Genomic DNA, 65,237 nt, shown 5'->3' on the forward strand with positions numbered 1-65,237 from the left:
GTATTATGCTATACGATTTCACTGACATGTATGACATACATACATACACAACGCGCTCACCATAATTCTACCCAAGACAGCTCTACAAAACATGTCTGACGCACGCGATTTCAAATTGAGGTGAATTACAATCCTTTGCATGTCGCAGTTGTCCTTATGTAACTATACTGTTTACTCATATTGAAAGAACGGGACTATTCCGTGCCGACAACGTATCATATCCATATCGAAAGGTTTGGCCATCCAGCATCGGTCATTTGTTGGCCAAGGTTTTGTCGCCGCTTATGTTTTTGGCACCGCATTTTATAAGCGGTTTGTTGGCCAAAACTTTACGTCTTCATGTGCATCATGCAACGACGCAGAAGTGGCTGTGTTGGCCTCGAAATGAATGAGTCTCATAGGCCTGAACTCGCTGGTTGCTCACCCTTACACTAGTTCATCCCAACGGTTTCCGACCATGTTTTCCTGAAAAACCAGTCGGATAAATCTTATCATGAATTCTTATGATAAGCCATATTTTCTGCGTGTCTCGCTTATTGGCTACAGTACCAAACACAGTGACATTGGATATGTAAAAACTATCGCAGGATTTTTTTGCAATAAATTCAACAACTATTACATACATATTAACAGATAGCTCTGGCACCGTGTCGACCTAAAATTACACCCTTTGCGTTCCATACTTTAATAACCCTTGAAGGGGCAAAAAATTGTGTTACAGTAACTTGCAAATGTGAGTGTGTGATGATGGTAATTACAACTATCCTCGTTTTCTCGCGCTAATCGAACAGATATTACGAAAATATTATGATTGTTTATCGAAAGAAAGCAGAAAGTCAATTTGACGTTATTTTTTCAGCCTGTCGCAGGCTCAGGAAGGCTGATATACTGATGTCTGCCACTACACCAGCTTCCAAACCAGACTTTTGGTTACGTAATAATTAGGAGTGGGAAATATTAATTCACTACGGCTTGTGAGAGCTACGATTAGTGGTGCGTCGTGAGTAAAACAAGTTTTTACAATTGCATCTCAACTACAAAAGTTACACTGCCCTTGAATTTCCTAACATCAGGTTTATTTGAATTATTGTACGTCAGAAAAACTACCAATTATTCACGATTTTCATTCGCACTCATCCGGATTTTTGTTCGCACCATTTCGCACCACATTCGTCATTCGCACTGCATTTTTTTTAATTCTCTCAAGTTCGAACGGTCACACAGGTTGTAAAGCACTGCTATAGAGTATAGACAATAGACATTCATGGTTATGACTGTCGAAACACCTTTCTAAAAAGCAACGCTGCGTCACCAATATGCAAGAGGCAACATACCCATCGTCAAATTTAGCGATTACCACCTCGAACCAACTTTCATCAACCACGAACCTCGGTGCACTGCACAGTCTTATTTTGCGGTAAACTTTCTGTTATAACGCCAGAGATAGTGAGATACCTCTATAAGGGCTAGGCAGACAATATATCATCGAAGCTGCCATACGAACCATATCGTCAACAATACGCTAAAGTACTTTCTCACAAACCCCTTCACTATAACGCCTGTTACATAATTTGCGCATAAGTCCAATCAAACGTTAGCCGTAGTAGCCGAGGACCAAAACAGTACCAGTCTAACTATGTGCGACCCACTGGAATTCCTGTACGTAAAAACTTATGTTAATTATTTGTATCAGGACTTTTCTGCTCGCGCTCACGCATTGATTACAGCGCAGGTTCCTAGCCGGTGTTCCATGGAAAACTAGGCTGTAAAAGAGTCTCTGCGATTCCGCTGAGGTAAAGACACACACTCAACTCATACAAATGTGTATGCTGGTGGCGGTGGCTCATCGTGTGAAGCGGCGCACGCATGGAATGTCGGGTTTCGAAAAGCGACACTCCGTCCATCCGAAATGTCAATTCTATCTCCAATTTTTGGGGGCTCATCTGTAATTAAGTAATTGGTATCACGCTGTTGCGTTTCGACTGTACATATGATGACACTTTCCAAGTAATGTCCTTGCATTTCTGAACTGGTATCTGAAAGAGAACGCTATAAAGTCACACTGATTTGCGTGAAAAAATATATTTCGAAGGTTTTGTTACTTTATCACAAAGGTTCCCAAATTCCCATGTGCAACAGCTGCGGGCCGCAGAACATTATTATCGTTGTATGATATGTTAAATTCACTGTATTTGACAGTCGTATACGGACGTTTAATAAATTTTCCTAAAGCATTAGTGCTTTCGAAGATATAGTTTTAAATTTCAATTAGGTGCTTTTCTGCGAAAAGAATGCTTGATTTATTCGGATGCCACTACTGATTTCATTGTCACTTCTATTTATCAGCTGTTGAAGAAGTTAAAGCGTCTGTAAGTCGCGTATACTAGTCTTCTGGCCTTTTTCAAAATATTCATACTTTTCTTTTCCAAAACTCCAAAAATTTTCGCGGCACACCTGAGAATCTGTGGCGGCACACTAATGTGCCGCGGAACACGGTTTGGGAATCACTGAGCTAAATTAATATGCAGCAATATCGTATCAGTGATATTCGCTTTCATGATGAGAGCTGCTGCGGGCCGCGTGCTGAGACCTCCCCCCCCCCATTGTTGATGCCCAGTTCATTCTGCACGTGCACCAGTAATCCATAGCAGTATATTAGTTCTGAATTGTGGTTAACTGAGCGAAAATTTGGGGTTCCGCACATGCTTACAGATTGGAGCAAGTGTATGAATTCGCTGAAGAACCGCTGGATTACGAAGAAGATACACGTTCATTGAATTGCTGTTCTATAGTAATTACCAATAAAACAAAAAGCGGTAATTGATTATTCAGCTGACTAGGAGACGAAGGAACTGGCTTGACATTAATTTTTCAACATCACTCTGTCGTCCAGCATGTCTCGTTGTCAGCTCATTATCGCATGTTATTGTGATTGCAAGTTTTCGCAATGGTCGTGGAGCTAGCTGTTAGCACAAGGCATACGATAGGTTATCTTAGGCCCGATGAGAAGCATTAAATCTCGATGTAACCATCTTTATATATAAAGATTAGGCATGAAGTTTTACTTCTTGGTCATATTTTCATATCCTCGAGTTTCGCACTCGGTGGATTATGCTCCGTTAGTGCTGGAATTCAGAGTTTATTAATTATAAAACATATATGCCTCGAAATGTGTTTACTATTATTACGAACCAGACAGCTCAGCTGATTTGTATATTTTGAACATAACTAGGACTTTGCAATATTAATTGCATGATTAAATTAATAAGGCACATTATTGCATTGTCAGCGGGTTTGTAGCTGAATTTGAAAGTAGTAATTGGACATGGACATTTACAGACAGGTACAGGGAAGATATGCAACTATGCATTCAGTATTCTTGTCGATAGCCTTCAATTGAAATCAGTTTTAACCGAGCCAGCATAGATCGGATTGTGTGAAATTGCAAACATATTTGCGAATCATATACACGCAACACGCCTACACGGTTGTCAAGTGTTATATAGATCACAGGCTAAGTTTAGTATACCTAATTGTTGGGGGCTAGGATTCGATGTATTATCACAGGCCATCTTATACAGACGTCCTCAATTTATGAAGCGAAGCATATTTAATCGCACGAGATTCTGGATTAGTCCACATTTCACATGGGAGTTTTGCTTTATAGATAGGTTAGTTGATATCTAGTCTTCAGTTTCATAATAGTATGTGTGCCTGGTTTTGGATAACTCAGCTCAGCTGAAATCTATTAACTGACCGATTGTTAACGCTTATCATTCGAAAGTCAATGTAATCCAGGAGATTTATGATTTGTACTGATCTTGCCATTCTATATCGGCTTAGGAGCATTTTTGTGCGATAAGTGTGACACCAAGGTTTCGAAGATATCTGTGCTAATGGCACATTTGCGTTGAAATGGATCGTTGAATTGTATTGGACTTCATTGACTGGAACTGTACTTCGCGTTTTCCAGTTTCTTTGTCTCAGCGCGGTTGCGTAATCGTCGTCAGTCGCCAATACGTGGTTACAAATTTACTGCTACGGGCAGCTGTGGTCAGTTTTCTTTGTCGGCGACAGCTAAACGTTTGGATAGTGATAGGATGGTGACTAATGTACTTCAACGATGGGAAAATGCTTCATTCCAATAAATACTCAAGAGTGGAGCTGTGGAGATGGTATATAATACACAAGCGGTTAGCAGCCTCCGCAATCAAACAGACGAAGTTACACCGGACAGGGTGGACACTGGACAGTTGGTCAGCATGCAATGATGCTAAGCTAATAGTGTTAGAACATGAATATCGTTTGGTTAGAATTACAGTCTCGAGAGTTGATGTGGTTATAATCATTGAAATTCTGCATCTCCAAATACATGGGTGCCTCCATCATTTAACATGTTTACAGCATGGCTATGTTAAACAGGCGAGTGTTTTGTGTGGTATAACAACTTAACAATCTCGACTCGATTGGCTAATGACTATGCTAAAGAATCAGCCTCTATTGGTTTTTCGGCACGTCAGCTTGTTATTATTACCTTGATTTGTAAACGCAGTGTAACGCCTTAATATCCCGGTTTACCGAAATAGAGTTTTTAAACTGCCTAATTTGCGTAGAAAGGTTGAGTACACTCCTTTAAATAATGTCCAGAACAATCCTGTATTTTTGTAGTATATAGCTATTATTACAGCTGTAGTAGGCAACTGCGTCGAGGTTCCCGAATGGAACTTGACGCTTGGTCAGTAATTGTAGCGTGAAATCTGGCGCGAGATACGTTTGGAAGTTGGTTTTATAAAGGAATTGGACCGACAGTCGAACAAGCATTGTTTCAGTGGGAATTTTTCACCGAATGATTATACACTGAATGCCGTAATATCGTGACGATTTCTGCAACTATTGCTGCATCAACTAGTATCACATCAGCTGATTTCATCATTGTTTGCGCTTCGAGCGATGAGCGTATTTGTTAAACAGACCTAGAGTCAGCGACCAAATACTTTTCCATTATGCCTATGTTCGTGCGCTCATATTTCTATCAAATATATTTGCGTTAAATTGTAAAAGCGACCAGTGCAAGCCGACGTGGTGCATACTTGACTACTTTCGTCGGTACCAAGATGAATATGGTGTTGACTGTTGAGTGAAACTTGTTTACACTTGCTTATTACGTTCTGCGTATAGTCCGCATAAAGCTCACAAAGACATGATTGACATTCATTCAATCATGGCCGTACATTTACGTCCATTTGGTGTATGATGACATGACATCTTCTTGTTGCGCAGAAATTGAATATTTCTTGAATTCGAACGTTGACTAGGATGTATCTAAGCACATTGATTCATACTGAACGGCCGTTGATATAATAACTTTATGTAACAGCGTGATTCAATGATTATATGATTATCCTTCACGAGATGCTTATTCGTTTATAAATTCCTTCGACGAGAATGAGATTTAAATCTGATGCTTCATTCTTCATGTGATGTGTGAATTTTTAGAATGAATCCTCAAAATACTCCTTTCAAATCTTTTGACATTACGATTAGGCCTCGACGAGTGGGGCAGGGGTAGTTTACTTTAAACCTTGCCATAACGAAATGATTATTATCTTCTATGAGGAAAGCAGCTGTTAGCTTCAGTGCGGATAGTATTCTTTGGATGCGCCTATATGTTGAATTGCTTAACGAGGAGTATAGATTGACTTACAATGCGAATACCTCGCGCTGATGTAGTGACGAAAATAAAAATAAAATCGCGATATTCTCGAGGAGGGACTATGGCAATTATGTCATAAATCAGTGACAGAAAATATAGTCTGTCCTTCCATCTGCGTTTGCGGGAGCTGCAAACGCAAACGCCGCTACATTACTGTAGACTGTAGATCTTCCCGGATTGGGCACGAGAACCTGTAATCATCTCCACACCAGGTTTGGTTCAAGAAATAAAACGTCCGAAATATTAACAGCCGAAGTCTTGCGTGTGTCCGGAATATCATGCCATACTATATGCTCTGGCAAGCAGCATTATAAGACCTCATAGTTCGAGAAGGCTCGTGTTATTTCCATTTGCGTGTTTATAAACTTAGTGCGAGAGTTGAAATCATGTACCAACAACTTCCCTAGCATTGCAACGAATTCTGTAGAAGTAATACTGACTAGAAACGATATGCAGCGGACAAATGCCGTTTTGGAAACTTCAATTCTAATGGGATGTTTCAATTATACTTTGTTTTGGACAGTATGATTTCCGTAAAATTGCGATCTATGTGCATTCTTGTCTTAATTCAGATATGGTTGGAATCCATTGTAAATACCATTGGAAACCAATTGTACGACACTGAGTCAATGAGGCCATAACTTTTTGAGATCTGTTTGGAGGCGGCTATGAATTGTGATATGGATTGCAATATCACCCGAACTTATACGTTTTACTTATAGGTAGCCTACAGCTGATAAAAGGATGACGGTGTCTGGAAAAAATCCGCAGCCAGCTGCGTCACTGAAGCGGTCGAAATTTCGGCACATTGGGATATTTTTTATGCTGTTGACTTGTGTCTGTTACTCAGCAAATTCCATTTTAGCTAAAGTGATTGTGGTTGGAGCCGTCGAAATAGGTTTTTACCGTGTTTGCGGTATGTATCTTTTTGTAATACCCATTTTACTACGGCATGGCGTGCGAGGTGTTGACGATATATTGGGTCCAAGACATATTCGAAAGTTTCTACTATTACGAGGCTTCGTCGGCTCCATGTCAGGTCTGACATTTTATCTCGCTGTAAAACACGCGTCCCCCGGCCTCGCTACCAGCATTGCGTTTATGGATGTCGTGCTTGTGCCGATATTTGGTCGTATCATACTGAAAGAATCTTTAACACCGGTCGATGGTGTACTCGCGTGCATAACCTTTTCTGGCGTTGTGTTAATCGCTAGGCCCAAGTTTTTATTTCCATCAGCCGAGGGTGATGCCGAAAACTTCGTCGGAATTACGTATGCCGTTGCTAGCGCGGTCCTCGCATCCGGCACATATCTTACGCTACGGAAAATAGGAAATTCTGTGAATCCCTTTGTACCAACATTTTATTTCACGACGGTCTCTCTCGTGTTGTATTCCGTGATTATCATTGTCAGTGGAGAATTTGGAATTCCTTGTTTGGCGCAAGTCGCTTTAATATGTTTGCTTGTCTTGTGCGGTTTTTTCGGTATGATCTTTATGACTCTCGCGTTGCACACCGAACGACCATCAACAATATCTGTGATCAACACACTGCAAATTGTAATGGTGCTATTGGTGCAGGTGAGTGAACAGTGAACACACAAATGTTTAAACCATTATTTCCTGAGTCGAAATTTTAGTATCGTAAGTAACTGCTCTTGATAGCCATGTCGGAATGTGAAAGGTACTATAGCACCACTGTTTATTAAAGAGGCTACTTCAAGGTTTTACTTCGTATATATTTCAAGGTTTACGTTCGAAAACAATGGCTTTTTTCATAATCAACACGTTCCATAGACTCTTCCGTATATTATTCTTGGCCACTATAAGCCCTTGACACGCAATACGAATCTCTGTATTACACGTTATAAGGCTGAATTTCATGAAGTATATGAAACGTCTACTTTATATCTACATCTCGGACAACTGCATACATATGAAAGGATAATTGCATGGTCTCATATTTTCCCAAGAAAAATATCATCTTTCAGATACTATATCTCCACGATGTCCCGCCAACATCAAGCATCGTCGGGTCTTGCATGATATTTTCAACAAGCATCTGTTTGGGTATCCGGAAGATTGTGAATGAGAAGAGATCGCGTTCTCAGAATAAGCTCGAAGATGGCGAGTAGGAACCAGTACACTCGGACCTACGGATTCACAAGATTCGTAATTGCCGGCTTCCGCGTGCAGCATTATTTTTCCATAAGACGATGAGCGCTTAATGGTATACAGTCCCTTTTTTGATATACGCCCGCCATTTCACTGTCAATCTGAAATAACTTTGTAACTCATTCAAAGTCGTCCTTCAAGTTTCGTGGCATATATCGCTCTAAAGTATACGAAAACATGTGCGGAATCAAGTGGCTCCAGCAGCAATATTTATAGCGTGGCTCAAATGGGTTGGTTACATTATACGAATTTACATGATTTGTCGCACCCATTTGAAACCGCTTTTGTCCATCTTGGGACTTGTATTTTTTTAATATAAAATGATATGCATCATCTACTGTTACTGTCATTTTATATAATTGTGTTGTCAGAACCTACACCGATGGATCAGTTTACTTCGCTCTGACAAACGAAACATGGGTAAATGTATGAGTAAATACTAGGGATGGTGTGAACGTGAAGTTCACGTTCGCGTTCTGTGTGTGAACCTCGGAAATTTAGAGGTTCGCGTTCACAACAGAACCTTGGTAGGTTCCGCACTGTGAACCTTTTTCATATATTACAATTTTCACTTCATAGTAACATCTTTGGTTCATATTTATTGCATTTCAACTGTGGGCCACTCTATGCACGGCGCTGGCTGCATTAGAAATCAACACTAAACGAGCATGCTCCTTGACAATCTCAAAAGTCCTACTTGCTTTGTTACAAAAATTTTCTCGAAATATCCAGCTTTCCGTTTGTGAATATTTAGTGACTTTCTGCTGTGAGTTTGACCCGCAATCACACGACATCCCTAGCGAAATACGTAGTCAGCGAATGATGCTTATTCAAGCAATCAATGCGATTGATATCGTTTTTGATGCAAAAAAATCTATCAGGAGTACGGGGTCAATCTTGACTTCATATCTCTACTGCATCATTAAAATCAAATCCTTGCGAATGAGGTGTTGGCTACTGCTGTATAACTTGTTAATGGGGTAGTATCGGCAGCAAGTATAGAAACCCGTTTACACGCTTCTCAATATCAATGTAGCGATACTTAGACGCCGAATACATTGTCCGGTGTGGCCTTAAGGCGTAAGCTTATATTCCCTGGTAAGTCCTCGTCGAAATTGTAGGCAAAGCGACAGAAGATATTGATTTATAGGAGTATCATATCCTTCGATTGCCTCAGTTGATGCATTTAGCGACGTTTAAAACGCCAACATGTACTTCGGCATTGTGGCATGATGCGGCCCGAGTCGTCGCCAGGTACCATGTACAATGTATATTAATATACGATATCACTTCATTGAAAGATAGGGTTGGAATTAGCAATATGACGTAACGTGACGTCATGAGATTCGCGTTCGTGTTCACACAGAACCTTTCAAAAAGGTTCGCGTTCACACGAACCTGAACCTTTCAGAGGTTCACACCATCCCTAGTAAATACGTCTGATGATACGAATTCGACTCTTGACTGATGTTTTCAAAGTTCTACTTATCCTACCAAACAAATACGTGTGTTTCACCTCTCACCAGTTCATTTATTAGAAGTGAATTACGTTATGCCAATAACGCTCCAAATGATAGTAAAATAATACATGTTCAATATAAATCAGTCTACAATTTCAATTTATCAGGAATGCTGATTGTTTTTGGAGTTTCCCACGGGAATCCCGGTCTCCCGAAATGTCCGTAAGCGCAAGTAGACTTGTAAATTGGCTGCAAGAGTTTCAACTCCCTGAAAGTGCATGAAAAAGCCACTGTTAGTCGACGGGATATAATTGCGCAACGAACAATCCAAGAGAGAGGTAGCGAACCATGAAAAAAAAACATGAGAATACTCTCCACGCGATCAGGAATTGTAGGTCCAGTTATAAAACAAAATGTATACGCACCTTATTATGTGACCAGGTCTTAGATCAAAATTATGCAAAACGATATCATGTAATGCTTTGTCGCTGTATTTCGAGGTGCCGTAACTGTGGACGTAAACAGCCATGGGCCTAGCGATTCCAATAGCGTACGCTACCTGAAATAATTCAACAATTAGCACGGCAGTTCTACGAACCGAAAGACACAACATCATATATACGAATGGTATTCTACCGCACTCCCTATTACAAAAATTTACAAGCGTGAAAATGCGGGTGTAAAGTCAGAAGGACAGAATATTAGATCTAATTCATTATATTATGCCCATCTTACATATTTTTCCAGCTATATGAAATGAATATTTGAGCGGGGAACAGTCAATTCACTCAAGTATCCATGGCTATAGGGCTCTTCATTGTTATCAAAGTCGATGACTGGACCAGGAGAAGTCACGTCTGCATTATTAAAAAGAGTTTGGGCAGATGAACGACGTCTGCGACTTGATTCTCTATGACTGGGTAATCGAGTTGGGGCTGCCGACCATAGGCAGGCGTATATCCCTAATCCAGTAATTTTGACCGATTTTTGGTTGGACTTATATTAGGGCAAGACGTGAATTGGACTCAGTACTCAATTCCTCGATATATCCTACTCGTTTGGCATCCGTTTTTTTACTGAAATCGAAATTACTGTCCGAAAGTCACTTACTTGCACTAATATCCTCTTGCTGATGCCTGCGGCGACCATTGATTTCGCAACCCATCTTGCAGCGTACGCGGCTGACCTGTCCACTTTCGAAGGATCTTTTCCGGAGAAAGCACCGCCCCCGTGAGCCCCCCAACCACCGTACGTGTCGACAATAATCTTCCGCCCTGTAAGACCGGCATCTCCCTGGATATGGATAACGAGATAATTAAAATAGCATGCGGGACATATAAATCAGGGATGCCCAATATGTGGGCCTTTATCAAGGGGGTGAAGAGAAAATTTACTACAACAAAAGAATAAGTTAACATTCAATAAAAATACTAGTGGATCAGTAGTACACCAAATTGACATGCCATTGTTGCTGCCTTTCCCATCAACATATTGTGAATGTAGGTTTTCAAAAATGTTACTTCTAAAGATAAAGCAGCTCAGCGTCTTGGAAATTCGATATGATATGCATATGACTCTTTCCAGCACCAAACCCACATTTTATATGACTTTATCTGGGCAAAAAGAAGCTCAACCATCACCTTAACTGAGTATGTAATAACTGAATAATGTTCTATCCTGTTTCTTGGTAGCTGTATTTAGATCAGTTTATCATTCTAACTACCGAAACCGGTTACTGTATAAACCAGTTTTTCAATTAAAATAACGGTTCTAAATTTTTTCAAGAGGGAGGCATTTATTTCTTTTGATTTCCAAACGGGACCACGGTGTGAAAAGGTTGGAATCCCCTTGTTTAATGTGCTCTGTCGGTAAATAGTGTTTGGGCGATTCAAGTCGCATTGCTGTGATTAGTTGGCTGAAGTTACAATAGCTGCATAAACCAATGAAATTATGTCACCTCGCCAAGTATATATTAACGGATTGGCCCATTATTTTTACAAATTTCAATGTAATGAGATACACCTCTTCCATATTTACAGCCCGAAATTGACAGTTTCAGTCGCAAATACTTCGATGTAGGCTAAATTGCCTACATATTCCTACCCTGACAACACTCGGTCAGCTAAATTTGCAGGAGTTATCTATAATTTCAGTATTGTACATGAAAAAGTACAGAAGATTCTTACCTGCGGTCCTCCTATCGTGAAATTACCAGAAGGCTGGATGTGATATGTTGTGTTGCTATCCAAGTATTGACTTGGAACAACAACTTTAATGACCTGAAAACCATTGTTGAATATCATTTTTATCAAACTATGGTTTGACGTGACCAGTATTCTATTATACTTTCCAACATACACAGTTTCGTGAGTGACTAAGTTGTACAATGTACATACTCATAGACCATAGACCGGTCACCGGTGGTCAGTAAGTCCCCCCATTATCGAATAGCTCTAGCGGGAATGTATATTTATTGAGTAAATGGAATCCTTGATGGTATTGAGATCTTCAGTCTATCAACTTTCTCATTCTCACTCTCTCTCTCTCTCTCTCCCCCTCTCTCTCCCTTCCTCCATCTCTCTCTCTCTCCCTCCCTCCTTCTCTCTCTCTCTCTCTCTCTCTCCCCCTCTCTCTCCCTTCCTCCATCTCTCTCTCTCTCCCTCCCTCCTTCTCTCTCTCTCTCTCTCTCTCTCTCTCTCGGTAGGCTATAAATGCACTGTTCAAAGTGTCCAATTGAGTTATATTATTTTGTTCTTATACCTTACCAAAATTATTTAGTGCTGCATTTGAGTTATAGGATATAATTCTGGTTAAGCATACCCTCATAACAATCCTAGCGATATAAATAAAAGTCGAAAGAAATATGGCATATATTTGAGCTCAGAAGAAACAGGGAAAACGATATTGAAAACATGATAGAGGGAGTCGTGTGGATAAGCAAGTAAGTAACTATAAATAGGCCGAGACTAGCCCAATGCCTATGCAGAAAACTTCACCCTACCAATATTCCGAAAAATGTGGCAATTTCTTCTTACTTCTTATCATATGAGTAATGCTAATTTCGGCATGGTATGATCAAGTTTTTGGACCGCGGAGTTGTGTTGCAACATCGGTCCTAACGTATGCGTCATTCGTCATACGCAATTTAAGCTCACCTTTTCCATAACTTCTCTTCGCAAGGATTCAATATCGATATCGGGAGAGTGTTGACACGAAACGACGATGGTATGCACTCGAACAGGAATTATGTTTCCATTTGCAATATTGTGCTCAACCGTCACCTACGACATACAGAATCATATTTAACTCTGGCAAGAATGTAAATCGAAACGATCTGCTGTGGTAGTTCTGAGAATGTTGCTACTTCTGATTTGCTACTGCTATGTTTGCTGAGAAAACTCCCCTCACTTGACTTTTGGAATCCGGACGAAGCCAAGGCAGGATTGCGCTTTTTCTTAGCTCGGACAGTTTTTGGTTTATCTTATGAGCCAGGACGACGGTTAATGGCATCATTTCCTCTGTCTCGTCAGTGGCGTATCCGAACATTAATCCTTGGTCACCGGCGCCTATATCTTCGTCGTCTCTGCCGCGATGCACGACATCGGCGATTTCGTCAATTTGCTTCTCGAGCGCAATCAGGACGTTGCATGTTTTATAGTCAAAGCCTGAACAAAGATATTCGATCAATCCATTCCGTATGAATATATAAAAATGTAATTGTGAGTGAGCCTATACCTAATGGTAACCGTGGTCTTGTCAGTGATACAATTGTGAAATAGGCGTGAATATTGAACAGGCTCCATAGATTTATCTAATTGTGTGTATGGAGCAGTAACTTGTAACAAAACACGTTAGCCACGTGTTCGTAATTGGTAGGGTACCTCCTTACAACGAATTACACTAGAAAATAAATATACACATTGTTGATACTATATGTGCAATGTACATTAGTAGTGTGTTTGCTGTTCGCATAACACAGACTGAAACAGATAACTATAACAAACGATATGTAGCACACAATATATTAGACGTAGCTCATGTAAAAAAAATTAGAAAGGGAATTCGCGCCTTTCACCCCTCCTGCTGGCTACGCCTCTACCCGTGCCCTTCGCATGCATTCCAGTCCAAAAATACACATACCTTTTTTGGAATCGTCATACCCAATTTCTCTCACGGTATCCCGTATAATTTGCTGATAATCAACAACCGCTGTAGATGTGATCTCACCGCCAACCAACACCATTCCCGTTTTTGTAAATGTCTCTGAGGTATAGGTGACAGTTTAGACTTAAATTCAAACAAGGATAGCCGACCTATAATACATACCGCAGGCTACTTTTGCTCTGGGGTCTTGTTGAAGATGAGCGTCTAATATAGCATCACTGATCAAGTCGCACATTTTGTCTGGAATTCAATATAACATTTGATGAATTATCAGCAAAGATATCATGGATGTGTTCCAGTACAGTACAGTAAAGGGGTAGATGTCGTTATTTCCTGGTAAAACGACCTTTTCCCAAGCGGTTTTGCAGAATACGAAATAATCTTCTGTCAATGTCAAGGACAATGGGTATTTAGATTCAGAATGATCGTGATTTCATGTAAAAGAATCCTCTTGAATGGTGCAGAATACTTTATTTGTGCTCACCCAAATTTTGAATACTGAGCAAATTGATAATAATATATAATATGAGATATATTTAGTATGGTGATCATGTCTGTAAGATCACAGTAATCCATGACGTACTTTCTATGGATTCCAAATTTTATTGACTACTGTAACTCCAGTCAAATTTAAAATAATATTACCAGTGTATCCTCATGTACTAACGTTTCTTAACTCGTAAGACATTCCTTCCGATCAAGATATACTATACTTACCCGCGTGACCTTCACCGACGGATTCGGATGTGAACAAGAATGTGTCTTCATCACCCCCATTATACAGGGTCGGAGACGTAGCGCAAGTTTTATTCATACTTCAACCTACTGTAGAGATGCTAAATATATTTTATAAACCATTCTTGAAAGCAGTACTTTGTACTGGCTTCGCGGCGTTATGGTTAGGGCACGGAGCTCACTCAACACGGTCAATTTCGTTTACTAAACTGCTTTGCGAAGACCCTCCTCAAACATGTAGTCGAAGGCAACGAGAAATTATACAGTTATACCAATTAATATATAATTATGTTGCACGATGGTTCGGAAAGTGCCTGACGGAATTACCGACTACGAGAGAAGGGTACGTCAACTCAACACCAGCATGCTGCTTACTATCAATAGTATCAAGCATTTGAAGCAGTAGTACCCAACCTTTTTGGATGACGGAGCCGCATTTCAAGCTTCAGAGTACGTATGGAGCCGCATGAAAACACTCGAGTAGGGTACTTATCACGAAAATTTATAGTCAGCCAGCCTACCTCTAGATCTCACCATCCAGCTTATTGAAAAGCATGCACAATTGCACATTGAGCATAGACTTCTACAGATTCTATATCGGTTGTTTTAGCATTGACAGACGCAGATTGGCGAGTACTATGTATTGAAATAACCGAAAATGCAATCATTTCTACAACATACTATTATGTCGTTATGTGATAGCTCTCGGTCTTCATACATTCCAGCACTTGATGCACAAGTTTGCGGGGAATTATACGCTGGGTATTACTGGACTTATTGCAATTTATACTTGACTATCAGCCGTTATTTTGATGTCGAAATTTACTGAGACGATGCATAAAGGATTAAAGGTCTATGACCAGCAGAAGTCAAGATTTATCCTTGCGTATGGGTATTCGTAACGCGTTTGACGCTAGTCTGCAAGAATTCTCTTTCCGGATTTCAGAAGCAGCCTTGGACGGCTAACTAATATTTCTTATTGTGGCATTCGTATAACTAAATTGGCTATAACTATTCATAGAAACAAACAACAACTTTCGCCTATTATATATTTGCGGCATATTTAGAGGTCAATCTGAGCCGAATGAAGGCTACCACGGAGCCGTATGCGGCTCTGAGAGTCGGGGTTGGTAATCACTGATTTGGAGCATAGCAACTTTAAAGACTCGTTACACACCTATACTATATATTCTAATATTCAAGTATAAGCTCAAATATAGGCTCAAAATAAGACATTAGTGTACTCATTCATTTCATCGACAATCGTAGTTGATAGTCGAAACGTGGTAACGCGTCCGATGACAGGTCATAGCATTGTTTAGAAGTCAAAACACTACCAAGGTAGATATAACTTGATAACTCGGCAACAAGTGCAGTGTGTGTTTGTGCCTGCAGGTTAGGCCTATATACGTCCTGTACACTGTGTAAAGCTTATGAAATAAGGTGATGCAATTCTTCGCAAGACGATATATCATACATGTTTATTGTTGACCTTTCTCCTTTACGCGAGCTCTTTGCACCAAGTGCAAAGACTCCAATATTAGTAGGATTGTCCGTAAAGTAAGTACCTGTGACGCGTGAGGCGCATATGTATTTCTCTGTTAACATAAACGAAGCGTTTTTCTCCTTTATTTCTCAAAGCTTTGGATTTGGAAACGCATCATGGCGATTTGTGACCATACCAAGACAACTGCGGCCTGCAGCAGAAAATTATTTTGATTGAACGAAGAAGTAAAGACCCCTGATATACTAATTGCGGCCGGTATTACTTGGTTACCAATGTTTGAATACAGGTGCCGTGTCATATAATGCTACGCGCCGAATAGGATACGAAATCGGCTGCATGATCACACATCTAGCAACCCCCACGAAAGTAATATGAAATGCAAATCCTCCTTATTCGTAGTAGGCCTGTAAGCTTAAAAATCATTCGAAAATATACTGACAGTTGGGCGAAGTATCTCCGTATACCGATGACAGTGAATAATGAGCGCCAGCTACAGCGGTGGAGATTTACCGGAGCGCAGAATTATGTCGATTTATGGCATACCGGCACATGTCATTCCACTTTCATCGATTGTCCTTTTTATGTTATCTTCTATTACTTTGCATTCAGTGCCTAAGCCTCTTATTCACAAGCTCTGGGCTAGTGGTTCCCAACGTGGGCGATTTGGTGGTCTAGGGGGCGAAAATAACAAAGGGGCGAAAACGTACGAAGGGGGCGATAGGGGCGATGGCGCGTTAAAACGGCTATATTGGAGTCAAGTCGGAGAAATTACTTTTTTGAGTCAACTCACGAAAATTTTGCTGTAAAAGTGTAATTTTCGAGGTCGAGCCGAAAAGTCAACTCGCCGGTGATTACAGTTTGTGTGCCCATTTTTCGGTTCCCAATATTTGGGGGGCGATGATTGGTGTGGAGCTTGAAAAGGGGGCGATGAGTCGAAAAAGGTTGGGAACCACTGCTCTAGGCCAAGGTTTGTTTCAAAACACAATACTAGCCTACAGTTAATTTTTGCACTAGACAGATGTTGGTTGTAGGATGATTGAGCTAAATTTCGCTAGTGTCGCTAGTGTAAAGCAGAGCAAATAGATAGATAGGCTTTTATTCATCATACCAAAATCCAAATGCCTTCTTATACTGATGTTGGCATTTAATACTAGATATGGCTCCACTAATGGAGTCTCTCTGCCCACCAGAGATGAGCGGATTTGAAATTTCTATGTCCTAATCCAGTGGTTCCCAACCGGTGTGCCGCGGCACACTAGTGTGCCTATTGGACTGCTCAGGTGTGCCGCGAGCAAATGCGCTAAACTGGGTCGAAGTATAACAAAAATCCAAATTTTGAGCTTGTCATTGTTGGAGTTTCTATTGAATTTACTATATCAAGACCCGCGATGTACAATCCGATGCAGTGAACAGATACAAAGATGTAGCGACGGCCATAGTAACGTTATCTCAATTAGGCATCCCCATCAAGTCATGGATTGGGTCTTTTTCTGGATTTTTATTGTAAAGACGCTCTGAGCACAGCCACGTATAAGGTCGGAGAATCTCATAAATCTGCAACGCTTCGTAACTTGCTACTGCACTGCCATGAATGAAACTGGGGCCTCCACCGTCAATGGGTGTGATACGCTAGTTTGCCTACATATAGTAGCATTTAGGACGGTGATAGATAGAAAGCTAGACTCGGGCTATTGGACCGTGATGTGAGGTGTGGCCGAAGGTGACCTTCTACTTGTCACCCCATTAGAACCGGAGGCAGAACAGGGACGCGACGTTGTTGATGACCTTTTTCTGTTTCTATTTGTAGTCGTCTTCTTGCCATGTCTTCGTTATCGATGATAATTTTATACCATGCCGATATAACATATTTTGATTCCTGAGATGCCAACTTATAGCACGGTCCACTTTTTGTAAGACACTGCTTTTGCAGATCCGAGGACGAGTAGGAGCCAATGGCGTAAACCTCCAAGTATACTCATTTGGAAGTGAGGTTCACGTTTACAAATTAGAATTGCCGACATAGCCATTCACATTGCGATTGTTAGGTAGCGTGCCAGCATTGCAGGTAAATGTAGGCTCAGGGCGCAACGTAATGTTGCAGGCGACAAATTTGAGAATTGAGAAGTAATGTTGATCAAATTATATCAGTTAACAAATTTCACCGGTCCTGAGGTTTATCATCCCGGTTTGTTGGAACTGCAATTGAACAGCAGCTGGCTTCCAGTAAGACTCTTGACTGAGGTATTGCTATCCTCACAGAAGCTATTACACGACAGTGTTGGGATGACTCGAGTCATGACTTGACTCGAGTCAGACTCGAGTCAACTTTTTCGTATGACTTGACTTGACTCGAGTCACTTTGCAAAAATGACTTGACTTGACTTGACTCGACGCTTCAAAAATGTGGATTGACTCGTGACTCGGAGCAAAATTTACGAGTCAATTTCAAGTCATCAATAAGCAAACTGTGTCGACTAAATCATTGTATCATGTGCACGTTCGGATTATTCGCGATACGGCGCTGACACTTGTGAGAGCAACCAGTCAGTCATTCACTTATTGTACGATTCACTGGTCCTTCATTGTTACATCACAAATAAATTGACCACAAACGAAATGATCACGGCTTACGTTGTCGTAGTAGTAGTAGATTAATAGAACCGTATCTCTGTTTCTTAGTCGACTCAGCGCTTAGATTGAGCAGTGCTCTCCTTTACCAACCCTTCTCTATGATTTAAATCGAATGAATATAGTTTATGCGTTTATATTCTCACGGATGTGCGTAGATGGGTAGTGTATAGTACCATATCAATTTGTTTAAACTTCTCGAAGCTTCGTATTCGATCTTCTATTTTGGCTGATAATAACAGACTGTAGCATGTAACTAGTTAATCACGTATTTTATTAGCAGTTCTACGTGTGCGCGTGCGATACATCGCCTTTTTGCTTGTATATTTAACTTTATATTCGTCATTTGATTCAAGCTAAATTGCCAATTAATCTCTTTCACGCTGCTGGCAAAATTTTATGACTTTGAATCATCTCTCATACGTCGAAGATTCAATTTGACTTGACTTGACTTGACTCGACTTGACTCGAGTCACCTCCAAAAATCGAGTGACTTGACTTGACTCGAGTCACCTTCGAGAATTGAGTGACTTGACTTGACTCGAGTCAAAACCTGCAATGACTCGAGATGACTCGTGACTCGAAGGTAGTGACTTTGATCCCAACACTGTTACACGATCGGCATGGAAACGCGTTTGGCTTCCAAGTATAGACACCTCTATACGCGTCTGTATTTGTTAGTGACTATGGCGATTGGACTCTTCCATGCGACGGTTAATTACATCGACAACGAGGTAGTGGGCAGACTTTGTTGTCAAGCCATGAAATTAACCTCAGCCTGAAGTTTGAACGAGATCTCAGCAGGCAAGTTATGTGGCAACAGAGGTAATGGTTGATAATTCAAAACCTCACACGGATTGAGAGAAAGTCCTTATTCCTGCCAGCAATAAAATTGTAAAAAAGAATAGAAAACGATCCCCATGTCAAATTATACCATTCGTAGACGTATTTGTGAAATGTCCGCAAAGATAAAAGAAAACCTAATTTCTTATTTGAAGCAGCGAAAAGCCTACTTGAGTACACCGAAAAGGCAGAAGTACTTCGTCAGTGACCAGTGACCACCTATATAAGACTGTGGTTGCTGCATACGCATCTTGGTAGTTTGCTTTTGCCGTAAGCCAAAAGAGTTCAGAACCACTGTGCTAGTGTGCCGCGAACTCTTTTTCATTTTCAAGGTGTGCCGCGAGGTCAAAAAGGTTGGGAACCACTGTCCTAATCCAATCCAAATCCGAACCTTCAAATCCTAATCCATAACTTTTTCATATTCAAGTCCATGTCCAATCCTAATCCGATTCCTACTGGAAATTCAGAAAAAATACTAATTTATGCAATGGAGGGATTCGAAAATTTTCTTTCACAACCAACGATTCATTTGATTCAAGATAACTTAGTAACCATAAGTACATTAATAACTGATCTGAATAAAGTTTGTCGCCATTCGCCACACGACATTTCAATCTCCCAGAAATAGGTAAATCCAATCCAAATCCTAATCCGTTCCGAAAAAATGTCTAATCCAAATCCATTCCAAATCCGAAAAAATTTCACAAATCCTGTTTTTTCAATACCTAATCCTAATCCATGCTCATCTCTGCTGCCCACTACAAAAAACGCAATGACACAACCATCGCACGGCACCATGCGAAAGACATCGGCGAAATGAAGAGTCCAAATTGGTAAGCGATCAACGACACGCGCCTAACACAAAGGCAAAGAAAGTTCAATTGGGATGTCAATCATGGACTAATCCCCACAAAATATCGACTCTGAGCGCGAATGGCATCAAAAACGCGGATTGTATCTTCTGTGTGATCTATACTGAAACTCATATAGGCTACATCTTTTCTCGAAATGCAGGACAATACCACCAGTCCAAGATATTCTCCTAGAGATCTGGGAACAATAAGTCACCGGTTAACGCGCAACAAAAGTTGGACCTGCGAAAGATACAAAAAATGTAGACGAGGGGAAATCCAAAAGATGAGTTTAAAAAGCAATGACGGTACTAACGACATTGTTTAAACAGGCAATGGAATATTCCATATGGCAGAAACGAGAAGCTCCACAGCGGGAGAGACACTCGGACGAGATGGATCTGGCACTCCATCATCAGATGATTGGCAAGAAGAAAATATATCACACAGGAGGGATACATAGGATATTCTAACCAGAATAAAGGAAGGGATGAAGAGCAAACAAGACGGAGAGCTTAGACCAGTGGTTCCCAACCTTTTTCGACTCATCGCCCCCTTTTCAAGCTCAAGGCCGATCATCGCCCCCCAGATTTTGAGAACCGAAAAATCGGTATACAATCTGTAGTCATCGGCGGGTTGACTGAAAAAAAAAAAGGTCATATCTCCGAATTGCCTCCAAAATAGCCGTTTTAACGCGTCATCGCCCCCTTCGCTATTTTCGCCCCCTTTGTCCATTTTCGCCCCCCTATCGCCCCCTTCGTCATTTTCGCCCCCCTGGGGCGATATCGCCCACGTTGGGAACCACTGGCTTAGACGAAGGGGGATATCAGGATGACACATTAGAACCAACGAAATCATTGATTAGAACTGAAGAAATGAATTGCTTTCTGAAATTTGAGCTTGTATTAGAATTAGAAACTTGCGTAACCGCTTAGGCACAGCATGCGTTGCCATAGTGCGGGAAACTCTCATGCATTTACAAGCAACAAATAAAATGTTGAAGCATGGTGTGGACACGGCGAGATTGAATGGCTCACTGCATTTGGGTTACGTCATACTTTCCATTTGGCCAAAGGCAAGTTTACGACCATTTTTGACCGGCTTGCCGAGCGCTAAATTTGATAAATCGGGTATAAATGGAAAGCTGCTGCTGTACTAATTACGAAAATATAAATTTACTTTAGCCCATAGCCATGATCCCCCCCCTCCCCCGTTCCCCAAAAATCAGAGTCCAATTTTGCATTGAGATGGAGTTGGGTATTGTGACGCAAGAATGCTGTCTTTCTCATTGCTTCTGAGCTGCAGTCTCGTTTTGCTAGACAGCATTGTTGCAACTCAGGAGCAAGTGCGCACGAGAGTGGGAGCGTGAATGCTCGATCGGTTGCGAAACAATGGTCAATACGATTGCGGTTTTTCATTGCGCTGCTCCTCACCTGCTCCCGGACGGCATGGTTGCGTCACGATACCAAACTCCGTTACAATGCAACATTCAAGGGTGATTGTTGGAGGTTCCAGATCCACGAGCAGCATACAATTTATATCTTCGCAATCAGTACCGCTGTAGCTTTCGATTGATACCAATTTGATCAATTTTCGCGCTCGGCAAGTCGGTCAAATATCACCGTAAAATTGCTTGTGGCATAATGGAAAGTGTGACGCAGACCAATCGTAGTGAGCCGTGAGATTTGCTTGTGTCCACACCATACAGGACACTATATGGTTGAAGTCTGTCTCCCAAACCCCAATCACGAACTTGATAGCGCCGCAACGCTCGCAAGTAGCGGATATAATATCTATTATTATTTACAGTACAACTCTGCCACCAGGCGACGTCCTCATATTTACCAGTCAAACTGTTTTCCGATTGAGATTGCCCTCCCGGGTCCTGGCAGGTCATCCACTACTTCGTCGTCAGATATTTTCACCGTAGCGCCAATTTACTCGGATTAGTCATTCTTATTCATAAAGTGGAGCAAACGGACACTGAAAACAGTATGGTGATAGCTAAGGTTAGACGAGAACCAATATTTCTAACGATCATTTTTTGGATGGCTCTGTTCGCAGACCGCAGTGGTTGCGTTGTTTGGACAAAAGTTCAACTATATAATTTGTAAATAGAATCGTTAATATAAACGGTCCAATGACACATGTTTTAAATACGGCCGTGACGCCATACCAATTTATAGCGCAACTGCAATATACCAATGCCATGTTGGTGACTCTTGGTGATTGCCGCATTCTTGCAGCAATCACTCGCTGCAGTCCAATAGCGTTACCTTATCTGTATGTCAACACAAACTTTGTAACAGTTCGCTACTGGTAACTACGATGAAATACTTGTTATATTCAAGCAACTTCGCCATATAATGTTTCATGTAGAAAATGAAGTCAATGCGGCGTTTATCTTCGTCCGTTTGTAGTACAGGCTTACAACATGCGTGGCATGTGACTTGCAACGATAAGCTATAGTAAGGTAACCGTTATTTTTCGTGCAGGATCTCACGATCAATCAGATGCAGTTGAAAGTAGATTGTACTATTTCACCCCTTCCTATCTTTTCCCGCAATTATCTAATGCTTTGAATTCATGAAAATAGGCTATAATTAAAGTTTTGCTGATTTGAAATAGGCTATCTCAGTTAACCTGAATTGTTCCAACGCCTTCCACTCCACTGAACTCCAGGTTAACTAGTTTATCAAGCTCTTATTTATATCATGTACCAGGTCAAAAAGAAAATTGTTCAAGTATTGGAAGATAACCGTGGTTTGGTGATTGTTCTCTTCTGCCTCCCTGCAAGCTTTCTATTTAATCTCACCTTCAAATTATGGAAGTGGTCTTACCGAAATGTCGTTTCTACTCGAGAGAGCCATGACCAAAAAGTCAAGGCGATTCAAAGAAAGGTAAATATGGATTTATTTATAGTAAAATTAGAACTAACATTTCTATGATTTCACATGTTAGTAGGCCTACATAAGGTTCGAGAAGCTTCCAATTTGAGCATGTTTCAAATGAATCCGGTGCTTCTCTAGCTTGAGTAATTGACATATTTCGATATCAATATACCTGTGGCCCGTGGGCCGTGGGTGAAGTGCAGACAAAGCCTGTGAATTTAATGTGATATGTTGAAATTATCCAAATTATAACTGGTAACAATATTTTTAGTATGAATATTATTGATTTGATGCCTTATACGCGCAATACCCACATTTCCCAGCATTAACATCTATGTATAAACTTGATGTATCACCATACACAAACACATGCTATTTTCATCTATTCACATTTTATCTTCTTGAATGGTGTATGAACCTTTCCCCTTGTCTTGTACCAATCTCGTCAACAGGCACAGGCAAATTTCCCTGTTTGATAATCCGTGGCCAATGTAGCCTACAGATCAATATAAATTCTCCTAACTGCTCCAAGTCCTAATGTTATCATCATGTTTAAGCTGCCATGCCGGCAGAGCCATAGTATATTTGCTCCAAGAACTTTCAAATTATCTTTGCCAGCCTCGCCTATTTCAACTTTGAACAGATTCCGACCTGCGTGTCAAAAGAGTCTCCATCCAAAGATTGTTGTAATTGTGAAACTTGAAGTGTTCATTAGAATCTCTTCAAGGGCTTCGCTTATGTGATTTTTTTTCAAGTCCCGCATTTTCCTGTTTCAGGTTAACGAATGGAACAATTTACCAGAAGGAAATCGCCCTTTAATGTGCACTTCTCGTCCGAACTGGTTGAGCTTATCAACTACGTTCTTTAAGAAGGTGAACTAAATTACATTTTCAGTGTCGATGACTTCAATCTCTAATTCTTATTCATTTATGCCATTTCTACATGTCTATTTTATGTTTCAGAACGAATGTTTTCAAGTTCCTATCCATTTGTACGACATTTTAAGTTTGGATACCGAAAAGCTGATTGTCAAAGTGGAACCCATGGTATGTATTGATAGTTTGCGTATTTCGGGTTATGCTGATACATTTTCCTGTATCATTGTCACTGGTGTCACAAAAACTGGTGCATTGAAAGTGTTACAGAGCATAATTTTCTAGCTATACATATAAAAATTTTCAGAATTACAGAATTAAGGAGAGATAGGAATATTGACTAAAACATCAACGCATGACAAATCATGTAAAATTTCTACGCACCAAACTGTAGACCTACTAGGCCACTAGGGTATCAAATAAATAATTTGAACCGCTGGTTTGAATCGGGGGTGTAGCTGATGAAGAACAAAGCTGATTGAAATCAACATCATAGGCAGGCTGTGACTAATGTGATTTTTTTCCAGATGAATATTTTCCTATGTTCATTGTACGTACGGGTGCAAGGACGACATTTTGATTTTACTGTAGTGAAAGTGGTTTCAAATACTGAAAAATTATCATGATACAAGTCTTGACAAAAAAGAGCCAGTACTGATGAACACAATTTTCTAACAGATGCTGACACACATTAACTTGGGGTCGTGTCGTGATAATTGAAAATTTTATAGAACTAGGCCAATTTTTGCAGGTCTCCGTAGAAGAGATCACAGAATATCTGATTCCTCGTGGTTACACGTTGGAAGTGACGTTGGAGATTGCTGATGCGACTTGCGGAGGATTAGCTATGGCAGTCGGCATGACCACCTACTCTCACAAAGTAGGACTCTACCAGGTGGGTTGGATTAAAGAATGGAAGCATGCTCGCAAATTCCAGTGTGTTGTAGAACAATTGGTAGGCTGCTTGGTATGAAATCAGTTAGCATCTATTTTGTAGGTGAAATTGATTTGAATACCGGTCGGCGGTTGCATACATTGATGATTGTTTGATTAATACTGTTCTATGCCAAATTGTGCTGATGAATGAATGATAAATGGCTTGAATTTTTATTACCCAAGTTGAACTGACGTCAAACAGCATAGCTACTTAATCCTCTTTTTTCAAACTGGACTAGGTAATGAGTTAATATGGGTGGGTTAATTTTATTCCACAAGCTACTTATTTTTCAAATATGATTGAAATCTTTCTCAATGTCCGATGAGTCAGTTCTCTCAATGCTGCTCTCGCCGATGATTCAATTTTATCCAATCATGGGTCTATTGTATAATTTCAGTTTATATTCAATTATAGCCAGCTCATGACTATGTTCTTCATGGACACTGGTCAGTGGAAACCTATTACCCTACCCTCTGTTTTTATAGGAATCGGTAGAATCTTACGACATTGTTTTGGCTGACGGGTCTTTGGTTCATGCAACACGCGAGGAATACACAGACCTATTTCACGCTTTGCCGTGGTCTCACGGAACCTTGGGATTCCTGGTCGCACTGGAATTAAGAATTGTGTCTATCAAGCCATATGTCCATTTGAAGTATATCCCGGTGAGTATTCGGACTGGATGAATTGTTTGCTTTGCGAGATTGTGCATCATTGAAAATTAGGATCACTGTGATCTACCTTGGAATAGAAGGTAAATTATTGTGGTATAAATTATCAACTATGGTACGACTAACCACAATTATACTCCACCTTACAGCGGTCAAGAATCTATCTTTGCAATGTAATGAAGAAGAATAAAATTGAACACTACATATAGCTGCAACTTCATTCGCAATTGTTAGCGTCACCTCACAGCCAAAAGCAACTTTATGCGGCTTTTTGACGCTAGAATTGCGATGAATAACAGTGGAAAAGGTGTTAGTTACATGACTCTTTTGATTTATTTTTTCGATGATCCAACTGTTAAAGGGGCACTGCACTCTAAAAATGATGTGGTCTCAAATTGAAGGGCAAAACGACAAAAATTTTTGACCGCAGCCGTTTTCTTCAGAACTCTACCGTAAGGGAGCTGCAATTTATTGAAATTTCCACAAGAACTTCACGCTCCAGCAGTCACGCGGATATCGAACTTTATATAGTTGTCAGCCGATGTTGTGAAGGTAATATGTCGTACACGACGGAAATAGAATACACTAGGCCCGGTTTTGACATAAATCTCCTGACTGAACATCTTCCATTGAACGCGGTATCTAAACCACCGTGGCGTGTACGACATATTTTCTTCATAACATCGGCTGACAACTATATCAAGTTCAATCTCTGCTGGAGCGCGAAGTTCTTAGGGAAATTTCAATAAATTGCAGCTCCATTACGGTGGCGTTCTGAAGAAAACGGCTGCGGCCAAGATTGTTTTTTCGTTTTGCCCTTCAATTTGAGACTACATCATTTTTAGAGTGAAGTGCCCCTTTAGGGCAGTCGCAGCCCGCATAAAACAGTAGCAAGCAACATTTGACAAGTGGGCTACAAGTTTGACACCCCCGCACTAAACTTTTGGCAGGTCTGTGGCTAAAAATACAAAATGCACAGGTTTTGACATGGGTATGATAAACTTCCGGTGCAGTACCAAGCCTCATCGACTATAGTAACATTATATTTAAGGTCAGAGGACAAAGGGAATACTGTGATAAGATACGGGAGTTGTCTGGTGCTTCCAATCCGGACGCGAAGCTGCCGGATTACTTGGAAGCCACAATATTTTCAAAAGACGAAGCAGTGATTATGGTTGGTAATTTCACCGACTGCGACACCCGAGAGAAAAAGAAAAAAGTTAATCACGTGGCAAGGTGTATATTCTTTGAGAGATGGTTCTGTGTGATCTGATAACAGTACGAATTAGATCTTGAAAGTCTGATGATTCTGAGACTTGAAGTTATGTCAGTAAGACACGTGTTCATGTTCATCTACTAATATTAAAGCAGTGGTTGTTAAACCTGTTTCCTTCTTGGTGACCCCTTGAAATTACCCACGATTCTTGCATCTCGAGTGATTGAAAAATATGACATTAACATTTTTACAGTCGTAGTGAAAATTTCAACCAATGAAGACGTCACAATATCAAGTGTAAATCAGGGGTGTCAAACATACGATTTAATTCTGCCCGTAAATCAATTTGAGTAAATAGGAAAATATATATACTTGACGTAAATAATCCCCAAGACAGCAAATATCAAACATGTTCATGGGCCTCGTTATAACAATCTGATGAGAGTGTTGAGCCTTCACCCAAGACACCATTAGGAACAGGCCGCGGTGACATTGACACCATATTACAAGAAGGCAAAAAAGTGCACACCTAGTTCATAGTCTTCTGGAAAATGGACCAAAAACAGTTATTCACAGAGACGAAAACATTCGCGTTTACGGTTAAATCTCTTGAAGGCTACATTCCTCACAACAAATACCCAGGGACAACGCCACTTCGCGACTGAAACAAAGGAAGCATAGAAATATGCCAACTTTTATCGTTATTAGAGACATTGTTTTAGTGGTTTATTACTGTATTCAATCAGCCAATCATAGTATTTTGCCAATCACATGGTTTGCAAATACCTGTGTTGCATAAAACCACATGATCCGTAACATAATGTGTAGGACTATTATGTCTACCCTTGATATTAAAGCATTCTAGTGAAAAACAAAGGTATGGATTTGGAGGTGACATTTTGGATTCATTTGACTGGTCCTGTCCGCAAGCGATCAAAATGTTAGAATCGGACCGCGACCCAAATTGAGTTTGAGATCCCTGTCGTAAATTTCACATTCGTTTTTTAAGCATGGCGAAAACCAATTATTCAAATATTAGAACACAGCACTCAAAATCAACTAGTTGGTTTACTAGTGATCAAAGAGACCTCATGTTGATCATGTTGATTTGACATGGAATGTACTAATCGTATACTTTCTGAAATCGAATCACTTTTTGTCTTTTCAGGTGGTACAAACCATGGTTCTACAAGCACGTCGAAACATTTTTGCACAAACCCGATAACGCGGAAGAGCTCATCCCGCTGAGAGATTACTTGCTGCGGCACAATAGAGCTATTTTCTGGGTGGGAAAAATTTGAAATTGCTTGATGCGCTCGTCAGACTCAACTTGTTTGCTTTGTCCGACACGTGGCAGGTTTTGGAATCGATGATTCCGTTTGGAAATCACCCGGCGTTTCGTTGGCTTCTCGGCTGGCTCTGCCCGCCTAAGCCTGCATTTTTGAAATTCACAACCACACCCGGGATCAGAGCTATGACTTTCGTGAAGCAGGTAGGTGATTGTGATGCGTCCGGCTTCTGGATCGGTAGGTCGTGGGTTCAATCCCCGGCCGGGTCAGACCAAAGCCTCTAAAACTAGTATCTGTGGCTATCCTGCTCGGCACTCAGCATTCAGGGATAGCATGGAGGAGAAAAATCATGTCCGTGCTGGTGCAGACTAGATAACCTTACCTAAAAGGTTGTATCGCATCTTCATCGTCAAAGCATCTCGATGGTGCAGACGATAATAAATCTCTCTCTCTCTCTCTCTTAGCCCTCGTATCTCATCATGGTGTTGTCATGTTGAATGTTGTGATGGCGACATTAAGAGATCGTTTTTCTGTTCGTCCCTAGTGTCACGGGTGCAACGAGACTTGGACAACTGGATAAAATTCTAGTGTAATTAGGCCGACTAGAGCACAATGCCAGTAATCGAATTCTAATCTAATTTGTGTATTGTTTCCATGCTCTCATGTTGATTCTATTATAATTTCTGGTTTGCTTGAAAATGTTACAGGAGAACTTTATCGTGCGAACCGAGACAAGCTTGGTGTACAAGCATTTGGCAATGACAATGAACTCTGCTTTGACATGAACTGAACTTTATTTTTGTTGTATTTCTTTTGCGAAAAGTTTGTGACGCAACGATTTACACGCTGTGCAAAGTTCTGAATGCTTTCTGTCGTACTCCTCGGGAGTTTTGATTTCATTATCGCGAATACTCAGCAACGTGAATTTTTTTGAAAATTTGTTTCTTTTTATGACCGTTTGCATTTTTAATAGGTTTTTCAAGACATTGTGCTACCAATGACGGTGATGGAGGACTCTATAAACGAAGCAGAAAAGCTATTCGACACGTACCCGATGTTGATATATCCGTGCAGGATTTATGACCATGGTAAGAGAGACATGATTATTGTCTCCCGCAAATGAAGTCGACGGTTCGGGACAGATTTTCATGAATAAGACTGGTCTGATCTGGACTGACCCCAGTGGCACAATAGAAACGAGTTGCGTTTGCGAATATTTACATTAAAAGGATGTAAAGCAGGGGTGGCCAACCTGCTGCCCCATGCGGCCGTAGACGGTTATTTGTGCGGCCGTCGACACGTAATTCAATTAATATGTTTCGGCTGCCGTCGACATTCAAATTTAATTTACAAATTGCGCGATTCCATACGTCTTCATTTTTCGATTTTAATATAAACGCATCCTTTGCAATCTCAGCCCCAGAGTAAGCTACAGATACAAACAGTAGAGAAGAATGATCCGCTCCATATAGAAATACCGACTTGGAATCATGTCCTCGTCACGAATGAAATTTGTTTTTGGTACGTTTCAGCGATTCCAACACCTTTCCACCGACAATCCTGATGGAAGGTCAAGAAATAACAGCGCACAACTAATGACATGAACAATAACAATTGGCCCACCCGAAGATACACCATTATTTATAACTTTCCCTAAATTTTCGAAAACACTCACTCCATGAACTCTAGCGGTTAATCTGATCACGTGGGCTGGGAAAGGATAAATATTTGACAGTAATTTGTGAAACTACTAATATTAATGACGAAATTCATTCGTGAATCTGAAAAAGTTATCGCGCCTCGTGCGATCGTAGCTCTCCCGGTAACTGTTCATAACATGACCACTCGCGATTTCGGTGCGTATAGTAAGCCGATATGAAAAAGTGGATTAGTCTGGAGTTCACCTGAAATGGACTAGACAGTTTAACAGGGGTATTTGGCATCCAGTAAGTTCATCATGGCTATGCCCTAGAATGCGGCCGTAGGCTATATAAGTAATCAAAATGCGGCCGAGAACAGCAAAAAGGTGGCCATGACTACTGAAAGTTGATACTCAGTGAAACAAGACAATGTCTACTTACGCAAGGTACTTTTTTATCAAGTACTATCTAGTTTTGCTATTGAATACGTAACCTTTTTTGGTATATACAATCTAGGGCGTTTACTGCTCGCACATCACTGCCATATCTACTGTCGCAATGCTGTATTCGCCGACTTTGAAAGTAATCTCCTTGGCTACTAGAACTATATGGCGCCTCCACCAAATCTACCGTTTGACTCTACATGCTCGAGTACATTTGATACCTCTCTCTACTTGAAGCAGTGTTTGATATATCAGGAACCGCTACATGTAGTTCTAATTGAGCAAAAACTGAGGGGTGTAATGACTCTACTCGAGTCACGATTTTCTAATGACTTGACTTGACTCGAGTCATTTTGTCAAAATATGGAAATGACTCGACTCGCATCAATCTGTGTATTGACTCGACTCGGAGTCGAGTCATTGTGCTTGTGCATGACTCGAACCAAGAAATGGCCAAGACCGCCATTTCATTGTAATTTCGAAGAATAGTAAAGTAACCGCACTATTGGGATTTCGTCTATTGGTACTGGTACTTGAAAAATGCGATCAGAAACTGCTCAAAGTCAGGAAAATTACTTTATTGTAAATGCAAACCATTCGATATCACCAAACAGTGTTATAAAAGTGAGTTTAACAAGACTTTAACTGGAAACTGAGCAGTCAACACAATAGATTGGACTCAGTCATGATACCATGACTCAGACTCGTCCCTCTGCTTGCTGACTCGGACTCGATTCGGTGGTGAATTGAGAATGACTCGAGTCAAAACTATGAAAGTGGGATTGACTTGTGACTCGGAGCCTTGTGACTTGGTTACAATCTGCAAAAACTTGATATTACTTCTACTCGAGTAGTAATGCTGACTCCTTTGACCACCGCTGCTTGCAGGTGTGCATAGCGGGCAGTTACGACCTCCTCGTGCAGACCAGATGTGTCCAAACAGCGATTATGGAATGTTTTACGACTTGGGGGTGTATGGAACGCCCGGTAAAGTCCGAAGGAAAGAGAAGTATGACGCAGTTTTGGCGATGACAAGCATGGAGAAGTAAGTGAATTATCCACGGCAAGTGATGTCACCAACTACCCGTTCGAGATTTTCATCATTTGCTGTCAATTACGAGAGCTTAGCTTGGCTCTTATGATTTGTGATTAACCCTGAGTAAATATTTAGTGCAGTGACGTGCAACGTAGTGCAATGTGACCCTCATTAGTAAAATAGTGGAGCCCACAAAATGGCTTTCATATTTGGCTTTTAGTCTGGTACGATAGAGCTAAGCCCAAGTAGGATAAAAGAATGGTCGAATTGTGCATGTTCTGACTTCGCACATATTTTATCAATAACCTCTTAAATATTTTTTACTGCTTCAACTACAAGTAATACTCATCGTTATGTTTATAGTTTGGATTTTATTGATATGCCTCACCATCAACGTTACCAGTTCTTGATGAGATTATGGTCTTTCCTGCTACTGTGTGACCCATGGCATCACCACATTATTGGTATGCATATCTGACCTGCCTGCCAAGAAAGTTTCACACCCCTAATTAAGTGTATTGAATGCTTGTATAATTTTGGGTCAATCGTTTGATAACAACTTTCTTTTCAGGTTTATACGACAGAGCGGTGGGTATTCGTTTCTGTACGCGGATGTCTTTTTGTCAGAGGAAGAATTCAACACCATGTTCGATCTTACTTTGCATAATCGATGTAGGAAGAAATATGGCGCGGAAAACGCCTTTCCTCGCATGGCGCGGAAAACGCCTTTCCTCGCTTGTATAACAAGATCAAACCTGAAGTAGACGTTTTCAAAATAGGCAAAGATTATGCGAATTCGTAGTGACGAATCCTTTCAAGGAGAATTTTATCTGGGATTGATGTTAATGGCCGATGTTATGCAAGTGAGCTTTCACCGACTAGCATGAGACAATGATAAGGAATGAAAGACTTTGACACATCGACTGGAGGATGGACGTCTGAACTGGTCCCCACGGCGGTCTCATTTACAACGAACACTTGCTTGAGTATGGGTATGAAGCAGCTCGCTAAAAATGTTATATCTGGTGCAATAAATCAGGGATATGTCTCGTGCTTGATCGTTGTTAATGGTGAGCATCCAGCCTGGTTACTTCTGTAGATATATATAGCATGCGTTTGTATACATCATTGTCTTCATCCTTTGTATGTGAAAAATAAATATAGTCATACCATACTGCTAGTGTTCATTACTAACGGTAAAAGTTTCAAAAACTGTATAGTAAGACTGTCGGGAGAAATGACCCCGTGCTCAGGTGAGGCAGAATGTAGCATTGCATTGTGATGTTTGAGTAACCTCAACACTGTCGCTGACATAATTTTATGTGCCTCATACATCAACTCCGGAAATCAAGATAAGGGATATAAGTCCGTAATAAAGATATCTGAAGGCTCAAACCGAGCACTATTACATTGGATATTGGGTCAAGGTGGATACTGAAGTGGGAAACTGTACTTGTTTGGTCGCTTCTACATCATATCTATACTATTCGTTACATCTCATGTCTCGAGCAAATACAAGATATCAGCACCACCACTGATTATTAACCATCTTACCGGTAATCCCAGTCATTCAACATACGATCGCCAACAAAACAACCAACCACATCCGGCTTACGATTTATATTGTCAAATCATCACACTCTCAAGCCTTCAACACCACTCATGTCAAGCAAAAAAACGAGCAGCGACAAAAAGTAAACTGCGCTGAAATGAGACCAGACCTAATTATATCCAATGTTCGTAATAGCAGTAAAAGAGTTCTATAAACCGCCGGCGTGCGCTGGCACCGACACCTGCCAAACCCTTATCAAGTTATCTGCATATCCCGCAAATAGGGTTTGACCGTCGGAAGACCAGGCCAGGGAGAGGCACTCTGGAGGATCGGCCTTGCTGTTAGGCATGTTAATAAGCTCCGGCTTCAATTCATCGACAATCACTTTGCCTTCTAAATCCCAAATCTTCACACAAGGTCCGCAGGCAGCCGCGAGCCAGTATCGGTTGGGGGAGAAAGCCATCGCGTGAATTTCAGCTTCGCCGTTAAGCGTGTACAGATGTTTTCCTTCGTTCAAATCCCACAACATCGCTTGTCCGTCTTTGCCGCCTGAGGCACAGAGGGAGCCGTCGGGAGAGACGGTGACACTGTTACAGTAAGCAGTGTGTCCGTAGTGATTGGTCTTCAGCTTGCAGTTGGTTAGATTCCACACCTTCACCACTTTATCCCATCCGCAAGAAACGATCACCGGATTACCTGAGTTAGGAGAGAATCTCACGCAAGACACCCATTCCGTGTGGCCTTCGTCAGCGATGGTATATTTGCAGACTCCTAGCGTGTTCCACAACTTGATTGTACGATCGCGGGACGCGGAGACAATCTGCCTGTTATCAGACGAAAACGCAACCGAAAGAACGTCTTTCTTGTGTCCCTGGAATCTTCTTGTGCTTTCGCCCAAACTGAGGTCCCACAATCTCAACTCGCCGTCCCACGAACCGGATAACGCAAATTGACCATCTGAAGAGATTACGATGTCAGAGACAAAATGGGAGTGTCCGGTCATTCGTCTTTGCGGCACACCATATCTTCCCTCTTCTCTTGTCAGTTTCCACAGGATGATGCTGTTGTCTCGGGACGACGATAAAACCATATCCGGGTAAGCCGGCGTGGTCGCGATTTGTGTGACCCATCCATTGTGCCCTTTTAGGGTTCCGCGCAATGTCATTTGCTCCATGATTCCGGCAATTTCAGTTTGTCACTATCGAGATTTCACGAAACTTTTTGATCTGTAGGCCAAAATTCAGGGAGGAATCTGACAACAAATGGAATTTGTTACAGAAACTATAAGGAGCACAATGACCGAGTTATTAGAACTATCAGTTGAAATTCACATAGACTTTCTAGTCATAGCTTAGTCAAGGGAGGTCAACCCAGCTCTAGAATCACACACTAGGAAATGTAAGGATTGAAACACGGGACTGTGAATCAACTTGGCAACTGCAATGCACTGAGGTATAAACATTTACATAATTGTTCAATCGACTACGCTTGCTTGTTGCACACAACAGTTCAGGGTTGAGCCTGGTATTTTCATAATCTGACATTATGCCGCGCACCACTTATATCAGGGTTTTAGGTCGTTTATGAAATCAGTGTATCACTGCAGTTGGCTTGCCCTAATGCAGATAGACCACCTTGATATCGGACTCCACTGCTCGGGCATGATAAATACAAGTTGATTGTAACTATTTTGCTTGAATCTACTATTTATTTATTGAAATTCAAAGCGGAGCAGCAGAAAAATCAAAACATTGAAGGTGAATCACACAGTGCTCATAACGGGATAAATCTAATTTGTATATGTTGACTACCTCTCTTGCAGAACGGTTTATAATATTATAATGAACACGAATCATCAATCATCAGTGACCTAGCACGCTAGCAGCAATTACACATTTCGAATAGAATCTTTGGATATGGAACCTAATATGGACCGCAGTCTCTGGTAGAGCATATTTGACAGTTACATTTCGGATTCATCATCAAAATGACCAATTCTGTTCCTCAAATTTATTGTGAATAACAATTCCTGTTGACTTGGTCTTACGGTAGTTCAGTCTTCATTAGTTGCTATATTATATAAATTAAACCTACATTGCTACTCGGCTATCTTGTTTTTGTTATCAATGCCTCTATGAAATTCGTTAGAACTTGGCAGATAGCCAACCAGCCGGATTCTGGATCGAACGTATCAAACTAAAACAAGCAATCATGTAGTATGGTTACTATATCCATAGCAATTGATATTAAGTGATGGTTATCTTAACCACCCAGAAAATATTTTTAATCATTCATATCAGATCTAAATATAATCACATGCACGTGTCAAGCCGACGTCCACCCATGAGCGACAGTGATGGTAAGTCACATTGCGCAATAATAAAAACTACTACCAATATGACCTCGAAAATTACATATCACGCGCAATACATCATTAGACGATTTAAATTACGAAACAACAAACGTATTAGCCCACCGTTATCATGACACTTTGCCAAATTAACAACCCGCGATTCGAATCTCAACAGAATGAGAGTTGCCGTACCTCAACGAATTTCTCTGTCGCCGCTTTCCACGGCACGTCCACGTTGTCGCAAGAAACCACGAACACCGGTTTATGGCTCATTTCCGGATATCGAAATTTCTCTCCTTGCATGAGGTGTACGGTATTGGTTTATTAGCAATTTTATCAGTTCAATACACCACAAAACTGCGATACAATGAAAAGATAGGAAGGTGTCAAAACGACTTGTAGTAGTCTTTGAAATCAGACACCCACCTTGGCCTAGGCGAAGTACAGAAGAGGCATGCACACTAAACTTCAAAGCTGCGCCTGTGCCTGATGACTAAACCGTCATCCCTTCGGATTAGCCTCGAACATCACTCTGATTAATTTTTCCCGTAAAATAGCTTTACTACGTTATTTCATGATATTTTTGATCAAATTAAGACTATCTGTTGTCGGTTAGGCCATATATAGCACATTATTATAATTATAGCCATCTAGCACTGGCCACAACTAGGGTTAGCAATAATTACCATGCGTCCTCCTTTAGGAGGATTTGTCTCCTTCGAGGGGAAATCGAAAATATCCTCCGATGACGCCCAAATATCCCCTTTTTGACAATTCGTCCTCCTTTATAGCTTTGGTAGACAAAAAAGATCATTCCTATGCCGGAACTGATTTTGTGGAATAGTATCTCGCCGGCTAACCGACAGTCATCGAGCATGTCCACATAATTTCAATGGAATCAATACTATAGTTAGCTCTCTAGTTTACCGGACCACGACCTAACATTTCGATCTCGCCTTCCGAAACATGCCACCTTTTTGTCACCTGTTCCTTTTATAACATTAACATATTTTTACATCGCCTAGGCCTGGTGGGTGTCTGATTTCGAAGACTACTCCAAGTAGTTTCGACACCTTCCTGTCGTTCATTGTATCGCAGTCTCGTGGTGTATTGAAATGATGAAATTATTAGCATTAAATTGAATTCAATTGAAATTGAATTGGAAGTCAGGCGATTGTACGGGCACACCTACAAAACGACACAAATGACACGAAATCGGGAATCTGAACGTTCAAGCGGGCCTTTCGAGTCGTAAAAACCTTCCTTTTTCCTCAACAACGTTATTCCCTGTAAAGATTGTCAAATTACTCGTTTTCTCGTCTGATATTATAAATTTCGTGATTTGTAGAAATTGTCCTTTATCGAATCTCAAAGTATGCTAACCCCAGCTACAACGATCCAGGACTCGAATCCGAGTCAAGTACGAAAAATTGTCATGAGTCGAATATAGACGGTAGATATTCCCGAGTATCGAAATTATACGCAAGATGGTAGTAGGGGGTCACGTCATCGGAGTACTAATATAATATATAATTCTGACTCCAGAAAGACCGACTCGCGGTAGTATAGTCCTGAGCCTGACCGCTGTAGCCAAGGTATACCACTTATCTCGATAAAACTTTGGTAGGTTTGTCATTCGTTTTCGAAGACACTCCTTCCGCACCTATCTTTCCATTTCCCTATGACGGAAATCATGAATAGGTTAAATAACAACATGTAGGAATAAAGGAATTTGACATTGTGATATTACCATCACGTCTAAACTAATACCATGCACGCGGCAAATTATTTTTTACTGCAAGGATTGGGAATCGAGAGGTTGGATTGCGGCGCTTTAATATGCGACAGTTTGTATCGAATAATAGACGTCGTCAAGTTTAGTTGGGACAAATTGATTAGAAGTCACCAATAAGTGAAATATACGAACATATTTATGCTATGCTCTTGCTCAGGGTCGTCACTGCTACCATAAAATGACCCGATCTCGAGGTCATCTCATGAGGGCAAAAATATTTCGTAAATCGACATCAATTATTGAGTATCATTGGGAGGTATATTCGACTTGAAAACTTTCTCCGCGTTTCGCACGGTTTATTATCGCTAGTTGTCAATATGTCATGTACCAACCACCCTCACCCCAAGAAGAAAAATAAACATAATTTATAGAAATTGTCATTTCGTTCCGCCGGTAATTACCTCGCTACGACACGCCGTAAGACATATGAAGTTTCGGCCAACATGCGATCCGAGCAGTGTGACATCAAAAAGATCGACGGCCAGCAAACCTTAGTCGAAAATAATCGCCTCACGTTAGCCGAAGCCTTTGATATATATGTCCTTTGTCCATTGTCCATTGTCCAATTTTCCATTGTCCAAGTCCATATAGGCGCCTAAATGACCGGCGACGAATTGTCCTGTCCTTGCAATTCGAACAGCACAGTGTAAACGACACCCCCAGAGGAAAATTATGCACCCCGTGACGAAATGCCATTTTGGAATCGTGTGTGTCACGCGAAAGAAATCTGGTACGTTTCGGCTATATATCTTTTGACTATATAGCAGACAGGAGCATCACGAAATAACATCGCGCAACAAAGTAGTTAACCAATATAAACGGGCCAATGACAATGTCATGTTACTCTAAAAACGCTGCACACCAAATTTGGTCCAATTCTAACAAGTATAAGCCGCAGAGCCAATTAAAATTTTTATTTTATTTGGAAAAATTAAAAAAAAAAAATTTCAAAATTTTCTGTAGAACCAATGAAATTGTTGAGTTGTTTTCAAGAACGATGCAAAACAAATTTGACTCTACTAGATGGAATTGAGTCAAATTTGTTTTGCGTCGTTCTTGAAGACAACTCAACATTTCATGGGGTTTACAGAATTTTTTTTTTTTAATTTTCCCTAATAAATTAAAAATTTTAATTGGCTCTGCGGCGGTTTATACTTGTTCGAGTGGAACCAAATTTGGTGTACAGAGTTTTTTAGGGTAACCTGACAATATAATCAGAGAATGGCTGGAATCCAAAAAAGGTGATTTTTGAACAACCCTACTCTAAGGTCGTCGCCAGGGGATGAAATTTCCGACTTGGACACGGTGACGTCATATGTTTCCATTACGCCATATTGTTTTCGTGAGGTCAGGTGATTGTTGAACAAAGTATTCTCCCGAAATTGTCGAATGTTCCTCCCAAACTTTTGTTACGGCTACGACTCTACGCAGTGAATACGCACGCCGCAGAGTCGCACACATACATGATTTTAAAAAATACCTCAGAGGTAGGTTTACTCTTACTGAATCACTACTACCGTTAGACCCAATACAGGTGATCTACAAGCGATGCGTTTATTTGGCTTTGAGATTGGGTCCGTGCTTTAACGGTCAACAATTCGGAAGTCGAGGAGACGTACTAACTAGAGCCCGACCGATTATCGGTTCGCCAACAATATCGAGTCGATATCACACTTTGAAAGAATAATCGGTATCGGCCATTGGAATTGAAAAAGTATCGGCCATTTTCGTGACGTCACAACATGGCCGTAGGAATTAGAAAACTATAATCCTTGACCGCTAGACTGGGAATATTGCAGTATTTCACTTCCAAGGTGTCCAACTGCAGCCTTTCTAATTTATTTCATGTCCGAGTATGACAAACTCTAAACTCTTAAGTTTTGAAAATGCGCCTTTTCAGATAGATTCCACCTTATTTGAAGATCGGCTAAATATATCGGTGTTATCAGTGAAGGTGTTAGATATCGGTTTTATCGGTATCGGCCCAAAAATCCAATATCGGTCGGGCTCTATTACTAACATCACGGTACAGTCCAAGATAAGCCTGTCTTCTGAAACGAGGATGACGCCAAACAGGCCATCGTCTAACCAGCACGGCGATTACTTCTCACGCAGCTAATTTCAATGGGCGGAAAGCGCTTCGTTAATATATGTCTGCTGAGAGGTAGGCACTCAGCGATCGGAAACGCTCGTTTAATAGCTTCGTGGGCTGGATAACAATTGGAGGCAAGCTTTATTCTACAACCCATATGGCCATTTATTTGAGGCCAATCGCATCAAGACTTGATTAGATAGACGGCCAGCAGGGTAAAACGGAGACTGATTTTATCCAATCCTGAAGCCTCGTCGTCTCGACGATTTGCATGTGTTTTGAGCCGCCGGCTGCAGTGGAAGGTAATAGTCCATACGTAGGATTGTAGATGTAGGTATACAACTGTAGTATGACAGTATACAGGCTGCACGCTGAGCTAGCTTATTGCGTGTTTCTGATGCTGTTCTTGTGAGTGACGGAACATTCGTACAAATGGCTACTGCTATGTGTCTGTGAATGACATCTCTAGGGAAAACGCGTGGGTAATATCAATCGTGGTTGTGTGCTCCTGGCTCGCACACTGATATCGGTATGAGCTTCGACAGCTAGCTGGATTTGGCGATTGAGAAATAAGAATAACGATCGCAAACGGAAATGTCGGGAATGACTTTGCGAATATCTGACAGAACCGTGGCAAGTGGAGATTCTATGCGACTGAATCGAGGGCGAAGAGTTTTAACGCTACCCGGATACTCAGGACACGATTTACTGATTGATCCGTCGACTCCGTCGAGGCTCTGCACGAAGAGGTTGGTACCGCGATTTATATTATGCAGCATCAATTATATGATTCTCGTGTTTACGAGCATGAAGGCGTATTTTCCCACTACGGCTGCAGTTCCCATGCTTCCGTTCTATGACGTGACTCACAAAACCTAGTGAAGCTTTAAGGCTTTGCGTATTCGACCTGCAATTATATATTCCTTTTCTCGTATAAACTGGTGAATAGGTATTCGTTAGTGGTCATTCTGTGCGCGCTGTCGAAGTCGCCTGCGTGATGACGGTGGTCCAATGGTCTCGATTGTACAATAAACTACATGAAGTACTCCCATAAGGAATCGGATACTGTAAATCTTTCTGGTTTAGCTTCGAGCGATTCGGACCAGACTTGGACAACTAGATAATTCTAGTTGTCTAATTACACTAAATTAGAGCGAAATGCCAGTAATCTAATTCTAATCTAATTTGGAAAAGCTGAAAATTTTCTAGTTGTCCAAGTATATGCTCGGATAACTAGATAATTCTAGTTTCTAATTTCACTAAATTAGAGCGAAATGCCGGTAATCTAATTCTAATCTAATTTGAAAAAGCTGAAAATTTTCTAGTTGTCCAAGTCTGATTCGGACGTTTACCAACCCAAACCTCACGCCCCGGCGGCCGTTGAAAATGTAGCCGAAGAACCTTCGAAATTCCAGCAATATTAAATGACCTAATATCATGATGATATATCACCACTACGTGTAATTGCTGACATGTATTGGACATTAATTCTTCGAATTGTTGGGCTATGTCACGAAGATACGATGCTTGTTGGACAAATGGACAATGGACATGAACGTGGTTGACGATGCCGCGATCTAGTTGTTTTCTTGTTGTTTATTCACTAGAAACGCGCACACTATGGGAAGATGCTTCAACATAAATTTCAGTCTGTACTTATGACCTGCAGAATACAGAACGCGAACGATAAGCATAAATGACTAATCGACTATATATGTCGAGCCTGTGGTATATCTGGAATAGTGAATATTCGTGGTTTTTAAACTGGCGGAGGAACCGGTAATATCAGGATTAGGCAATTCAATTGTAATGTTGCCAATCTTGTGGCCTAATGATCGGCAAATTATTGCTGGTACCACGTATTCGGACGCATTTGTTGGGCATGTGTTCACAATTCGAACCAGTTGTCATTGCGAAGGCTTTTGAGCCACGTGACTACCCACGTCACGTACCAACGTGTGACGACTGGGAATAAATAGGGAATATGCAATGCTGTAGAAATTGTACTGGATTATAGAAACATGTAGTGATTGAAAAGGCAGGTCCTTCATACGTACGTATGAAGTGAAAACCGAAATGTTTGGGAGGTGCTGTGAAATTACGAGATGTATTCCCGTAAAAGTGTGGCTATTGCAAAATCGCGTAGGTCAGGGCCGGCCAACCCGTCGCCAGTTGACCATATGTGGCCGGCGAGAAGGTTTTGAGTGGCCCGCGAGGGAATTTTTGAAATTAGTAATATTACCAAAATGGATTGCCCAGATTGTGAACTTGCAACGCCAACCAAAAATTTGATTAGTCTGGCGCAACACTGGGGATGTGACGACTAAAATATAAGTTCCAACGCATTGGCAGATCCATGGGCCAGTCAAATTTTGGTAGATCTTCGTACATTACAATAAAGCAGAATATTCTGCGGTAGACTTATTCAAAGTAAAAATCTTCTTCACGCTTCACGCAATATGTTGTAACTCGATTTCTTGCTTTTAATATTGTTACCCCCTCCTGAAAATGAAAGAACGCCTAATGTACCAAATCAAGTCTGATTATGATCGCAATCACGAGAGAAAGTGTCGTTCAACATGCGACCTTGCGTTTGCGCTCGCAGAAAGACCGTCGACGATGAAACATAGGCATAAAATGATTGACGCATGTTGGCCGAAGCTTTCGATATCGATGTCCAGGCGCCAAATTGTCCGGTTCTTTCAAACTGAGCTCAGCAATATACAGCAGACTCGCAATATACTCAAGTAGCAATAATATTGACCTATAAACTTTGAAAAATGTTCGCGCTTGGCGCGGCTAGTGGCCCGCACGTTGGTTCGTCAATGAAATGTGGCCCTGTGGCCGAAAAGGTTGGCCACCCCTGGCTTAGGTGGTTACGCGCGTTAATTCATCACTTGAATTATATTCCATGAGCTCGTGATCCGGTGGCTATGTTACTCGGTAGTTACGACCGTGTTTCACTAATGATAGTATACAAGTCTTGCTGCTAAAATGACAATCCTAAAAATTGTACTAAACGAGTAATCCAATATTTCTTGGAAAAAGGCTATAAGCAGTACTGGTAGCGAAATACAGAACCGCCTCAGTAGGATACGATTCTCGAAAGGTTACTAGAGTACTACGAAGAAGTAGAATAGATTCTTTACAGGCGTGAAACGACCGTGTCACGTGTTGCTGTGCGGCGTCACAACGACTGCATGTCAGTCTCTGCGATGGCCGATGAATGACATAATAATGTTTTTTGGAAGGCAACAGGTCGTCAGTTTGGAACGTCACGGCATATTACCTCATGTCTGAGGCGCATGACTGGCCGGAACCTCGTAAATAAACACCATATCCGTGTTTTTCGTAATGTCCACCGTAGCACCGTAATTCTGATACCATTCTTGTACGTAATTTAACGCATACATTGTTTATGGTGTGCAGGGGTTCCCAATCCAGGGACGCATTGGGGTCCGTTATAAAGTCAAGAGGGTGCACTCTAAATTCACAAAATTAGATTACAATGTTGAATTAGTTCATCGTACATGAAGGGTAGATCTAAAATTATTAAATCTCCGTTGATGTATATTTTCATATATTGTATCGAATATTCGTTATTTTTATTTTGTAAAATGTACATTTGAAGGTCTTTTCCCGGAGGTTCTATAATGGGACATGATATTTTTCCCCATAGCGGTTATTACTTTCAAGGTTTGTTGGTATTTGTAAGTATATAGACTGGATTGTATATACGTTCTATGTAATGTAGGCTATCCATGGTACAATTAAGCCCATAATTTTGCAAAATAGTTGGTTAGGGAAGTGTCTTAAATTAGTCGGGCCGTAAACATATATTGTTCTGGAGAAGGGACCCGTGACTACGTAGTTTGGAAGCACTGGTTTATTGAGTATGTGGCCACAACACGAATTAATATGCTCGCATTTGTACACCAAAACGCCTGTTAATTCTAATTGAATTATTGTGTCTGTGTCTATCATGTATCTGTCATTGGACCTTTACGCTCCGTCTTATTTACTACAGCTATACTTCATGAATGTGCGGACTGTCAAACGTGTTGAATATAACTATCATCTAAATACATTTCTTAGAAATATCTTCTCATTTCCGCTTCAACTCAATATGCGTCATAGGCTTCCCATTTGTAGATGTTTATTCAGATTGACCATTGGCACGGGCGTGGTTGTTTTGAAGATGATTCTTAAGCATGCGTCATCTATAAACCTCGACCTCCGTTTCTCACTAGCACTGTTCAATATCAACATCCAGCACGAGTTGTCATTATATAACAAGAGGACTGATGTCTGCTTACATTGTAGCATGCGTTGAAAAGTTCTCGTGAACTACCTTCACAAAATCAATTCATCACCGTTCCCATTCATAAATCTACAGCGACATTTCACACCAGGGAAAGTCCTGACCACGACAACGTGTGATGGCTCGCAGTCAATTTGATATGATCAATACTTCGACGTAAAATGTTTTTGGAAGGTCGGCTCTGTTGGCCGCCGTTAACAAAAAATTCGTCGTCAGGTGTGAATTATGGTCAGTCCCGAGTGTCCGTTCAGAAACAGCAGGTGACGCCAACTGTCGGTGATGTATCGCGACTGTATTTTATGGGCAGACAATAAGAGCATGGACGATGCTGAAATGGCGGAGATGGAGGTGATGAAAATGAATGTGAACGGCTGTTTTTCGTAGTCGTTTTCTGCGACCAAGTCGTAGTTTAGTTAGTTTGCTCGCTATGCCGATAGTAGTTGTTGTTTCGGTATCTGTGTAAATTGTACGAGCGATCGAGTGCTGCCCTATCGATTTGGGACGAATAACACCGCTTTTTGGCAAGGCAACAACCTAGCAAATAAATGCAAACATAGCCGTATGCAAATTACGCAGAATGCACGTGAGGCAGTTCATCTTGGATTTAGGGCTTGGTGTTTTGTCATCGTGTTTTGCCATAATATTCCGACGCACATTCCGTCCCGTTGCTACAGTTACGCACAGCCGTATTTTATACAGACCCGTAAAAGCGGATACGACTAGCATCCAAGTAATGATAGGCCTGCGTTTTGCCACAATCCACGCGCCGATTTTTGCGACAATGGCATGGAACATCGCCAGAGAGGCTCCGCTCCGCCGCATGTCGCACGCCAGCACCAGCATACTATCACTTCATCCATCGCCGATTGCGCTTGTGAGATAGGTTGAGAGGCGCTCATCGTGCGTTAATTTGCCTTCGCGTTCGTTTGCTTACTGAATCTTTCCACACAGCTTCAAAACGCCGATTGAGATAGCGAATGACGAGACGCACATACCAGCTGTCGCGTTTCCACAGGCATAAAGTATTTATGGGCTTTGAATTGAATCAGAGTATCTCCTCTCCAGCCTATGCATAACAAATACGAAAACAGAAAATGTCAATTTCCAATTTCTTGAGAATTTAAATGAGAATCTATATGGCTGACTGCTGCGAGCGCGAATCGCGATGAGACCATATTGGCGAGTCCCATATTAGATCGCGGGTTGAATCGGTAGGCTTCGCGTGGATACTGGGTAAAGATTTGAGGTGCGAGCTCAGTCGGATTGTGGTGAAAGTGTACTTCTTATTATGGTGCTGAGGGAATGGTATAGACGTGGTCAAAGTGATTGGTATTGCTACTTGCATAGACGTAAAAGTAGTGCCGTACATTTGCACTCAGCCGACTCATGAACATTTGAACAATTAGGAAGTAGCAGTTGCTATTTCTAACATATCTCAGAACTACTTGAGAGTAGGAGGAGATAGTGAGAGGCTTGAAAGTAATCTGAATAGTTTCCAACACGTGATTTGGTCTAGGCGCCCTTTACTTCTAGTGGCAAGATTTGTATGTGCAATGTGCAGTTGTGCATTGTGCATTTCCGTGGCTAACATGCTCTTGCCTTAAATACGAGACGATGCGATACGATACGATGAAACATGCTGGTGCTCGTGCTCGGTTAACTTGACAATTACACTCGCGTAAATGTAGTTTGCCTCAAGTATTGTCTTAACACATTCACTCGAGTAAGGTTTAGTGTGAGAAGGCAAAGCCGGATTGAGTACTCCGAAAAAGTAGTCTCGCCTCCGGAGGCATAGAAACGGAGGTTCAATCCCCCATAAGTTTGGTTTATCACCCTATGGGGGGACTGACGAAGTGCTGTTACGGTCCTGAATTTATGTATATATCCCGTGACATTTTTTATTGCCTTTATCACCATTGATCCACATATTCTTACCATTTGATCGTACATACTCAGATTTGAGGCATAAGATCCGCATGCGTGGGACCGAACCTTTTCTAGTGATATGGTCATGTCTTGAATCAGTATTCGTTTTTTCCAGGCGTTGGAGGCCATGGCGGCGTTACTCCAGGCATCCGCCTACAGCGGTAACGCTGACAATATCCGGGAAATATTAGAAAGAGGCACCGTCGGTCCGGATGCCGCCGATTCGGTAAGTGGGCACATCGCTAGCTCCCACATACTTTTCATGCTCATCAGATTTCACGCTTATTTCTAATCGTAGAGTTATTGATGACTTATGACCACTGACCAGTGACCAGTGACCAATGACCATTGACCAGTGATCACCCACTAGTTTGCTACTCATTTTTTGTGCTGAAGGCTTCAAGTATTCTTATCATATTTGCATTGTGTCGCAAACCCAATCTTGCGCTGTTTTGAAGGGATGGAAATATTAAGGAATGAATGAATGAAATATCCAGCTGGCATAGGCGCTGGACGCAGGAATACTGGGTATGCCGCGTATGCCTAGAGAATTTTTTTGGGTATGCGGCACACCCACGATTCCGTTAGGCACCCACGTTCCGTTAGGCATGTAACTGTTCAAAGTATCTGGTGAACTGTGCGATTTTGAAATAAGCAATGCATTTCGTTTACAATCCGCTTGCGTGAGCAAATTAGCGACAAATTGATCGAACACCGGTAATTAAAAGACGAGAGACATGTAGTGCGGTTGTCATTTCATTCTGGTCATTTGTCATCTCTTGCTGTGTCGAAATACGATATCTGACGCGCCGGCCGGAACTATCGCATCTGCTGCGATAGTGATGTCATACTGGCTCAAGGCAGGACGCGGACTGAATTGATTAAAATTCATACTGGATATGAACGGCCACAAGATATCAAAAGTTCTGACTCATCTGAAATCTGTGTCATTACAGAACAGATTCCAGAACATAGTCGGGCATTTCTGAAAATACTTCATGTTATTTAAATTTGTGAACATAGTTATAGTCGTCGCCGACGTTGCGTATTCGTTGGCTATCGAACAGGGATATCCCTGGTTATCGAGGCGGAGTGATAGAAATCTCCTGGTTGTCGGTGCGCGTATTGGCGAATATGTTGTGTATTCACGGGAGCTCGCTAATCAACAGCATAGTCGGACTCGCTAGTAATCTTATCGTAGCGTGTGATCTGTGATGTGGAGCATTTTTATATATATCGTATGCAGCACCGTGACTGCCGCACCCCAAACCCCCCAATTGGGGGGGGGGCCGAGCTCGAAGGGGGCCCAAAATTATTTCGTGAATTAGCATAAATCATGGAGTATTTTTTGAAAATTTATGCAATTTTTGCAAAATTTTTTCGCGCCGCGCGTGAATTCAAGATGCCATTCATCTTTATTATTGGGTATTGGGCCATTACCGCGCCACGAGCCACCAAGACATACAATCAAGTTTTAAGCCATATAACATGAGACTCCAAGAAGTGTGCCAGAACGATCGGCAGCGAGAAAACCTTTGCCGAAAAGGACTATGCCGTTATGCTGACCGAAGACTTCGTTATATATACAAAATACATATAGGTTTAATTGTCCATAGGCGCCTGAATGACTGGCAGCGAATGTTTCCGTCTTGGCAATCTGAACCTCACAAGACAAATACCATCCCGCTGAGAAAAAATTTACGCCAATGAAGAAATACCAATTTGAAATCGTGTGCGTCTTTCAGTTTAGTACGTTCATGCGATTCTATATTTTTTGATTTAGCAGACTGGAAGTCACGAAATAACATCATATATGTAACGAAGTCATATCAACGGGTCCGCCCGCCCGAGGATGTTTAATTATTATTTACGGGCCCTCCCGTCTTCAAGACACTTCACTCAGCTCTACCGGTAAATCTAATTACGTGAGTAGAGAGGACAAGAAAGTGATAGCAATATATATGCAATTGTCGATCTGATTGACCGATTTTATCAGAAATTACCGAAAATTTTCGCGCTTCGCGCTGGCTCACTATACGGTACAGCTAATTGCGTGACAAACGCGAACAACGTGATTGGGGGGGGGGTCGTTTTATCATCCTATGGGAGCCCAAGACCCAAGTTTTTGGGTTCCCTGATGAGGTGCTGCTTCGTTCCTGCCAACGGGTATACGCCCGAAGATGTTTAATTATTATTGAGTGCTCCTACCTTTTCGAACACATGTCACTCAGCTCTACCGGCAAATATGATTACGTGAGCAGAGAGAAGATAAAAGTTGATAACAATATGTATGCAATTCCCGATCATACTGACCGATTCAATCTCCAATTCTAGAAATTTTTCGCGCTTCGTGCGCTTAGGCGACAAAAGCTTGCTCACTAAACAACTCCCCAATGTAGATGATAAGTAGCGATAAACAGGGTATAGTCTGAGGGGGGTCTGGGGGGCGAAGCCCCTCAGAAGTTAGGTTTATCACACTATGGGGGGCCCAATACCAACGTTTTGGGGGGGGGGGCTGACGAAGTGCTGTTACGGCCCTGATCGTATGTGCGAGTCCGTCGACAAAGCTGATTCGACTCATATATTTTCAGAGGTGGTCAAAGTAATGAAGAAAGCTACTCAAGTAGTGGTAGAAGTAGCGACGAAAAAATATACACAAGTACGAGTAGAAGTACTTCTTCAATAAGCAACATAAAACTAATTGAAGTAGAAGTAGAATTGATTGACTTTAAATCTACTCAAGTAAGTAAGTAGTTTTGAAAAAAGTCTTAATTCGTTCGCATGGACTGTCAAATGCTGCGAATTGAGCTATGCGGAAGGTTCAGAGAGCTTGATTCGTATTGATACATACCAGGAGGTATCAATTTTCGACAGAATAAGCATTCTTCCGCATCATAGGATGCAAATTATAGTATTGATATGAAAATGCGATACTTACCCTATGTTTACTAGAAGACCCCGTTTTCGAGAATATCATGGCATGGTGCCCTACCCCATATGATATGGCCCCAAGTTTAGGCGAAGAACAATACGTAGAAGTTGTATCGGATATGGTTTCATGACTTTGCGCGATTAGTATACGTAACAAATATTGTGGATCGTAAAAGTTATATTTAGTGTGGCTTTATTTACGGAAAATAGAGGCATTACTACACTTGCTTTTATGTTGCAACGTGTATGTTCTGCAGACTAAAGAACTGAAAGTAATTAGAACTGAAAGTATGATACTCGCAATTGAAAGTGAAATACCACTTCTAAAAAGCGGAAAATATATTTCATGTCTTTTGTCCATAAAGCTTCAAAGGTGATCTGCTAAAACAGGTGTAACGTACAAAAAAACTGGATTTTCCAGATTAGCAAGACACGTAATGGGCTGCTAGATTACGATATGATAGGTAATTGCTAGATTGCAAAACGGCAGTTTTAAACGTTATGGTGAGCCATAATTACTTTCATGAAATATTTGATATGGTATGAATATTAAATGTTGGTACTCCTTAAAAAATCTTTCGTATTGGGGAATTAAACTACTTCTACTTGACAAACTGAAAATAGCGAAAAGAAAGTAAGTAGATCGCAAAATATTACGAAGTAGAAGTAGAGAAAATCAGATCTAATTGAGTAAGTACCAGAAGTAGAGGAAAACTACTTGAGTACTTCGAAAAAGTAGAAGTACTTCGTTACTGACCACCTCTGTATATTTTCGGCATGAGTGTATTATGCACAGACTTAACCCTAATAAATTGATGCTACCTTGGTAGATTTGAAATCAAGGTAAACTTACTCCCGTCTGCGATTGGCTACTCGACTGCCATGTACAAGAGACTAGGTAATTGTTGATATTGAACGCTTGAGAGTAATTAGTAATTATTTGGCATTTACACCGTTCATTTATCAATTCTGCCGCAAAGTAGTGCCGCCATCGATCCCGCATACGGAAATTAGCGTCTGGCGCCTTTGGGGAAGCTGGTTCATACAGAGGTGGTCACAGTTGCCGTCGGTGGTAGTTGAGCAAAGTTACTTCGTTAATTTCTACTCCAATGCAAGTAGAAGTAGCAATTTCCAAGTAAGAAAAAAGTAACTGCAGATGCTGATACTGTTCTTCGTTACAGGAGCTGACGACGCCACTCATGCTGGCGAGCTTGGCGGGACATATAGAGTGCGTGAAGATTTTAGTTGAATTCGGGGCATACATAAACTCGAAGCGATCGGTACGGCTCGCGTTGTCAATTAGCTCTTGGTTCGAGAGTTATAAATTTTTATTTTCTCAGAGCGGATCATGCGCTTTATTTCTTGCCGCCCAAACTGGGCATCTCGAAATTGTCAAGTTTTTATCTGAAGTCGGGGCATTGATTGACTCCCAGTGTAGGGTAAGTTCGCTTTCTTTGTCAACGTTGGTAGTATTGTGTGGTCATGTTGACCTTGCCTGCCATGTTTTGTGTGGGCAACGACGGTGAGCAATGAGCATGGGTATAAAGTCGTTTACGCAAGAAACGGATGTGATCGACTGTCGATGCGATCGTTAGTGGATCATCCTATCCACCATTCTCGGTCTTATCGTGTAAGGAGTTTCGACAGCTTATCAGTGATACGCGTTCTTGTTGATCGTTTTAGGCTGCGTGCCCTCCATATTTCCCGGGCCTGAACCGGTTTATGTACTTTCCCTGTGTTTCTTGCAGAATTGAAGTTGCTATGGGACATTGAAATTGATTAAATCAATTTACAAATTTTCGTTTCCAATGGTGTACTACCAGAGTTGGTACGGCGGTTCCAGAACGCGCTTGTGTGCGAGTGCCAGTGCCAATATCATCGCTCCTGATATCTTTGCATATAGTATAGGCCTAGTGATTGTTACCAGCATCCGCATATTCAACATTGATTAGTGAAATCGAAATTGTTTTTCGGTTTAAATCCCGTGTATTTCTGTGTAACAGACTGGAGCGACCGCGTTGTTCATCGCTTCCCAGAACGGTTATTTAGAAATCGTGAAATATCTATCATCAAAAGGCTCCAGCTGTCGTCTCGGCCTGCGAGATAAGACGACGCCGATATTCGTCGCTGCTCAAAACGGCCATGACGCGATTATAAGGCACCTTGCGTGTTGCGGAGCCGACGTAAACGCTCGCAGACAGGTATTGATATTTGATATCATATCGACTAAGCATCAGAGTGGGATATCTAGAAAATTTTCAGCTTTTCCGAATGAAACTATATAATTAGAATTCGAGCTACCCTATTTTTTCCAAATTAGATAACAATTAGATTTAGTGAGTTCGCGAAAACTTGTAATTTGGATCATGTTTAGTTCGTATCAACTGGGAACACCAAGCGTGGCTGTGGCGAGATAGCGTAGTGGTATAATCCACGCCTGTAACACCAATGGGTTGAAGGTTCTAGTCCGACCGAGGTCGACTCTCTACCTAAGTGTCGGAGGTTTATCTAGGCTCCTCCTCGTCATCTCAACCGTGTGACCGGTGTCTTATTAAAAGCCTAGACGTGGGCCGTGCTACCAGTCGGCAGCTACGAAATAACAATGAAGTAAAATTGGCTTGGTGTAAATGACCATAGTAGTCGACAAAACACCACGAATACCACAAACAAACCAAGTGTGGCTCGTTTCGCACTATACGGTTCTCCTGTAGTATTTTTAGGAAGACCAGAAGTTGGATTAGATTTTAAATTAGAGCATAAAGAACATTTTCCAAATCCAAGACTAGAATTAGAATGAAAGCAAGAAACAATTCACATTAGAATTCAGATTAGAATTCGATTACCGGCATTTCGCTCCAATTAGTTAATTATTTAGTTGTCCAAGGCTAACGCACGGGTACTGTCGGTCTGATTCAGGATGAGTAGCCCATTTGGTTGATTTCTATGGATCTCTCAGACAAATCCTGCTAATGAAGATGACAGCTGTGATTGAATTTTCCTAATATGTATAGCACCATACCGTGGGCTGTTGGTTCATAACCAAATCATTGTACAACTCGAACGAAAAAGATTTACTATCTGCGTGGAGGACTGCTAATTTATGTAGGGTTGTTCAAAAATAACTTTTATTTCCGTGTTCCATCCATTCACTGATTAAATTGTCAGGTTACCCTAAAAACGCTTCACACCAAATTTGGTTCAATTTTAACAAGTATAGGCCGTCGAAGAGCCAATCAATTTCTCTGTCAACCCCATGAAATTGCTGAGTTGTCTTCAAAAACGACGTGAAACAAGTTTGACTCAATTCCAACTAGTAGAAGCGGAGATATTTGAGTTTTTCGTTAATTCTCGTATTATCGTTGATTGGTGGATAATCCGAGAATTATGAACGAAAAACTCAAATAACTCCGCTTCTACTAGTTGTAATTGAGTCAAAAATTTAGATTGGATCTTCGGCGGCTTATACTTGTTAGAATTGAACCAAATTTGGTGTACAGCGTTTTTTAGGGTAACCTGACAATTTAATCAGTGAATCGCCGGAATCCGGGAAAAAGTTATTTTTGAACAGCCCTAACTTGCAGTGGCATAGATTTTCCACGCGAGCTGATACAGTATCGAAGTGTGGAGTATCAGCCGGCATACGTTAAGCGAAACTGATAAATCGAAAACTCGTTAGGGTTAGGATTGACCAATCGCTCTTCATCACATGATGCTCAGTTTGACAATGTCCCATTTGTATCATCAATCTCATTTCGCGTTGCAGGATGGCTCATCTCCATTATGGATGGCGTGTCAAATGGGTCATTTCAGTGCGGTTCAAGCCTTGTTAGATCTCGGTGCTGACGTTGACAGGTATGTGCTACATATTGTACAGATATTGGTGAATGCGTAATTGTAAAAGATCCTTCGAGACACCGAACTATATGCCTTACAGCTTACTATACGCATGTGATTAAAATCTAGTAAATGACCTGCATATTCCCTAGGCTTGTAGTATCTCCCTCGGGTGTAGTGTGCTGTACCGTTCCCATGACGTAAGCTGTATGTTTTGTAATGTAATTGGAAGGCCAGGCCAACGTAACGAGTGCGTACTTATGTTTGCAGTCAAAGGCTTATTGACGGCGTAACACCTATTTTTAAAGCGGCCAGTAAGGGCTTCAAGCATATCGTTGATCTCTTGTTAAAGAAGAAGCCAGATTTGGGTGTCCAACAAGTAAGCGATATGTGCGTTGTGCACTTCTTAGTAACATAAATACTGATCCGTATAACTAAGCCGAAATATTACCGGTATATAGTCAATGATATCAGGCAACTGTCAGTCAAAATAGTCATTTTTGGTACACAAGTAGAAGATGTAGATCTCAACACAATTACAAGTAAAAGTATAGATTTTGAAGACCATCAAAACTACTTTGACAGAAGTAGAAAAAGATGATATGAAAAATAGTTGAGTAGTTCGAAACGTAGATTTGATCAAGCAGAAAAACGGATTAGATCTTCACGGCGGTGACGGTACAAATTCATGCGTCTTTTGAAAATATATTCAGCAGTTGCGGTCATACAGGGACGATTTCGCCCGGTGATAATTTCGCGAATAAACGCGACGGAAACGTATCATGAAACTGCTTTCTTACTTCACATAAGACAACGTCTAAAAAGTTGTAAGTTTAACCTGTATAAGTAGACGTGGAATTAGTTCAAAACATGAGCTTCAGTAAGCAGTGCGAGGAGGCAAAACATACTTGAATATATACTCCGAAAAACTAGAAGTTTAAATGTACGCTGTACCTAAAACATGTAACAATTTCAGTAAGTAGGCCTAATGCATAAGGCAAAACTACTTGACTTGGAAAAGTATCATGTCTATGCGTTACCACGCTTATATGATATGACTGAGCATTTTTTTGATACTTAAATGTTATATATTTTCCTGAATGTGTAATCATGCATGCTGTTCGATGCTCCTCGCAAATTGCACGACCGTTTAAATGGGGCTTCGTTTACCTTCCTTTCGCGCATCTGATAATGATTTTATGGCCGTTTCGATGTGAATAGACTCGGCAGGAAAAGGCGTAGGTTATACTATACCTGTATAGTATAGTATAGTGTTTCTCGTGATATACAATTGTTATGCAGCACCCTTTTTTCGCAGAGTGGATATTCACCGTTACACACCGCCGCTTATTTCGGACATTTCGGTATAGTGCAAGCTTTGTTAGAGAGTGGCGCGAATCCTAATTTACTGGACAAGGTTTGATCATGTATTTTATTGCTGTGACTTATCGTAGGATTGAACGTTGGATTTTAAGTAAATCTAAGATACGCTGGGAGATGGCTCGTATAGGCTGGTAATCGGTAACCAGCAATGAACACGCCGTGCAATTATTTACCTCTTCGCTGGTAAAGTGAGGTGTGCCTACACACGAAACAGTCTTCGTAGCACGAACTGAAGATATGGTGCCAAGATAATAGAACGATAGTTGAAATATTTTGTTGAGTAGTATGAATTTTCAGAAAGTAGCTGATATATCTCCTGATCGCAAAAGCGATCTGACTTGAGTCTGTGCTGGCTTCATAATCTGCAGAAATTCCTCAAGCTAACTGATACAGTCATTAACCATCGCTAGTGTTGCATTTAGAACAAAATCAATTTAAAAGAAATATGTTCAAAACAAGGCCTTGGTTTAAAACATGTTTTTTTTCAGCCATGACGTCTCGAATATTCAATTGTGACGTCGTTTGTTTGTTTTGGGGTATTCATGGTGTTTGTCGACTACTATGGTCATTTACACCAGGCCGATATTCTTCTTATTTTCCGTAACTGCCGACTTATAGCACGGGCCACCTCTAGGCTTTTTGTAAGATACCGCTGACGCGGACTCGAACCCGCACCCATTGGTGTTGCAGCCGCGGATTATACCACTGCGCTATCTCGCCACCCTTTTGTGACGTCGTATTGATTGACAATTGAAAATATGGGGTAATTATTGCTCCTTTGACGAAATGGGCTTCCAACTCCTGTCATATACGGACCAAAACATCTTTAACCAGGACTGCATCGTCATGCAGCATTTTTACGGTCGGCGTTCATTATCATGAGAACATTCATTCCTTACTAATGATCTATATCTACGTACTATAGCTGTTGAACCGACTATTTCGATGGTTCCAACCATCCCATATCGTATACGTCGGCTAAAGTGTTTTAAACAGCCATTTGTTATAAATGCAACCCTAACAATCTCGTGCCTTTCAGGACGGCCTGACCGCTGCCCAACTATCTGCGCGACGGGGGTTCGATTCTATCTCAAGACTGCTAGCAATACGACAGGGCCCCGCCTATTGATGCCTGTATCTGGTCTATTTTTTATGAATGTTTATGTTCATGTTCTTGTTCGCTTCGGGTTTAACTGCTTTCCTTGCCTCAGTTTCTCTTGTCTTCATTGATACCTCTGCATTAATTATTATAAATAAACTTTGATCGAAAGTGTTTTCATCTCTTATGACCGGGACGGGCCTAGCAGTAGGCTATTATCGTGGGGAACATAATAATCTGGTACCACGTATTAATAAAGTTGCCGTTCGCGAATATAGTTATGCCAATGGTAAAAGTAGGTGTTAATTGGATAACAGGTTTGCTGAATGTGTACATTCACGATAGTAAATTCTTTCTTTGGTTAGCATTTTTGACGATGAGATATGTGCTGTTGAGAGAGAGAGAGAGAGAGAGTCTTTATTTTCATCGAACCAAAATACATAACAAACGGCAGTGATGGTGGTACAGAAAATATGCGTGCACAGTATTCGGTATTAGATAAGAATGATCGATAAGACCGTGAAGGTCATCTAGTCTGATCACACCAGCATCAAATAGGTACACTTGACTCAGAACAGTCTGGCTGTAAAAAAATGTTTACTTAAGAAAGGAAAATAGAAAAAAAATTAAACAATGGTAGCAAATGCTGAATGAATGAATGAGAAATCTGCCCATATGCATAACGAGGCAGGATCTTACCCTTCCATTGTCCATCAAGTCACTATAAAACAGTTTTTCTCGAACTTTGCCGGTCGCGTGTTTCGTACTGCACTGTTTGGAAGTTAACCTAGCTCCTTAGTATCTTACTTTGCTCAAACGCGCCGGAACTCATAGGTTATTATCGATAACACCAATGAATAACACGAATTTGATAATACTAAGTTTAATTTGCTGAAATATTAATTCAACACGAATTTAATATGAGATGCTACTGTATCTGCTGTACAAGCTCGCCTAACGAATTTAATATGAGATTCTACTGTATCTTCTGTAACTAGTAACCATAACTAGTAAGCATGAGTGTATCTATTCTATATACTTGTTTCTAATCTCCTAGGTTCCGGCTTGACATGAAGATCGTAATGATCATATCGCCGGCACCCGTCTATACCGTTATAGAGCCAGTTACACACTATTATTACTGTGTATGGGTTGCTGTTATTACTGTTTTTTTTTGTTGTTGTTTTGTTATGAGTATTCTGTTTATTCCCGTTGACGAAGAAATAAATCTCTCTCTCTCTCTCTTTCTGTAGCTCGCCTAACCTAGGTACAACTACTCACAACGCATATCGGATATAATGCCTTGCCTCAATTACAATGTCCCGACACTCCGGGTTAATGGCCATTAAGACCGAGAATCCTTCCTTCCTCACACACACACATGCCAGGACTCGGTGCTGAGATTTGGAATATTCTTTTCTGCGTGGTTCCAAGAAATGGAGACGTTTCAGTAGGCAGGGCTTCACGGCCGCGTTAGAGAGCATTTTCACTGAAACAACGCCACGACAAACAGTATCCTCCGTATAGCTGATGTAGCCTATGCTTGATTATGTCAGTTTCATTCAAGTGATCCTGTCTACTACTGATGAATTATAGTCTGTTAGCTATGGTTATCGTAGGTCCTCCCTTTAGGAGGATTTGTCCTCCTCTCTCAGGTTTTTGAAATATGTCCACCGAGGACGCCTAAATGTTCTCCTTTTTCACAATTCGTCAGCTGTTACAGCTAAGATAATGGTCAGATTCGAGTGTAAATGGGCATATAAATGACGCTATAGGACATTCGTAGTTCCATCGAGAGGGACGACCTTTTTTTTTAATCAACACCACTAATTTTAAGTAAAAAGTGTGTAAACCGGAAGTCGAACAAAAGTGATGACCCCTTATTTAGTCAAACTCACCAAATTTTACAGCAAAAATAGCGAATTTGGCTGTTTTCAGTATTGATGAACTAACTTCTCTGATTTGGTAGAAGTGTCCTCCTTTCCCGATTCCAAATTATGGTACAAGTCCCCGGCGTCTTCAATTTTCGAAATCATGACCTTCATCACCTCTCATGGTAAATCTGATGACTTTGTGCCGAGAGAGAGAGGATAAAAACTAATAGTAGGCCTAATATATTGAAGTAGGCCTACCAATATATTTCGCGAAATTCCATCATAATAACATTAAAATAGTTTCGCGCTGTGCGCGGTTAGCGCAAGAAATGTGTGGTAGACCGATGGAAATGAATAGATTTAGTAATCCCGGACTTTCTTCGACACGTAAAAAGTAGCCTATGTCTGTTTGTGAATCTCTGTATAATAGTGATGAAATGGCCGTATCAGAAGCTGTGTTGAAAACTCCAAATAAAGTTTTTTTTTTCGATTCGACTCCGGAATGACTCGCCCCACTCATTATGCGTTGGTGCTCACCTTTTTTAGTGGCGTCCGAATCCATATATCTACGTACATGTATAACATCTGATTTTAGGTTGTTTCTGTACGATCGCTGGGCTGTTAAAGCGCGAAAAAGAACGACATTTGGGCTGCCTCGGGGACATTTTAAGATTTATGAAAAAAGGAGAACATAATATGGGGGCTCAAGACCAACGTTTGGTGGCTGCTTGACGAATTGCCCGATTATGGATAGGGGGTGCGAGAAATTTTAGTGAAAGCTCAACCGTACGGGCGCCTATGCAGAGCGATCATGATGCAGAGCGATGGTTCAAGCGCACTGTACGTGTTCATAGAAAATTAAAACGTTACGTTGTAATGGCTGATTCGGTAAGTTCGTTGTGCTGCTTTGCGACACATGACCTGTGGACATGTGGAAAGTGGTAAGTGGCATTTGAAACAGGTAAGTTACTGACAAGAAGGCTTGCGAGTTGCGACATCTAGCGATGTCCAGCACCAGTTTAGTGACTTTGCTCCATCCGGAGTTAGCAAGACTGAATGCTGATATCCACTCACATTCTCACTTCACATGAACTACGTTTGCATTGTGACTTGTGAGGCAACGTTCCGTCTGCGTTGCAGCAAATCATGATCAGAGAACTGACACGCATGAGCCTATTGAGGCGAATTAAGTCTTCGGTTGCGACAAGCAGAACGCTCAAGTTACAAGTGCATTCGGTCAATGCGCAAAACCTGCTTTTCCGTGACCTAGTATCCAGCGTTTGCATCCAACCTCGCAGGGGCTTTTACATAGAGAGAGTGTCGCGTTTACCTGTTGTATCTTTCAATCTTTCTGACATCGGAGAAGGTATTAAAGAAGTCGAGTTGACAGAATGGTTTGTGGAAGAAGGAGATACCGTTGCTCAGTTTGACAGCATTTGTGAGGTGAGTCGCAATATTCTCTTTTTAACAATTTCGTGCTGGATACCGTAATGATTCTGTTGTATATCTGGAATCAAGCATACATTCATTAATCTGAAGTTGCTTTGTAGTATGTAGTGTTGTTGGTTGTAGTATGCGGGATTAGGCTTTCAAATTAGTGTGGAGATTAATCAAAGGCGTTGATGGCAATTCTAGGTAAAAAGTGATAAGGCATCCGTTACAATTACCAGCCGCTTTGATGGTGTGGTCAAGAAGCTTCATCATGAAGTGGACAGTGTGGTGCTTGTCGGACAAGCTCTTGTTGACATAGAGACAGAGTCGGATGGAGACGAAGACCCTAAAGAGGATAATGAAGGTTCGCAGTTGCATGTCTTATTATTATTGGTGATATCCATGGACTGGACATATGTGCGAACAGTGTGAATATATTTCCATATCCGAAGTGGAGATGGCGGAATTATTTGGAAATTACGCGTACTGACGGACTCTAAGATTACTTGTGTTGTCGTAAGACCTCGTACAGGTCTTTAATGCTAAAGTGGTATTGGTGGCAACATCACATGCAATTTTCAGTTGAATCGCATAATTATTCTACGCAAGAAACCCTTATGTCAAGCGCAACTTACTACCAAAAACAACCACTGTTTACAGTCTGGCTTGGATGTTGAATTGTTGAATGTTTGTTGATAATATTATAGCAAATGACAGGACTTTTGTTCTAATATACTGGGATATTTAGAAATTACACAAAGTGGTCTTTGCTGATTCTCAAAGTAGAAGTAGAAGTAATGCAGTCAAATTCTGCTCAATTGCAAGTTTTGTCAATTTACAGAACATCAAAAGTACTACAGTAAATAATTTTAAAAAGTAGTGTTGCTTGAGATGTCAGACGTCGCATTGATGTGGTTACTTACGAAATTGCAGATTGCATCTTCACGACTAATGCAAAATGATTAATGACTGCTACAAATTGGTGGAATCTTAGAAAATATATTCGGTAACAGTACCTTGACACACCTGGTCATTACAATATTTAACTTATAAATGTGATGCAAACATCTCAAAATTGCTTTATGCTTTACAAAATTTCAAGTCTATAAAGTAAGTAGTTTTGCCTGGAAATCTGTCAAGTTGAAGTACAGGTCATCAAAAGACATAAAAATGTGAGTAAGTAGTGGAAGTATGCAAAATATTGAGATATTGGAAATACATCTTTAGTGACCCCCTCTGGTTATGTGCACATGTTACACAGCTGCGGAACAAGTTCTTATTGAAAAGGATGAAGACAAAGCTCCCGTCAGTTCTACAAGCAAGGTCCTTGCTACCCCTGCCGTGAGAAGCTTTGCTAGCAAAAAGGGAGTTGATATTTCTCAAGTCCAGGTGAGAGACGAAACTAATTCGTTCGAAGTAGGTTCTGGTGTTTTTAAGAATATTTATTCTGCTCAGGGGTCCGGTCCTGATGGACGGGTGATGAAGGAGGATGTCCTGAATTTCGTCGACGGGCCTAAGAAGTCTCCTGAAACGAAACCTGTTGCTCCGCCAATTCCGACTGTGACTCCCACAGGCCAAGATAGGACGGAAACAATCAAAGGCATAAGGAAGGTGGAGTACTTCACCACTACCATCGATTGATTTACTATCCAATATGGGATGGTCAAGTCATGTCTCTTAGCATCAGTGCTAACTATTGGACCATTGTTCATATAGTGACAGAGTTGTTCAAAGTAGTCAGCGTTGCTACTCAAGTAGAAGTAATTCCATGTATTTCTGCTCAATTACAAGTACAAATAGCAATTTCCAAGATAGGCTATACTAAAAATATTTCGAGACGAAGTAGAAAATGGATATATGAAAAATACTTGGTACTGAAATAAGTACGGCAGTTCAAAAAAATAAATTTGGTCCTGGATCTCGTACTACTACTCATTCTACAGGCTACTTTCTGCTTTTCAAATCCAAATTGTAAAATGTAAGTAATTTTGCACGCAGTATTGTATAAAAAATTGTTCGAGTACAAATAGAAGTACAGTTAACTACCGGTTAAGTACGCACCCATTTAAGTTCGCATCCCAGATAAGTACGCAAAAATTATTCACAAATTCTGGGTTCAACTTGTTCAACAATTCATTCGTCTTAAACAGTGAACTAGATGTCATGAAAAGTTGAAAGTCAACTTAACAAAAGTTCACTGCCTGAACATATCGTGCACAGTCATTTGACGCATATTTTGCGTTCTTTTTTGCTTGGCTTCCCACGTCACCCGTCACAGTATTCGCCGAAAGCATTCCAGAGTGCTTTTGAGATTATCGTAAGCATCTGCTGCTTGATCTGGTAAGGCAGGACACTCAACTGATCCTCAATTTGAGACACCTTCTTTTAAAGTTGTACAAAGCCATGAAAAACGACGGTGTTTTCGACAGGCGCACAATTGTGGCTTGGGCCAGCGTCATCGTCAGTGTCATTTTCAGTCTGCATCGTTTCCAACACCTCATTCACGTCACCCAAAATCGCATGTGAATGGCCGATTTGTTACGGAGAGTTAGGCTTCCCAATCAATGTGCATGTGACTTTGTGTGTTCCTGTGGCATTTGCACAAACAACCAAAGACATCCGGTGTTCAGCTTTCTTCTTCCCTCGGATGCTGCTGAGATATACGAATGGCATAAGCAAGGTATATGTAGGTAGCAGACGACATTTTCAGGATCCTACGTGCAATTATAACATGTAAAGCATTCGGTGCAGCCAAAAGCTCTGGGTCTTCTTTTCTGTCCCAGCTTCTTCGCCATGAAAAAGATATTTCTGCAATCCTTGATGTGATATGAATCGGCTAAGCCACTGCCACGATGCCTGAAAATCATCTCCGGATATCGATAATTGATGAGCGATGTTTTGATTTTGCAAAGACCAGTGAGGGGGACGGGAAAACTTGCACGGTGCATGCTATCAATCCAAAGATATAAAATATCTTCCAGCTCAGGAAACCGACCAACATAATGTTCAAAACTCTTTGTCGTTGTCTCCTCAGACATCAAAACAGAACGCTTTCGAATAACTTCCCGGTTTTTCAAAATCTTTCGGATAGCAGCTTCACTCGCGCCATACTATCTTGCGAGACGTCTTCTACTAGGAGCGGACGGCACACAATACAATCCCTATACACACACAACTTGGCGATGACTTCCAATCTTTGGGATTTACTTCCTTCAACACTTACCTTTACCTGACATCATGCGAACGAGAAAATTGTACCCAACAAATTACTTGTGCTGTACTGTACACCAGCATAAAAGAATGACATACAAAACCGCACATGGGCAACGCACAGTGAATGACTACGTTAATAAATGCAAAATTTGTGAATTTGGTACCCCAGGTGGCTGTATATCTGCTAAGTACGCCCTACCACATAAGTTCGCATAAATTACTCAGGATCAAGTTGCGTACTTAACCGGGAGATGACTGTAGTCCAAAACAAGTATTGGACTAAGTGGTGCAAGTACATAATTCTACTTGAATAGGTAGTACTGACCACCTCCATGTGGTGATATGTAAACTATTAATCATTGTATCATTGTACTGTGTCTGTCAATATAATTGTAATTGTAGTGTGGTTGTATCATGGATGTATGCATGACTGGCTATGTTTGGAATATGTGCTAAAGGTCTGTGCTGATCCAAGTCTCTCTTCCAGGTGATGTTCGTGAATATGGTGGAGGCAAACAAGATTCCTCATTTCGGATATGACGACGAGTATGATTTGACGAATCTAGTCTCCGTCAGAAAGGATCTGAAGCACGTAGCAAAAAAGCACGATATCAAATTATCCTACCTACCTTTCATACTGAAGGCTGTTTCCATGTCATTGCTTGAATATCCCATCTTGAATTCAAGCATCAGCCAAGATCAGGAATCAATCGTGTACAAGGTGAGTGTTTATCGTAATGGGGCACTTGATAATTCGATGCTGGAAGACATCTCAATTTTTGACCCTAGTTCGTGGTATGACTAAAAGACTATTGCTAGTGTGTAGAGTAAAAAAGGCCTTCACTCTCACCCGGTTTAATCGTCCCAAAGTTTCATTTATGATATGTCATGTCTGTTCGTCTGTATTAATTATTATAGTTTTTCATTGGGTTTGTCGTAACAATGTTCTTGACAGACGACACATTAGATTACTATTACTGCGGTAGTGGAGTGGGTATCGTGTCAAATGCTCTGCAGGCCTCTTTAGAAAATTTTCCAATATTTGTTTGCATATTTGTATGCAATAATTGTATGCATATTATTCCACTTGCCCACTTATTCATCCCTGCGTCCAGGTTTGAGTTTAAGAACGGTGTTCATTATTTCGAAAATTCGTATTGCCCTTCCGTGGAAGAACAGCTTTAGGTAGCTGCTTATCTCGCCTTGACGATTTCAATGTTTCCAGGCTTCTCACAACATCGGCATCGCTGTCGACTCTCCGCACGGTTTGCTATTGCCGTGTGTCAAAGACGTTCAAAATAAAAGCATTCTGGAAGTCGCCGGCGAAGTGATTCGACTTCAAAATGCGGGATTAGAAAACAAATTGCATCCGAACGATCTCTCGGGAGGGACTTTTAGCGTGTCCAATATCGGCTCTGTGAGTTTGGATGTTTTTGTCACACTCGTTTTCTCATGTTACCTAGTAACATACCTATAAATAGACAATCTCTCTGTGTCAGCAGGGATCAGAGTGCTTGCAACGTTAGCAACCACCCGCAGACCTGGTCAACGTAGTCAGTCTTGCTACTCGAGTGGAAGTAGAAGTAACGCCGTTAGTCTCTACTCTATTGCAAGTACCGGTAGCGGTTTCCAAGACATGTCGAAACTACTTCGAGTTAAAATTGAAAATAAAAGTTCTGAAAAATACTCGAGTAGTTCAGAAAAAGTAGATTTAGTTAAGGGGTCGTATGTTTTTGCATCTAACCTTGGATGGCCACCTTCGGCTTCGTAATTGATAGATGTATTTTTCAGACTAACTCAAAATGACTAATGACCAGGGCAAGTTTTTGTTGCAGTCAAATCCAGGGAAAGTTGCACATATTTTTCACGAAAGTTGCAATTGAATAACTGAAACTTTTATACAGCTTCTTGGAAGTGCAGAACTTCATTACACAATTGAATAGTTTATTCATATTGAAATGAACCCGAATATTTTCGGCTATCATTCGTTCATTTCAATATGAATATACTATTTGATTGTGTAATGAAGTTCTGCACCTCCAAGAAGCTGTATAAAAGTTGCAGTAAAAACCTGCATTTAATTTTCACAAAAGTTGCATTCATGTACATTGTACAAGTTCGTTCGAGATACTCGAATCGTTCTGTATCCAAGGCACTGTAGCAAAACTCGGTGTTGGCGACTTCAACAAAATCAATAGCCCAAAAGATTTGACCCGGTGAAAATATAATTTTCGGCAGTTTAGCTGGAATGCACGTCGATCAGAAAGGACCTTGAATTTTGAATCAAAAGTTGCAATATAAGATTCCTCCGAACAGCTTGAAACACCATACTACATAACTTTGGAGTATTTAGGAAGCTGCCGGACGTTGTAAAAAAAATTGCAAAAACTTGCCCTACTAATGACACTACAAGTAGGTGTACTTTTAAAACATATTCTGTACCATGATACACGGGCAATTTCGCTCATAAAATTGATACAAAGTTGTCCCAAACTTAAAATTCAAAGTAACTTTGTCTAAATTTCAGGTAGTAGTGGAAGTACATAAATCCTACTCGGTAGTCTTAAAATGTAGATCAACTTCGTTACCGACCAACTCTGGTTGTGCGTGTGAGACGAGTCCACTTGTGGTATATACTCTAGGCTAAATTGATTTGAATGCGCTCAAGCTTACGCGAAATCACCTTTGACCTTTTGCCGGATTTCAGATTGGCGGAACCTACGCTCATCCCGTCATCTTTCCTCCGCAAGTCGCGATCGGTGCTCTCGGAAAAATTCAGGTCTTTCTAACCCTCGTAAATAGTTTCGATTCCATTTTTAGAGTGTTCAATGTTGCATTTCTTTTTAGGTGTTACCGAGGTTTGATCGTAATGGCGATGTAACGAAGGCTCATATCATGTGCGTCAGTTGGTCCGCAGACCACCGGATTATCGAAGGAGCTACGATGTCGCGGTTTTCGAACAATATTAAGTACCTATTAGAGGACCCGTCTAGGATGGTTCTCTACTTGAAATGATCCAGTGCGTTGCGATCATGGATTTGCACAGACATAGCTTGCCAATAGCAGCGGGGGCGACTATGCGAGTATCGATTGCATTTTGAGTCGTGTAGCGAGAAAAAATACATGCCCCTCCCCACTGGGATTTCTTCTATCGGGGGGAATTTTACAATTTTAACACTTCAACTTTCTTCTTTGAGCCTTGAAACTTCGGTTGGTGGCACCACAGCTTGCGATACTGGCAGAAGCAGGCTACACTAGTGTGCAAATTTGTGAGAACGACATGTCTTGGAAATAGCGAGTGAAATTTGGTACAAAATGGGGTACCGTCACAGAAATTTAATACAAAATGGGGTACAGTCACAAATTGCAAAATTACTTTTGATCAGTGTAACTGGCGTTATTTTCTTCGCGGTTGCGTAAAAGGAACATCTTTGCACTTTTCAAGTCATTTGTAATGTTATGACGCCGTAATGAGCTAGACTCGAATAGTAGACTTTAATCTTAGTACTTGACTGAAAATCGTTCTGTTGCTCGATTTTGTGCAGGCCTTGCCAAACACATTCTTTACACATGTGACGTGTCTCCCACTGTCTTTGATTTTGTTCTTGGCCTAACAGCGGACGCTAATTAATACACACTGAACACATGTGCGATTGCTATGGCGTTTTGAATCCTATCATGAAGTGTGCTTTCACATCGTATTTGAAACCTGCTCTGTGTTTGAAATTTTCCTATTCATGAAATCGTGTTCCTCACCGAATATTGCCATCTGGCTCACTGTATGTGTATGTCCCGTGCAACTTGATATGGTGTTTCCTAGACTATTACATTTCATTTTGTTGTGTTTGGCAACATAGAAGGGAATATGTGCTGACCATCTCCAATTTAGCAAAGAAATTTGGGAATAAAAGGACACCAAAATAATAACGTGTGAATTCTGACGGTCTGTAGCACTTCTGGTGGGATTCGACACGGACACGATGATTCCGCGCTGAAGTAGTTAGGTATTGGATTGTCAGTTGATTCCGTAGGAAGCAGTCGGTTTTCCAGTAATATGGGCTTATCGAATAGAAACTGGTGAAGCATTTAGGTTGATCCTCGGACGTTCAGAGGCAGTAGGTTGATCCTCGGACGTTCAGAGTCGACATGTCTTGACGTGATCTATCTTCATTCATTGGAACCTTGAAGATACCCTTGTTGGGATCAAGAGCAGGGTTGACCACGAACCTGAACTGTGACTAGTAAAAGCCTAGCATTGAAGATCTGTCTCAACTCTGCCCAGAATTATGTGGAATGTGCAACACTGGGAGTACACACTACGCAGAACAAGTCCCAGTGGAGGATTAAGCTTTTGTATTCTGA

At 41.1% G+C, this 65,237-nt stretch overlaps 5 protein-coding genes and 1 pseudogene across 9 annotated transcripts; 4 read left to right on the forward strand and 2 right to left on the reverse strand.

Annotated features, from left to right (window-relative positions):
* Positions 1-5,088: 5,088 nt before the first annotated feature.
* On the forward strand, positions 5,089-8,218 carry LOC145458798 (solute carrier family 35 member G1-like). The gene is made up of 2 exons (XM_080337288.1): positions 5,089-7,291; positions 7,702-8,218. Exons 1-2 carry the CDS (start codon positions 6,458-6,460, stop codon positions 7,843-7,845), a joined length of 978 nt encoding a protein of 325 aa, XP_080193414.1. The 5' UTR covers positions 5,089-6,457; the 3' UTR covers positions 7,846-8,218.
* A 1,177-nt stretch (positions 8,219-9,395) lies between these two features.
* Positions 9,396-14,567, reverse strand: LOC145458797 (S-adenosylmethionine synthase-like). Its single transcript, XM_080337287.1, has 9 exons — positions 14,227-14,567; positions 13,672-13,749; positions 13,486-13,608; positions 12,754-13,010; positions 12,501-12,626; positions 11,532-11,624; positions 10,456-10,638; positions 9,771-9,904; positions 9,396-9,613 (listed from the first exon to the last, which is right to left on the reverse strand). The coding sequence occupies exons 1-9, from the start codon at positions 14,321-14,323 to the stop codon at positions 9,493-9,495; spliced, it is 1,212 nt and encodes a 403-aa protein (XP_080193413.1). The 5' UTR covers positions 14,324-14,567; the 3' UTR covers positions 9,396-9,492.
* A 7,297-nt stretch (positions 14,568-21,864) lies between these two features.
* On the forward strand, positions 21,865-32,245 carry LOC145458576 (delta(24)-sterol reductase-like; annotated as a pseudogene). The gene is made up of 12 exons (XR_013921162.1): positions 21,865-22,082; positions 22,797-22,973; positions 23,741-23,836; positions 23,927-24,010; positions 24,591-24,734; positions 25,262-25,441; positions 26,499-26,683; positions 27,832-27,949; positions 28,021-28,155; positions 28,926-29,040; positions 30,924-31,080; positions 31,643-32,245. The product of XR_013921162.1 is annotated as a delta(24)-sterol reductase-like (transcript).
* Positions 32,246-32,676: 431 nt separating this feature from the next.
* Positions 32,677-33,904, reverse strand: LOC145458577 (small ribosomal subunit protein RACK1-like). The gene has a single exon (XM_080336987.1). The coding sequence runs from the start codon at positions 33,795-33,797 to the stop codon at positions 32,832-32,834; it is 966 nt and encodes a 321-aa protein (XP_080193113.1). The 5' UTR covers positions 33,798-33,904; the 3' UTR covers positions 32,677-32,831.
* A 4,984-nt stretch (positions 33,905-38,888) lies between these two features.
* LOC145458676 (uncharacterized) lies at positions 38,889-54,531 on the forward strand. Of its 4 annotated transcripts, XM_080337122.1 has the most exons (10): positions 38,889-39,165; positions 39,490-39,612; positions 45,226-45,336; positions 49,223-49,321; positions 49,382-49,480; positions 50,045-50,242; positions 51,805-51,893; positions 52,146-52,254; positions 53,194-53,292; positions 54,298-54,531. In XM_080337122.1, exons 3-10 carry the CDS (start codon positions 45,238-45,240, stop codon positions 54,385-54,387), a joined length of 882 nt encoding a protein of 293 aa, XP_080193248.1. In that variant the 5' UTR covers positions 38,889-39,165; positions 39,490-39,612; positions 45,226-45,237; the 3' UTR covers positions 54,388-54,531. The 4 variants fall into 4 exon arrangements, with proteins under 4 accessions (XP_080193248.1, XP_080193247.1, XP_080193246.1 ...); XM_080337121.1 differs by lacking the exon at positions 38,889-39,165 and having other exon boundaries at positions 39,314-39,612; XM_080337120.1 differs by lacking the exons at positions 38,889-39,165; positions 39,490-39,612 and adding an exon at positions 43,375-43,532.
* A 2,733-nt stretch (positions 54,532-57,264) lies between these two features.
* LOC145458387 (lipoamide acyltransferase component of branched-chain alpha-keto acid dehydrogenase complex, mitochondrial-like) lies at positions 57,265-64,096 on the forward strand. The gene is made up of 8 exons (XM_080336745.1): positions 57,265-57,674; positions 57,867-58,026; positions 58,924-59,051; positions 59,118-59,273; positions 61,363-61,596; positions 62,101-62,292; positions 63,583-63,654; positions 63,723-64,096. The coding sequence occupies exons 1-8, from the start codon at positions 57,378-57,380 to the stop codon at positions 63,888-63,890; spliced, it is 1,407 nt and encodes a 468-aa protein (XP_080192871.1). The 5' UTR covers positions 57,265-57,377; the 3' UTR covers positions 63,891-64,096.
* The last annotated feature ends 1,141 nt before the right edge of the window (positions 64,097-65,237 follow it).

Source organism: Botryllus schlosseri, chromosome 16 (assembly GCF_051294905.1).
Source record: "Botryllus schlosseri isolate E-star chromosome 16, Bs_hap1, whole genome shotgun sequence".
NCBI classification, from domain to species: domain Eukaryota; kingdom Metazoa; phylum Chordata; class Ascidiacea; order Stolidobranchia; family Styelidae; genus Botryllus; species Botryllus schlosseri.

Coding starts and splice junctions, on each gene's coding strand:
- LOC145458798 (XM_080337288.1), top strand. CDS start 6,458: ATGACGGTGTCTGGAAAAAATCCGCAGCCAGCTGCGTCACTGAAGCGG. Junction 7,292..7,701: donor TAATGGTGCTATTGGTGCAG/GTGAGTGAACAG, acceptor ATCATCTTTCAG/ATACTATATCTCCACGATGT.
- LOC145458797 (XM_080337287.1), bottom strand. CDS start 14,323: ATGAATAAAACTTGCGCTACGTCTCCGACCCTGTATAATGGGGGTGAT. Junction 13,011..13,485: donor GTATGACGATTCCAAAAAAG/GTATGTGTATTT, acceptor ATCTTTGTTCAG/GCTTTGACTATAAAACATGC. Junction 11,625..12,500: donor GAAGAGAAGTTATGGAAAAG/GTGAGCTTAAAT, acceptor AATGGTTTTCAG/GTCATTAAAGTTGTTGTTCC.
- LOC145458577 (XM_080336987.1), bottom strand. CDS start 33,797: ATGGAGCAAATGACATTGCGCGGAACCCTAAAAGGGCACAATGGATGG.
- LOC145458676 (XM_080337120.1), top strand. CDS start 43,464: ATGTATCGCGACTGTATTTTATGGGCAGACAATAAGAGCATGGACGAT. Junction 50,243..51,804: donor ACGTAAACGCTCGCAGACAG/GTATTGATATTT, acceptor TTCGCGTTGCAG/GATGGCTCATCTCCATTATG. Junction 51,894..52,145: donor CTCGGTGCTGACGTTGACAG/GTATGTGCTACA, acceptor TTATGTTTGCAG/TCAAAGGCTTATTGACGGCG.
- LOC145458387 (XM_080336745.1), top strand. CDS start 57,378: ATGATCAGAGAACTGACACGCATGAGCCTATTGAGGCGAATTAAGTCT. Junction 58,027..58,923: donor CCCTAAAGAGGATAATGAAG/GTTCGCAGTTGC, acceptor CATGTTACACAG/CTGCGGAACAAGTTCTTATT. Junction 62,293..63,582: donor GCGTGTCCAATATCGGCTCT/GTGAGTTTGGAT, acceptor GCCGGATTTCAG/ATTGGCGGAACCTACGCTCA.